Source organism: Hordeum vulgare, chromosome 4H (genome assembly GCF_904849725.1).
Source record: "Hordeum vulgare subsp. vulgare chromosome 4H, MorexV3_pseudomolecules_assembly, whole genome shotgun sequence".
In the NCBI taxonomy this organism is placed as follows: Eukaryota; Viridiplantae; Streptophyta; class Magnoliopsida; order Poales; family Poaceae; genus Hordeum; species Hordeum vulgare.
In genome coordinates this window covers 435558789-435630877 of record NC_058521.1, presented here as the reverse complement: position 1 = coordinate 435630877, position 72089 = coordinate 435558789, and positions in this window count along the sequence as shown.

Sequence of the window (72089 nt, the reverse complement as noted above, 5' to 3'; positions counted from 1 at the left end):
CATCATCCCTTCATCCTTCGTTAGTCTTCGCTTATTCCGTAGTTCCTGCTTCGAGTTGCAAATATGAGCAATAGAACCGGTATCGAATACCCAGGCACTACTACGAGAGCTGGTTAAGTACACATCAATAACATGTATATCGAATATACCTGATTTTTCCTGGGTCGCCTTCTTATCAGCGAGATACTTGGGGCAGTTGCGCTTCCAGTGACCCATACCCTTGCAATAATAACACTCCTTTTCAGGCTTAGGTCCAGGCTTGGGTTTCTTCGTTGGATTGGCAACATGCTTGCCGCTCTTCTTTGAATTACCCTTCTTTCCTTTGCCGTTTCTCTTGAAACTAGTGGCTTTATTCACCATCAACACTTGATTCTTTTTTGGAGTTCTGACTCCGCGACTTTCAGCATCGCGAATAACTCGCCGGGTGAATTTTTCATCCCTTGCATGTTATAGTTCAACACAAAGCTCTTATAGCTTGGTGGCAGTGATTGAAGAATTATGTCAGTGATAGCCTCTTGTGGGAGTTCAATCACCAGCTCAGCTAGACGGTTTGAGTACCCAGACATTTTGAGCACATGTTCACCGACAGACGAATTCTCCTCCATCTTGCAAGCATAGAATTTATCGGAGGTCTCATACCTCTCGATCCGGGCGTTCTTCTGAAAGATAGACTTCAACTACTGGAACATCTCAAATGCTCCATGGCGCTCAAAGCAACGTTGAAGCCTCGTCTCTAAGCCATACAAGACTGCACATTGAACTACCGAGTAGTCCTCCTTGCGTGCTAACCAAGCGTTCTTAGCATCTTGGTCAGTCGCGGTGGGTGGCTCATTTCCTAGCGCAACATTAAGCACATAATCCTTCTTCCCAGCTTGCAGGAGCAACTTAAGATTACGAGCCCAGTCTGCAAAGTTGCTTCCATCATCTTTCAACTTAGCTTTCTCTAGGAACGTATTAAAATTCAGGGTGACTGTCGCGTGAGCCATTGATCTACAACACAAATATTTCCAAAGTGGACTTAGACTATGTTCAAGATAATTAGAGTTCAACTAATCAAATTACTTGCTAAACTCCCACTCAAAAAGTACATCTCTCTAGTCATTTGAGTGGTACATGATCCAAATTCACTAGCTCAAGTCCGATCATCACGTGAGTTGAGGATAGTTTCAGTGGTAAGCATCTCTATGCTAATCATATCAACTATACGATTCATGCTCGACCTTTCGGTCTCATGTGTTCCGAGGCTAGGTCTGCACATGCTAGGCTCATCAAGCTTAGCCCGAGTGTTCCGCGTGTGCAACTATTTTGCACCCGTTGTATGTGAACGTTGAGTCTATCACACCCGATCATCACGTGGTGTCTCGAAATGACGAACTGTAGGAAGGGTGCACAGTTGGGGAGAACACAATTTCGTCTTGAAATTTTAGTGAGAGATCACCTCATAATGCTACCTCGTTCTATGCAAAATAAGGTGCATAAAAGGATTAACATCACATGCAATTCATAAGTGACATGATATGGCCATCATCATGTGCTTCTTGATCTCCATCACCAAAGCACCGACGCGATCTTCTTGTCACCGGCGCTACACCATGATCTCCATCATCATGAGCTCCATCAACGTGTTGCCATCGGGGTTGTCGTGCTACTTATGCTATTACTACTAAAGCTATGTCCTAGCAATATAGTAAACGCATCTGCAAACACAAACATTAGTTTAAAGACAACCGTATGGCTCCTGCCGCTTGCCATACCATCGACGTGCAAGGTGATATTAACTATTACAACATGATCATCTCATAGATCCAATATATCACATCACGTCATTGGACATATGATATCACAAGCATACCCTGCAAAAACAAGTTAGACGTCCTCTAATTGTTGTTGCATGTTTTACATGGCTGTTATGGGTATCTAGTAGATCGCATCTTGCTTACGCAAACACCACAACGGAGATGTGCAAATTGCTATTTAACCTCTCCAAGGACCGCCTCGGTCAAAACCAATCCAACTAAAGTTTAAGAAACCGACACCTCCCAGTCATCTTTACGCAACGAGGTTGCATGTCAAGCGATGAAACCAATCTTTGTAAGCGTATGAATAATGTCGGTCCGGGCCGCTTCAATCCAACAATACCGCCAAATCATGAAAAGACTAAGGAGGCCAGCAAATCGAACATCACCATCCACAAAACCCTTTGTGTTCTACTCGATATTACATCTATGCATGAACCTAGCTCATGATGCCACTGTTGGGAAACGACGTATGGGAAACAAAAAATTTCCTACGCGCACGAAGACCTATCATGGTGATGTCCATCTACGAGAGGAGATTTGGATCTACGTACCCTTGTAGATCGCACAGAGGAAGCGTTAAGAAACGCGGTTGATGTAGTGGAACGTCCTCACATCCCTCGATCCGCCCCACGAACCGTCCCGCAATCCGTCCCACGATCTGCTCCAATCTAGTGTCGAACGGATGGCACCTCCGCGTTCAGCACACGTACAGCTCGACGATGATCTCGGCCTGCTTGATCCAGCAAGCAAGACGGAGAAGTAGATGAGTTCTCCGACAGCATGACGATGCTCCGGTGGTGGTGAAAGATCTACTCCTGTAGGGCTCCGCCCGAGCTCCGCAGAAATACGATCTAGAGGTAAAACTATGGTGTCTAGATCTGAGTTGCACGTGGCAAAAGTTGTCTCAAATCAGACCTAAATCACCACTATATATAGGAGGGAGGGGGAGGAGACTTGCCTTGAGGTCCAAGCCCTCAAGGGTGCGCCAGCTAGGGAGGAGGAGGACTCCTACTCCAATCCTAGTCCAACTAGGATTGGAAAGTGGAGTCCTTCTCTTCCTTCCCACCTTTCCTTTTTTTTCTTTGGTTTTTCTCTTCCTGGCACATAGGCCCTCTTGGGCTGTCCCGCCATCCCACTAAGGGCCGGTGTGCCACCCATAGGTCCTTTGGGCTTCCCCCGGGAGGGTTGCTCCCCTCCCGGTGAACTTCCGGAACCCATTCATCACTCCCGGTACATTTCCGGTAATGCCCCAAAACTTTTTGGTAACCAAATGAAGTCATCCTATATATCAATCTTCGTCTCTGGACCATTCCGGAAACCCTCATGACGTACGTGATCTTATCCGGGACTCCGAACAACATTCGGTAACCACACATATAACTCAACTATACTAAAACATCACCGAACCTTAAGTGTGCACACCGTGCGGGTTCGAGAACTATGTAGACATGCCCCGAGGTACTCCTCGGTCAATATCCAATAGCGGGACATGGATGCCCATATTGGATCCTACATATTCTCCGAAGATCTTATCGGTTGAACCTCAGTGTCAAGGATTCATATAATCCTGTATATTTGATCGTCCTTCGGTATGTTACTTGCCCGAGATTCGATCGTCGGTATCCGCATACCTATTTCAATTTTGTTACCGACAAGTCTCTTTACTCGTTCCGTAATACAAGATCTCGTGACTTACACTTAGTCACATTGCTTGCAAGGCTTGTGTGTGATGTTGTATTACCGAGTGGGCCCCGAGATACCTCTCCGTCACACAGAGTGCCAAATCCCAGTCTTGATCCATACTAACTCAACGGACACCTTCGGAGATACCTGTAGAACACCTTTATAGTCACCCAGTTATGTTGTGACGTTTGATGCACACAAGGTATTCCTCCGGTGCCTGTGAGTTATATGATCTCATGGTCATAGGAACAAATACTTGACACGCAGAAAACTATAGCAATAAAACGACACGATCAATATGCTACGTTCATAGTTTGGGTCTAGTCCATCACATGATTCTCCTAATGATGTGATCCAGTTATCAAGCAACAACAGTTGCACATAGTCAGAAAACCTTTACTATCATTGATCAACTAGCTAGCCAACTAGAGGCTTGCTAGGCACATTGTTTTGTCTATGTATCCACACATGTATCTATGTTTTCATTCAATACAATTATAGCATGGATAATAAACGATTATATTTAAACAAGAAATATAATAATAACTATTTATCATTGCCTCTAGGGCATATTTGCAACACTATGTTCATTAAGTCAACAAAGAAACGCTCCGCATATCCACAAGCTTTTCACCCTTTGTGCATCCACAAGTTTGTTGCGGCCCCCACTTGGCACCTTCTGCGCCTAGATTTAATTTGAGATTTATTTTAGAACATCGTGTGCAAATGTCTTGAACTTTGGTCATACCGTCGGGTTGGAAATATGCCCTAGAGGCAATAATAAATTAGTTATTATTATATTTCCTTGTTCAGGATAATCATTTATTATCCATGCTAGAATTGTACTGATTGGAAACTCAAATGCATGTGTGGGTACATAGACAATACGCTGTCCCTAGTGAGCCTCTAAGGACTAGCTCGTTGATCAAAGGTGGTCAACGTTTCTTAGCCATAGACATGAGTTGTCATTTGATAACGGGATCACATCATTAGTAGAATGATGTGATGGACAAGACCCAAACTATGAACATAGCATATGGTCGTGTCAGTTTATTTCTACTTCTTTCTGCATGTCAAGAATCTGTTTCTATGACCATGAGATCATGCAACTCCCGGGCACTGGAGGAATGCCTTTTGTGTATCAAACGTCACAACGTAACTGGGTGACTATAAAGATGCTCTGCAGGTATCTCTGGAAGTGTCTGTTGGGTTGGCGTGAATCGAGAATGGGATTTTGTCACTCCGTATGACGGAGAGGTATCGCTAGGGCCCACTCGGTAATACAACATCACAATGAGCTTGCAAGCAATGTGACTAAAGAGTTAGTCACGGGATTTTGTATTACAGAACGCGTAAAGAGACTTGCCGGTAATGAGATTGAACTAGGTATAGAGATACCGACGATCGAATCTCGGACAAGTGACATACGATGGACAAAGAGAATAGTGTACGTGATTAACTGAATCCTTGACATAGAGGCTCAACCGATAAAGATCTTCGTAGAAAATGTAGGAGCCAATATGAACATCCAGGACCCGCTATTGGTTATTTACCAGAGAGTGTCTCGGTCGTGTCTGCATAGTTCTCGAACCTGCAGGGTGTGCACACTTAAGGTTCGGTGACGTTTTGGTATAGTTGAGTTATGTATATTGGTGACCGAACGTTGTTCGGAGTCTCGAATGAGACCCCGTACGTCGCGAGGAGTTCCGAAATGGTCCGAAGACGGAGATTAATATATAGGAAGAGGGTATTTGGGCTCCAGAAAAATTTGGGCATTTCCGGTAGTGTACCGGGAGTGACGAATGGGTTCCGGGGGTTCACCGGGAGGGGCCAACCACCCGGGGGGGCACATAGGCCTAAGAGGTGGTGCACTGATACGTCTCCAATGTATCTATAATTTTTGAAGGTTTCATGCTATTATCTTGTCAAACTTTGGATCTTTTGTATGCCTTTTATATCTTTTTTGCGAGTAACTTATTAACTCAGTGCCAAGTGCCAGTTCCTGTTTTTCCATGTTTTTGACCCCTTTCAGAGGAGGATTTTAAACGGAGTCCAAACGGAACCAAACTTCCAAAAAGATTTTTTCCGAAACAGAAGAAGATCGGGAAGCCTGAGAATCAGGGCAGGGGGCCACCACGGACCCCACAAGCCCCCTAGCCGCGGCCAGGGGGGCCCGCGCCTCCCAGGCTTGTGGGCTCCCTGGGCCACCTCTGCCCTAGATCTTTCACCTATATATTCCCTAAAATCCCAGAAAAAATCAGGAGATCATCGAAAGTACTTTTCCGCCGCCGCAAGCTTCTGTCTCCGCAAGATCCCATCTGGGGCACGTTCTGGTGCCCTGCTGGAGGGGGATTCGGATACGGAGGGCTTCTTCATCAACACCATGACCTCTCCGATGATGCGTGAGTAGTTCACCATAGACCTACGGGTCCATAGCTAGTAGCTAGATGGCTTCTTCTCTCTCTTGGATCTTCAATTCAAAGTTCTCCATGATCATCATGCATATCTATCCAATGTAATCTTCTTTTGCGGTGTGTTTGTCGAGATCCGATGAATTGTGGATTTATGATCAGATTATCTACGAATCTTATTTGAGTTTCTTCTGATCTCTTATATGCATGATTTCATATCCTTGTAATTCTCTTCGAGTTGTGGGTTTTGTTTGGCCACCTTGATCTATGATTCTTGCAATGGGAGAAGTGCTTGGTTTTGGGTTCATACCGTGCGGTGACCTCACCCAGCAACAGAAGGGGTAGCGAGGCACGCATCATGTTGTTGCCATCAAGGGTAAAAAGATGGGGTTTTCATCATTGGTTTGAGTTTATCCCTCTACATCATGTCATCTTGCTTAAGGCGTTACTCTGTTTGTCATGAACTCAATACTCTAGATGCATGCTGGATAGCGGTCGATGTCTGGAGTAATAGTAGTAGATGCAGAAAGTATCGGTCTACTTGTCTCGGACGTGATGCCTATATGTATGATCATTGCCTTAGATATCGTTATGACTTTGCGCGGTTCTATCAATTGCTCGACAGTAATTTGTTCACCCACCGTAATATTTGCTATTTTGAGAGAAGCCTCTAGTGAACACTATGGCCCGCAGGTCTACTCCACACCATATTTTCAGCCTTACTCTTTTTCTTCGTTGCACTTTCTGCCTTCAGATCTCACTTTGCAATCAATCTTGAAGGGATTGACAACCCCTTTATAGCGTTGGGTGCAAGCTCTTTTGTGTTTGCGAGGTACTCTGGACTGGATGAGATTCTCCTATTCGATTGATACCTTGGTTCTCAAACTCAGGGAAATACTTACTACTCCTGTGCTGCATCACCCATTCCTCTTCAAGGGAAAAACCAACGCAAGCAAGTCTCCTTCAACGTGTCAAATTCTGGCGCTGTTGTTTGAGAAGTAGCAGAAGGATTTCTGGCGTCGTTGCCGGGGAGGATCAAGTCAAGAACTCATCCAAGTAAGTATCGCAAACTCATCTCTTGCATTTACTTTTTTGCCTCTCGTTTTCCTCTCCCCCACTTCTGAAAAACAAAAATTTACAAAAAAATCTTTGCCTTTTTCGTTTGCCTTTTCGATCGCCCTTTTCTCTCGCTGGTTTTCTGTTCGTTTGTGTGGGATAGTCTACCTATCCTCATGGCTAGATCCACCACTTCGAACGATTCTCCCGAGAACGAAGTTCTCAATTTCAAGCAAATTGAGGAAGAAAACTTAAAGGACGCTTGGTATAGCATTTGCAATGCTCAGAGTAGATCTACTCATAAGAAATCCACTACCGTCCTGCTTCGCAGTTTTTACGTGGGTATTTCTCCTTGGAATAGGTATATTCTTGACACCATCGTGGGCGTAAATTTCTTGGGTAGCCATACCCTCGATTCTTAAGGAGCTGTAATAAATTTGGTAGGCTCACCCCCACTCATGGTTAATGGAACTACCTTAACTCTGGAACATGTGATGCGTAGGTTGGACGTCATTGAAAATAAAGTTGCTATGCTCGAACTTATTGAGAATTTGGATAAAAAGATCCACAATCAAATCACTCAGTATGGATACAAGGTGGGAATGGTTTTGAAAAATTTAAAGGAGAAGGAACCCATAGTTAACGAAAAACTAGGTCATGATTCCGCTAGGATTGACAAACTAGAGGACGTTATAACCAACTTGGGTTCCGCTTTTGCCGCCGTGCAGAATACTCCAAATTTTTCCCACAATAAGGTCACCAAGTCTGTTTTTTTCCTAAAAATAGTGGTGAATCATCTAGTAAGAAAGATGAAGACCTTAAGATGATAAGTGATCACGCTACTTATGGTTTGAGCACCAAAGACGACGATACGTGATTCTATCGCCTTATGCCTAGCTAAGGGCGTTAAACAATAGCGCTTGTTGGGAGGAAACCCAATGAATTTATTTCTTTTTCTTTCTGTTTTGTTACGTCCACACCATCATAATTCTGTTATGATTGTGTCTTTTGTGTTTATTTTTGTGTTTGAGCCAAGCAAAACCTTTATGACCAGTCTTGGTGATGGTTGTTCGATCCTGCTAGAAAAAGACAGAAACTTTTCGCTCACGAGATGGTTTTTCATTTTTATTCACAAATAAATTTTGAGTTGATTCTTTTTTATTCTGGTTAATATGCCTTTTTCCCAAGAAATTGCAATTTTTCAGAATTGTTGAGGTACCAGAAGTATACGAACTATACAGATTGCTACAGTCTGGTCTGTTTTTGACAGATTCTGTTTTTGTTGAGTTGGTTGCTTGTTTTGATGGAACTATGGATAGTATCGGGGGTACTAGCCATGGAAAAGTGATAATAAAGTAATCTAACACCAATATAAAAAGGAATCAAGATTGCTACAGTACCTAAATTGGTGGTAGTTTGTTTTCTTGTGCTAATGTTATCACGAGTTTCTGTTTAAGTTTTGTGTTGTGAAGTTTTTAAGTTTTGGGTGATGTTCTCATGGACAAAGAGATAAGGAGTGGAAAGAGGTCAAGCTTGGGGATGCCCAAGGCATCCCAAGCCAAATTCAAGGACACCAAAAAGCCTAAGCTTGGGGATGCCCCGGGAAGGCATCCCCTCTTTCGTCTTCAATACATCGGTAACATTACTTGGAGCTATATTTTTATTCACCACATGATATGTGTTTTGCTAGGAGCGTCTTGTATCATAGGAGTCTTTTTATTTTTGTTGTGTCACAATCATCCTTGCTGCAGACCTTTAGAGAGGGACATGCACTCATCGTGATTTTGCTAGAATGCTCATAGTGCTTCACTTATATCTTTTGAGCTAGATAATTTTGCTCTATGTGCTTCACTTAGATCTTTTAGAGCACGGCGGTGCATGACTTGGTAGTTGGCTTATGCTATGAAAGTAGTCCCAAAGGTGACAGTACCCAAATAGGATACAAAAACCTCCATGTTCATATGCATTGAGTAGAAAGAGAAGTCTTGATTCCTCTCAATTAGTTTTGAGACGTGGATTTGGTAATATTAAGAGTTATGTTAGTAGGGTGTCGTGAATCTAGAAATACTTGTGTTGAAGTTAGTGATTCCGTAGCATGCACGTATGGTGAATCGCTATGTTAGGAAGTCGGAGAATAATTGATCTATTGATTGCCATCCTTTGTGTTGAGGTCGGGATCGCGTGATGGTTAACACCTACCAACCCTTCCCCTAGGAGTATGCATTTAGCACTTTGTTCGATTACTAATAAAAACTTTTGCAACAAGTATGTGAGTTCTTCATGACTAATGTGAGTCCATGGTATAGATGCACTTTCACCTTCCACCATTGCTAACCTCTCTAGTGCCGCGCAATTCTCGCCGGTACACAAACCCACCATATGCCTTCCTCAAAACAGCCACAATACCTACCTACTATGGCATTTTCATAGCCATTCCGAGATATATTGCCATGCAACTCCCACCGTTCCGTCTCATGACTTGTGCCGTCACTCTCATATTGCCATTGCATGATCGTAAGATAGCTAGCGAGATGTTTTAACGTCATACGCCGAGCTAGATGGTTGCACATCCCGGTACACTGCCGGAGGCATTTCCTATAGAGTCATTTCTAAGCTTTGAGCTGCGAGTAAATAAAAGTGTGATGATCATCATTACTAGAGCATTGTCCCATTTGAGGAAAAAAAAAAGAGGCCAAAGAACCCAAATAAAAAAAGAAAAAAGAGAGGCCCAAGAGCCCATAAAAAAATAAAAAAAAGAGAGAAAAAGAGAGAAGGGACAATGCTACTATCTTTTTCCACACTTGTGCTTCATAATAGCACCATGTTCTTCATGATTGAGAGCCTCTCGTTTCGTCATCACCATATGCTAGTGGGAATCTTCATTATATAACTTGGCTTGTATATTCCAATGATGGGCTTCCTCAAAATTGCCCTAGGTCTTCGTGAGCAAGCAAGTTGGATGCACACCCACTAGTTATCCTTTTGAGCTTTCACATACTTATAGCTCTAGTGCATCATTTGTATTGCAATCCCTACTCATTCACATTTATATATATTAACGGGCATCTCCATAGCCCTTTGATACGCCGAGTCAATGTGACCATCTCCTCCTTTTCGTCTCACAACCACCACCACACTCTATTCCACCTATAGTGCTATATCCATGGCTCACGCTCATGTATTGCGTGATAGTTATAAAAAGTTTTGAGAAAGTAAAAGTGTGAAAACAATTACTTGGCCAATACCGGGGTTGTGCATGATTTACATTAGTTGTGTGAGGATGATGGAGCATAGCCATACTATATGATTTTGTAGGGATAACTTTCTTTGGCCTTGTTATTTTGAAAGTTCATGATCACCTTGCTAGTTTGCTTGAAGTATTATTGTTTTCATGTCAATAGCAAAGTATTGTTTTGAATCTTACGGATCTGAACATTCAGGTCACATGAAAGAAGTTACAAAGGACAACTATGCTAGGTAGCATTCCACATCAAAAATTCAGTCTTTATCACTTCCCTACTCGAGGACGAGCAGGAGTTATGCTTGGGGATGCTTGATACGTCTCCAACGTATCTATAATTTTTGATGGTTTCATGCTATTATCTTGTCAAACTTTGGATGTTTTGTATGCCTTTTATATCTTTTTTGGGACTAACTTATTAACTCAGTGCCAAGTGCCAATTCCTGTTTTTTCTATGTTTTTGACCCCTTTCACAGGAGGATTTCAAACGGAGTCCAAACGGAACGAAACTTCCAAAAAGATTTTTTCCGAAACATAAGAAGATCGGGAAGCCTGAGAATCAGGGCAGCGGGCCACCAGGGACCCCACAAGCTCCTTAGCCGCGGCCAGGGGGGCCGCCCCTCCTAAGCTTGTGGGCTCCCTGGGCCACCTGTGCCCTAGGTCTTTCGCCTATATATTCCCTAAAATCCCAGAAAAATCAGGAGATCATCGAAAGTACTTTTCCGCCGTCGCAAGCTTCTGTCTCCACAAGATCCCATCTGGGGCACGTTCTGGTGCCCTGCCGGAGGGGGGATTCGGATATGGAGGGCTTCTTCATCAACACCATGACCTCTCCGATGATGCGTGAGTAGTTCACCATAGACTTACGGGTCCATAGCTAGTAGCTAGATGGCTTCTTCTCTCTCTTGGATCTTCAATACAAAGTTCTCCATGATCTTCATGGAGATCTATCCGATGCAATCTTCTTTTGCGGTGTGTTTATCGAGATCCGACGAATTGTGGATTTATGTGCAGATTATCTATGAATCTTATTTGAGTTTCTTCTGATCTCTTATATGCATGATTTCATATCCTTGTAGTTCTCTTCGAGTTGTGGGTTTTGTTTGGCCAGCTTGATCTATGATTCTTGCAATGGGAGAAGTGCTTGGTTTTGGGTTCATACAGTGCGGTGACCTCACCCAGTGACAGAAGGGGTAGCGAGGCACGCATCATGTTGTTGCCATCAAGGGTAAAAAGATGGGGTTTTCTATCATTGGTTTGAGTTTATCCCTCTACATCATGTCATCTTGCTTAAGGCGTTACTCTGTTCGTCATGAACTCAATACACTAGATGCATGCTCGATAGCGGTTGATGTGTGGAGTAATAGTAGTAGATGCAGAAAGTATCGGTCTGCTTGTCTCGGACGTGATGCCTATATGTATGATCATTGCCTTAGATATCGTCATGACTTTGCGCGGTTCTATCAATTGCTCAATAGTAATTTGTTCACCCACCGTAATATTTGCTATTTTGAGAGAAGCCTCTAGTGAACACTATGTCCCCCGGGTCTACTCCACACCATATTTTCAGCCTTACTCTTTTTCTCCGTTGCACTTTCCGCCTTCATATCTCACTTTGCAATCAATCTTGAAGGGATTGACAACCCCTTTATAGCGTTGGGTTCAAGCTCTTTTGTGTTTGCGAGGTATTCTGGACTGGACGACATTCTCCTACTGGATTGATACCTTGGTTCTCAAACCGAGGGAAATACTTACTGCTCCTGTGCTGCATCACCCTTTCCTATTCAAGGGAAAAACCAACGCAAGCAAGTGTCCATCAACGTGTCAAATTCTGGCGCTGTTGTTTGAGAAGTAGCATGCACCAGTCCCTAGTGGGCTGGGCGGCCGGCCTCATGGGCCTATGCAGCCGAAACAGTGGAATAGAGGAGGAGTTTGACAAGGAGGAGGAGTCCTCCTAGCGCCTCCACCAAACCCACTTGGAGGAGGACTCCTCCTCCTCTTGGGCGCGGCCAGCCAACCCTAGGGGAAACCCTAGGGCGCCACTCCTTCCCCCTCCCTCCTATATATAGTGGAGGGGAGAGAGGGCAGTGACACCTCAATCCAAGGCGGAGCCCCCTCTCCCTCCCTCTAGTTCGTTTTTCCTCTAGATTAGGATCGGCACTGCACAACGTAGCCCCGCTGAATCAGCCCCACCACTATCGCCGTTAGGTTGTCCGAGAACTCTGCTACCTCTCTGCCCCTTCTCGCTGGATCAATAAGGCGGAGATCATCACCGAGTTGTACGTGTTCTGAACGCGGAGGTGTCGTCCGTTCGGCACTAGATCGGGATGGATCATGATGGGATCGCAGGACGAACGACGATTTGGATCATGAAGATGTTCGAGTACATCAACCGCGTTATATACGCTTCCGCTTAGCGATCTACAAGTGTATGTAGATAAAATCTCTCCTCTCGTAGATGTGCAGCACCATGGATAGATCTTGTGTGTGCGTAGGAAATTTTTTGTTTCCCATGCAACGTTTCCCAACAGTGATGTGATGTTAATCCTTTTATGCATAGTTCTCGAACCCGCAGGGTTTGCACACTTGGTTTGGTGACTTTTTTGGTATAGTTGAATTATTGATGTTGGTGATCCAAGGTTGTTCGGAGTTCGGGATGAGATCCCGGACGTCATGAGGGTTTCCGGAATGGTCCAGAGACGAAGATTGATATATAGGAAGTATCCATTTGGCTTCCGAAAAGTTTTCGGGTATTACCGGTAAAGTATCGGGAATGACGAATGGGTTCCAGAGTTCTAACGGGAGGGGCCACTCGCCCGGGAGAAGACCAAAAGAGGCCCAAGGGTGGCACACCAGCCCAAGAGGGCCTAGGTCGGCTGAAGTGGAGAAAAACACAAGGAGAGGATGCCAATCCGATTTGGGGAAGGAGGACTCCTCCTTCCAAGTGGAATTGGAGGAGGACTCCTCCCTCCTCCCTCTTCCGCCGGCCGAAACCCTAGGGTTTCCCTAGGGCGGTGCCCCCTCCCTCCCTCCCATATATAGTGGAGGGGAGAGAGGCTTTTGGCACTCAAGCCAAAGTGCAACCCTCCTCCCCTCCACAACTTCGACACCCCATAGCTAGATTTCGTCCGGCATGGCGAAGCCCTGTCAGAGTAAGCTCCACCATCATCACCGTCACGACGTCGCGTTGCCGGAGAATTCAGATACCTCTTCGCCCCTCTTGCTGGATCAAGAAGGCGGAGATCTTGACCAAGCTGTATGTGTGCTGAACGCGGAGGTGCCGTCCGTTTCGTACTAGACCGGGACGGAGTTCGTGGGACAGATCGTGAAGACGTTCGACTACATCAACCGCGTTTCTTAACACTTCCCTCTTAGCGATCTACAAGGGTATGTGGATCCGATCTCTCCTCTCGTAGATGATCATCACCATGATAGGTCTTTCGTGTGCGTATGACCTTTTTTTATTTCCCATGCAATGTTCCCCAACAGTGGCATCATGAGCTAGATTCATGCGTAGATGATATCTCGAGTAGAACACAAAAGAGTTTGTGGGTGTTGATGTTCAATTTGGTGCCCTCCTTAGTCTTTTCTTGATTCGGCGATATTGTTGGATTGAAGAGGCCTGGACCAACATTACTCGTACGCTTATGAGAGACCGGTTTCATCGACTCACATGCAACTTGTTGCATAAAGATGACTGGCAGGTGTATGTTTCTTCAACTTTAGTTGAATCAGATTTGATCGAGCGGTCCTTGGAGAAGGTTAAATAGAAATATGCATATCATCGTTGTGGCTTTGCGTAGGTAAGATGCGATCATACTAGATACCCATAGCATCCGCGTAAAACATGCAACAACAAATTAGAGGATGTCTAACGTGTTTTTGCAGGGTATGCTTATGATGTGATATGGCCAACGACATGATGTGATATATTGGATGTATGAGATGATCATGTGTAATAGTTAAATATCGACTTGCACGTCGATGCTACGGCAACCGGCAGGAGCCATAGGGTTGTCTTTAATAATTTTGGTGCTTGGTGATGCTTTACTTTATCGCTAGTAGTAGCTTTAGTAGCTCCAGTATAGTTGGCGCGACAACCACGATGGCAGCACAATGATGGAGATCATGATGATGGAGATAATGGTGTGGCGCTGGTGATGATGGAGATCATGCCGGTGCTTTGGTGATGGATATCAAGAAGCACAAGTTCATGGCCATATCATGTCACTTTTGATTTGCATGTGATGTTAATCCTTTTTTGCACCTCATTTTTCTTAGGACGACGGTAGCATTATAAGGTGATCCCTCACTAAAATTTCAAGATAAAATTGTGTTCTCCCCGACTGTGCACCGTTGCGACAGTTCGCCGTTTCGAGACGACATGTGATGATTGGGTGTGATAGACTCAACATTCACATACAATGGGTGCAACAGTGGCACACATGGAACACTCGGGTTAAGCCTGACGAGCCTAGCATGTACAGACATGGCCTCAGAACACAAGAGACTGAAAGGTCGAGCATGAATCATATCGTTGATATGATCAACATGTAGATGTTCACCATTAAAACTAATCTCAACTCACATGATGATCGGACTTGAGTTAGTGCATTTGGATCATGCACCACTCAAATGACTAGAGGGATGTCTACTTGAGTGGGAGTTTATTAGTACTATGATTAAACTAAACTCAATTGTCTTGAACATAGTCTAAGTAATCTTTGCAAAGTTTTATGTTGTAGATCAATGGCTCGCGCAGTGGCAACCGTGAATTTTAATGCACTCCTAGAGAAAGCTAATTTAAAAGATGATGGAAGCAACTTTGTTGACTGGGCCCATAATCTGAGGCTCATCCTTCGGGCTGCCCAAAAGTCATATGTCCTTGATGAACCGCTAGGTGCTGAACCACCCCAACCTGCGTTGCCAGAAGTTATGAATGTCTGGCACACGCGCAAGGATAACCACTCGCTAGTTCAATGTGCAGTTTTGTATGGCTTAGAACCGGGACTTCAAAGATGTTTTGAACGTCATGGAGCATATGAGATGTTCGAGGAGTTGAAGTTTATCTTGGAGAAGAATGCCCGGATCGAGAGGTATGAGACCTCTGATAAGTTCTATGCTTGGAAAATGGAGGAGAACGGGTTTATCAATGAACATGTGCTCAGAATGTCTGGGTACTCTAACCGCGTGGATGAGCTGGGAATTGCTCTCCCAACGGATCCCCAGTCACTTACCCAAGAGGGCTGAGTTCTTAACTTGTAGGTCATGGATCCCCAGTCCTCCCTGGTCCTTTGGTCGGCATTCGACATTCCATTTAGCCAGTCGATACTTATTTTTCTCACTATCCCCTTGCCAAAAGAATCTCGATCGGAAATAATCCAGTCTTTGTAAGACTCCTTTGGATAGTTGGAAGAAACATATCATATATAGTACCATATTAGTTTGTACTGAACTAATGAGAATCAATCTTCCTCCTAGGGATAACAATTTTCCTTTCCAACTCGCAAGTCTTTTTTGCAGACGTTCTTCGACGTGCTTCCATTCGACATTCGTTAATCTCCTATAATGTATTGGTATGCCAACATACTTAATAGGAAATTGTCCTTGCTCACATCTGAATAACTCGGCATATTGAGTAGTTGCGTCTTGAGCCTCGCCAAAACAGAACAATTCGCTTTTATGGAAATTAATTTTCAATCCCGATAGCTCTTCGAAAGCTGATAATATTAATTTCATATTCATTGCTTTATCGAGATCGTGTTCCATAAATGGAATCATATCGTGTGCATATTGAAGTATTGATAATCCCCCATCAACCAGATATGGGACCATCCCCTCAATCTGACCATCTTGTTTAACCCGGTGAATCATGATCGCGACCATATCCGCCACTAAATTGAATAGTAGCGGAGATATAGAGTCCCCTTGTCTTAATTCCTTCTTTGTTTGAAAATAGCGTCCAATGCCATCATTGTATTTTATGACAACGCTACCTCCAGAAACAAATCTATGGATCAAGACACACCATTCTCGTGATAACCCTTTCATTCTCAGAGTGTTGGAGGAACGACCAATTAACCTTATCATATGCCTTTTCGAAGACTATCTTGAAAATTACACTATTAAGTTTTTTAGTGTGCATCTCATGTACAGTTTCGTGTAAAACAACAACCTCGTCAAGTATATTCCTACCATACATGAAGGCGGTTTGTGTAGATTTGACCACATGATCAACCACGAAATTTAACCTTATGGTTGCAGTTTTCATAAAGATTTTGAAACTAAAATTAAGGAGGCAAATAGGTCTATATTGTTGTATCCTTTCTGCCTCCGAAACTTTAGGTATCAAAATGATCTCCACAAAATTGAGGCGAAACAATTCTAGTTGCCCGGAGTGCAAGCATTTAAATATTTCTAGAGGATCAGGCTTGATGATGTCCTAGAAGTGTTGGTAAAACTCCGCGGGGCAGCCATTTGGACCAGGTGCCTTGTTATGTTCCATTTGGAAGACCGCCTTTCTAATCTCCTCTTCGGTGAAGGGAGCATTTAGTAAGGAGTTTTCCTCGGGGGAAACCTGGGGGATATCATCTGTTCATGACTCATCCATGGAGATATTCCCATTCTTTGGAGCCCCGAACAAACCTTTATAGCACTCTGTGATGTACGACTTGAGTTTTTCTTGGCCTTCAATCTGGCCTTCTTCCTCATGAAGGGAGTGAATGATTTTTTTCCTCTATCTTCCATTGGCGACACTGTGGAAATATCTTGTATTTGAGTCCCCTTTCAGCAAGTGTAGTGCCTTCGATCTATGGTACCATTTGATTTCTTCCTCACACAACATATGTGCTACTTGCACATTAGATTGGCTTTTAAGCTCGATCTCTTACGTTGAAAGAACATGTAATTCTCCCTAACAATTGAGCTCGTCAATAATGATACAAAGGCACTCTTTATCTTTTTTGAAAATGCGAGCAGTATGTCTAGCCCAGCCTCGAAGATGAATGCATAAATTACACATTTTTTATTCCATGTTTGAATAGGCGAATGAGCACTAACTGGTTTTGTCCACACTTTTTTAACTAGCTCATCAAACCCATCACGTTCCAACCACCCCAATGAAAATTTGAATGGTTGTTTTGTATTTGGATTCAATGTGCCAGTAGATACTAATATGGGGGCATGTTTAGATAGTGCCTCAATACGTTCAAGTGCGCGTACCGTTACCATGGGGAACTTGTCGTCCCAATCAGTGCTCATTAGTACATGATCTAGCTTTTCGTATGTGGGATCAGAAAGACTATTCGCCCAAGTGAATTGCCTTCCCATCATGTGGGCCTCTCTTAAATCCAAGCTATCAATGACAACATTGAATAAAAAAGGTCAGTGATTATCGAACCTTCCTTTAGTTTTCTCATGTGGGAACCTTAGCATATTGAAATCGCCACCTATTAGAATAGGATGCAGATTATTATTAGCTAAGCTAACCAATTCACGGAGAAAAACAGCCTTGAGAGCCTCCTGAGCCGCATCATAGACAACAACCAAAGTCCATTTGAAGTTATCAACTCTATTACGGATGTGAAATTTTATATGAAATTCACCAACCGAGAAAGTTAAAATCTCCATTGAATCTTATTGGACGCCAAGTAAGATGTCGCCTGACCTACCACGCGGGGGATAGAGTGCCAAGTAAAGTCCTTCCTACCAGACAAGCGGTTTAGAACACTTACTAGGTGATCACATCTCCCCGTTTTGGAAATAGCCAAAAATCCAACCTATGATCCACAACATGGTGTGCAATATTCAAATGCTTAGCCAAGTCACCCAGACCTATGCTATTCATGAACATGCATTTCATAGGGAAAGATTTGAGGAGTTTGACTTTTTCACGGTTATTCCGCGGCTTTTGCTTTTTTTGCCTTCGGCGGATTTGGATTTACGGCCGGAAGCATACAGATCATATTTAGATCCTAGCTAGTCTACATCCATTCCCACCTCCATGACCACACCCACAAGATGAGATAGAAGTTGTCCATCAATAAAGGCATTCGCTTCATCCTCATCTTCTAGTGTGACCACCAGCTTAGCGTATGCACCTGGAGAGACCTTTAAACGGTCATACTCCATGTGTTTCAACGCGTTAGCCGAGACAATAATTTCATTTTCATTTCTTCCTAAACAAACTGCAACATTCCTTAACTTGGAAGAAATTTTAGAACTAGAGTAGGGAAGACACAACTTGCTAGCGATGGACGTACCAGCAGGAGAGGATGTATACATTGCCGCCTTACGCCGGGTGGCCTTGGCGAGCATGTCCTCGTCCGTAGATGAGGCTCCGTATGATGTGGTAAGGTGTCATTCACTGCGCCTATGTATCATCCCGGGCTGTGGACGAGACCCCACCACCGGTTGTACATCGGTAGGGGGCAAAGTTGATGTAGCAGCCCTCTCAACCACCATACCTTCCCTTGGTGTGGCCGCATCTGACAAAACTGGCTCCAGCACCAGCTGTACAGCGGGAGGAGGCATAGATGATGTTGCAGCCTCCTCAGCCACCATTGGAACCGTCATGGTAGACGCCTCCAGCTGCAACAAAGTCGTGGTAGTTGACACCATGACGCGTCCATCATGCACCCTCACTAGTGGAGTCTTCTCAGTATTCGCGACTGTAGCACCAGACGGCGGCAGCTGCTGTGGAGACGAGCGCCCAACCATGCAGCTCGATAGGGGACTCACTTCAACGGCGTGGTCTCCCAATGCGGCATCAACAGCCGTCCCCTCGAACGCGTCGGTAGGATGCTCCATATTCAAGGCTGGGCAGCCCTCGAGGACCGACAGCGAGCCTCGGCTTGGCGAGCGCGATTGGTCGCTACCCTGCTTCTTCTCCAGCCCTTGCCTCTATCGAACGATCTCCATGCCTCAAGGAGTACGTGGTCTTGGGTTGAATGGAGTAAGAGCAACTCCATTGAGAATGTGAGCTAACGATGCCCGCTGAGATAGTCCCTCCTGAGCGGTTGTACTGTTGTCGACGGACATACCCATAACCCCACCATCATCTTATGTCATAGCACCACCACCAGACCCGGCTCATCCCCAGAATTATCTTTCATGTGCGTGCCTGTAGCTCCCTCCTTAGCTATGAAGTCCCAAACCATAGGCAAAAAATCGCGCTCCTGCACAAAGTTTTCTGGCTCTGGACGAAAAGTAAATTCATAACCTTTGAGCTTTAAAATACCGTTCGTCCGAATGTACGGACCTGCCTCATCAAACTTATTGAAGCAATCATCAGTTGCCATCCCCACGAGTATACGCACCACACCTCTATGCCGGAGGGCAACAAGGTCTACATCAATGGTCATGCCGGTCACAGACCTCGCAGCCCAAATGCCCAGAAAATGTCTCATAGCGTGTAGAAAATCCTGCGACGTGTACCCAAGTTTTATGTAGCTCTATCTTAGGGATGATCTCGTCTGGCTGCCACCAAGTGAAAGCAAGTCAAGTATCGTGCATCGGAATGCCCAAATCAATGCCATCAAATCTCGAGAGCGCCTCCATTGTTGGAAAAGCGACTATGAAAGCATTCTCCCAATTAGGGACAGCCTCCGAGACCCAAGACGGAACCGGGAACATCCATGCTACCTGGTCTTGTACCTTCTTAGTTGTTGCAGCCACACCAGCCACCTTTACCAGTGCAATGGGGCGTGAGCTTGGAACGAGCTTAGCATGATGGACGATGTCCAAAAACTGAGCAAACATAGTCTCCTTGCTACCCATACGAGACACAAATATGCAAGGTCTTGGGAGCTTGAGAGTTGGGCACTTCTTCATCGGATGGGAAGAACAATCACAAATATAGCGATAGTGTTCTACCGTGCAGTTCTTTGCAGCGTGAGTGTCAACCTAAAACTTCCGACATCGGGTTTTTGCCTTCTTAGCAGCCTGAACTTGATGCATCACCGGCATGGGCGCTACCTGAGGGGTAGGTTGTGACATCCTCAGCTTTTGCTATAGTGATCATTGTAATTAAGCTATAGTGATGACCATGATCAGTGCTAATCATTTTGCTAAACAGGATATGATCATGTTGAAAGTCATATCTCATTTCAAATTCCTTTTCAAAAGGCCCTTGAATTTTATTGTGACAAAATAAAGTTGTAAACAACAAAAGAAAATTGTTGCACATTTGTTACAATTCACAAAACAAATGATGTTAAGGAACACAACATCAACTTGATGTTGGAGTGGACCCCACCACCAATAACAGATCTTTAGAGCATTTAAAAATTGCCCTTTAATTCCTCAGATAATTCCAACAATTTCCAAAAATGCTCAAACTATGTGAGGCAATGCAGAATATTACAAGATATTTAATGGGCAATAACACACATTTTTGTTGAAGGGAATTGTTGCTAAAAATAAATTAAAACTAAAACTGAAAATAAAAAAATAGCAAAAAGAAAAAAAATGAAGAAAAAAGGAAAAGGCCCCCTCTCCCCCGGCCCAGCTGGCCGGCCCAACCGGCCCAGCCAGCAGGCCCACCCCGCACCCCAAGGGTATTTAACCCCCCTAGAAACCCTAAATCCCCACACTCCCACTCACAGCCCCCACTCCCCACCAACCATCCTCCCCACGATATCACCCACGAGCCCCTCCCCTCGCTCGCCCCTCGTTCTCCCTCCTGCAGCACCACTCCACCAAACCCCACGACTCAGTCCCCCACCGAGCCTCTCCTCCCTCGCCTCGGGTCGACCCCGCCGTCAGCCGCCACACCTCCGGGCCTACTCACCACCGGTTCCTCTCCACCGCTCGACCGGTCGGCTCGCCTCTTTGCCTGCTCCTCCCTCGCACCGATCGGCCCTCCCGCGCCACGCCCCGGCTACCACGTCACCGGACTACACCACCTCGCCACCGCCCCGTCGGCCTCCCCAACCTTTCCCAAGCCGCGTCTTCCTTTACATGGTGGTGAGCCACCGTGGCTCCGGCCACCCTCCTCCTCCCCTTTTTCCCTACATTCAGACGAACCGCCGGCCCCGTTCTCACATGCACCATGGCCGCACCCACCACGGCCGGCCCTGGGCCATCTTGTAACCAGGGGGTTTAACCCCCCGTGTGATTAGTATATTGGGATAATACCCCCCATGTATGTGTATGAATATGTATAAATGTATGTATGTATGCATGGATATATAAATAGGTATGTATATGTGCAGAGGAGTGTATGTGCAATGCATGTGTATATATATATGTATGTATGTATAATTAAAAACATGTGTACACATGTGTGTGCGTTTAGTTTATGTGGTGCTCATTGTCCCAATAACATGGGGGCCACGCCCCTAAAACATGTAAAAAAAGTAAAATTAGTTTTATAAATATTTAATATTAATTAATTAATTAATTAATAGGATTAATTATTTAATTGAAACAACAATTACTGTTTTGAATAATTAGGATATAATATAATAATAATAATAATAGATAAATAAATATTTAGTTAATTGTAATGTTTAAAGAATAGGTAAGTTAGTTAACTAAACTGTTAGCTAAATCTGTAATCTAAAATAAATTAATTAACCTAATGTGTGTATGACAGCTGGGTCCCACTGATACGTCCATCTTGCTTCATGTTTTCATGTTGATATTTATCGCTTCTTTAGCTGTTATTTCACTTCACGGTACAAGTCTTATGCCTTTTCTCTCTTATTTTGCAAGGTTTACATGAAGAGGGAGAATACCGACAACTCGAATTCTAGCCTGAAAGTGGAGCAAAGTTGAGATACCTATTCTGCGCAACTCCAAACGCCATAAAAATCAACGAGGATTTTTTCCGATTTATCAAAAATACTGGGCCAAAGAAGTGCCAGAGGGGCACCAGGGGGTTCCCACAAGCCTGAACGGCGCGGCCACCCCCCCAGGCCGCGCCATTGGGGCTTGTGGGCAGCCCACTGGCCCACTTGCTCCCCTCTTTTGCTATATGGAGAGTTTCGTCCAGGAAAAAATCAAGGAGGAGCTTTTTCGTGGTTTCGCCGCCGCCACAAGGCGGAACTTGAGCAGAACCAGTCTAGAGCTCCGGCAGGACGATCGTGCCGGGGAAACTTCCCTCCCGGAGGGGGAAATCGTCACCATCGTCATCACCAACACTCCTCTCATTGGAGGGGACTCGGCACCATCAACATCTTCATCAGCACCATCTCATCTCCAAACCCTAGTTCATCACTTGTAACCAATCTCCATCTCACGACTCCGATTGGTACTTGTAAGGTTGCTAGTAGTGTTTATTACTCTTTGTAGTTGTTGCTAGTTGGATTACTTGGTGGAAGAGTTTATGTTCAGATCCTTGATGCTACTCATTACCTCTCTGGTCATGAATATGATTATGCTTTGTGAGTAGTTACTTTTGTTCCTGAGGACATGGGATAAGTCATGCTAATAGTAGTCATGTGAATTTGGTATTCGTTCGGTAATTTGATATGTTGTATGTTGTTTTTCCTCTACTGGTGTTATGTGAACGTCGACTACATAACACTTCACCATTATTTGGGCCTAGAGTAAGGCATTGGGAAGTAGTAAGTAGATGATGGGTTGCTAGAGTGACAGAAGCTTAAACCCTAGTTTATGCGTTGCTTCGTAAGGGGCTGATTTGGATCCACTAGTTTAATGCTATGGTTAGACTTTGTCTTAATTCTTCTTTCGTAGTTGCGGATGCTTGTGAGAGTGGTTAATCATAAGTGGGATGCTTGTCCAAGTAAGGGCAGTACCCAAGCGCCGGTCCACCCACATATGAAACTATCAAAGTAACAAACGCGAATCATATGAACATGATGAAAACTAGCATGACAGAAATTCCCGTGTGTCCTCGGGAGCATTTTTCCTCCTATAAGACTTTGTCCAGGCTTGTCCCTTGCTACAAAAGGGATTGGGCCACTTTGCTGCACAGTTGCTACTTTTGTTACTTGTTACTTGCTATGAATCATCTCACCACACAATCACTTGTTACCGACAATTTCAGTGCCTGCAGATTTTACCTTGCTCAAAACCACTTGTCAGATCCTTCTGCTCCTCGTTGGGTTCGACACTCTTACTTATCTAAAGGACTACGATTGATCCCCTATACTTGTGGGTCATCAAGAATCTTTTCTGGTGCCGTTGCCGGGGAGTGAAGCGCCTTTGGTAAGTGGAAATTGGATACTAATCCTTTGAGGGGCTTGTTCGGGGTATCTTCACCTCGAACGGAAGGACAAAGAGTTGCTCCTCAACCTGTTGCACCTACTGAAAATATTTTCTTTGAATTTCCTTCGGGTATGCTTGAGAAACTGCTGGCTAATCCTTTTACAGGAGATGGAACATCACATCCAGACTTGCATTTAATCCATGTAGATGAGGTTCGTGGTTTATTTAAGTTTGCAGGTGTGCCCGAGGATGAGGTCAAGAAGAAGGTCTTTCCTTTATCTTTGAAGGATAAGGCGTTGACATGGTATAGGCTATGTGATGATACTGGATCATGGGACTACAATCGGTTGAAATTGGAATTTCATCAAAAGTTTTATCCTATGCATTTAGTACATCATGATCGGAATTATATTTACAATTTTTGGCCTCATGACAGAGAAAGCATCGCTCAAGCTTGGGGGAGGCTTAAATCAATGCTATATTCATGCCCCAATCATGAGCTCTCGAGAGAAATTATCATTCATAACTTCTATGCTCGGCTCTCTCATGATGATCGCACCATGCTTGACACTTCTTGTACCGGTTCTTTTATGAAGAGAGATATTGACTTCAAATGGAATTTATTGGAGAGAATTAAACACAACTCTGAAGATTGGGAGCTTGAAGAAGGTAAGGGGTGAAGTATGAATTTCACGTTTGATTGCGTTAAATCCTTTGTTGAGACAAATACTTTTTATGACTTTAGTGCTAAGTATGGACTTGACTGAGATAGTAGCTTCATTGTGTGAATCCTTTTCTGCCCATATTGATCTCCCCAAAGAGAAATGGTTTAAATTTCATCCTCCTTTAGAAGTCAATGTAGTTAAACCCACTCCAGTTGAATAGAAAGTCATTGCCTATAATGATCCTATGGTTCCCAATGCTTACATTGAGAAACCACCTTTCCCTGTTAGGATAAAGGATCATTCTAAAGATTAAAATGTGATACATAGAGGCTATATTAGAACACCTACACCCCCTGAGCAAATAAGATTTGAACCTAGCGTTGCTATTATCAAAGATCTTCTGTCTGAAGAAGTTGAGGGACATAATATTCACTTCTGTGAAGATGCTGCTAGAATTGCTAAACCCTACGCTAGAGACAAACATAGGCATGTTGTTGGCATGCCTGTGGTTTCTGTTAAGATAGGAGATCATTGTTATCATGGTTTATGTGACGTTGGTGCTAGTGTTAGTGCAATACCTCAATCCTTATACGATGAAATCAAAGACGAGATTGCACCTGTTGAGATAGAGCCTATTGATGTCACTATTAAGCTTGCCAATAGAGATACGACCTGCCCTGTGGGAATTGTTAGGGATGTTGAAGTCTTGTGTGGTAAAACAAAGTATCCTGCTGATTTCCTCGTTCTTGCTACCGCTCAAGATAGCTTTTGTCCCATCATATTTGGTAGACCTTTTCTCAATACCGTCAATGCTCATATTGATTGTGAGAAGCAAACTGTCACTGTTGGCTTTGAAGGTGTGTCACATGAGTTCAACTTCTCCAAGTTTGGTAGACAACCTCATGAAAAAGTGTTGCCTAGTAAGGATGAAACTATTGCCTTAGCTTCTATTGCCGTGCCTCCTACTGATCCCTTAGAGCAATACTTGCTTGAGCATGAAAATGATATGCATATGAATGAAAGGGATGAAATAGATAGAGTTGTCTTAGAACAATATCCTATCCTTAAGAATAACTTGCCTATTGAACTGCTTGGGGATCCACCCCCACCAAAGGGTGATCCTGTGTTCGAGCTTAAACAGTTGCCTGATACTCTTAAGTATGCTTATTTTGATGAAAAAGAGATATATCATGTTATTATTAGTGCTAGCCTCTCAGAGCATGAAGAAAATAAGTTACTAAAAACTCTGAGGAAGCACCGTGCTGCTATTGGATATACTCTTGATGATCTTAAGGGCATTAGTCCTACTCTATGCCAGCACAAGATTAAAACTGATCCTGATTTCAAACTAGTTGTTGATCATCAAAGGAGATTAAATCCTAAGATGAAAGAAGAAGTAAGAAAAGAAATACTAAAGCTCCTGGAAGCGGGTATTATCTATCCTGTTGCTCACAGCGATTGGGTGAGTCTGATGCATTGCGATCCTAAGAAGGGAGGCATTACCGTTGTCCCTAATGATAAGGATGAATTGATCCCACAGAGGATTATTACTGGCTATAGGATGGTGATCGATTTTAGGGAATTGAATAAAGCTACTAGGAAAGATCATTACCCTTTGCCTTTTATCGACCAAATGCTAGAAAGGTTGTCCAAACACACACACTTCTACTTTCTAGACGGTTATTCTGGTTTCTCCCAAATACCAGTTGCACAATCTGATCAGGAGAAAACCACTTTCACCTGCCCTTTCGGTACCATTGCTTATAGACGTATGCCTTTTGGCTTATGTAATGCACCTGCCACGTTTCAAAGATGTATGATGACTATATTCTCTGACTTTTGTGAAAAGATTCTTGAGGTTTTCATGGATTACTTCTCCGTTTACGGGTCTTCTTTTGATGATTGCCTCAGCAACCTTGATCGAGTCTTACAGAGACGTAAAGACACTAATCTTGTCTTGAATAGGGAGAAGTGCCACTTTATGGTTAATGAAGGCATCGTCTTAGGACTTAAAATTTCTGAAAGAGGTATTGAAGTCGATAAGGCTAAGGTTGATGCAATCGAGAAAAGGCCATACCCCAAAGATATCAAAGGGATAAGAAGTTTCCTTGGTCATGCTGGTTTCTATAGAAGGTTCATTAAAGACTTCTCTAAGATTTCTAGGCCTCTTACCAATCCCTTGCAAAAGGATATTCCTTTTGTCTTTGATGATGATTGTGAGGAAGCCTTAGAAATACTTAAGAGGGCTTTGATAACCGCACCTATTGTTCAACCACCTGATTGGAACCTGCCTTTTGAAATCATGTGTGATGCTAGCGATTATGCTGTTGGTGCTGTTCTAGGGCAAAGAGTCGACAAGAAGTTGAATGTTATTCACTACGCTAGTAAAACTCTAGACAGTGCCCAAAGAAACTATGCCACTACGGAAAAGGAGTTTTTAGCAGTCGTGTTTGCATATGAAAAGTTCAGGTCTTACATAGTTGATTCCAAAGTCACTATTCACACTGATCACGCTGCTATTAAGTACCTCATGGAGAAGAAGGACGCTAAACCTAGACTTATCAGATGGGTTCTCTTGCTACAAGAATTTGATTTGCACGTTGTTGACAGAAAGGGTGCTGATAACCCAGTAGCACATAACTTGTCTAGGTTGGAGAACGTTCTTGATGACCCACAACCTATTAATGATAGCTTTCCCGATGAGCAATTGAATGTCATCAATGCTTCACGTACTGCATCGTGGTATCCTGATTATGCAAACTATATCGTTGCCAAATACATACCACCTAGTTTCACGTACCAGCAAAAGAAGAAGTTCTTCTTTGACTTGAGACATTACTTTTGGGATGATACTCACCTTTATAAGGAAGGAGTAGATGGTGTTATTAGACGTTGTGTACCTGAACATGAACAGGGACAGATCCTACAGAAGTGTCACTCCGAGGCCTACGGAGGACACCACGCGGGAGATAGAACTGCACACAAGGTATTGCAATCAGGTTTCTATTGGCCCACTCTCTTTAAGGATGTCCGTAAGTTTGTCTTGTCTTGTGATGAATGTCAAAGAATAGGTAATATTAGCAAACGTCAGGAAATGCCTATGAACTATTCACTTGTCATTGAACCATTTGATGTTTGGGGCTTTGATTATATGGGACCTTTTCCAAAATCCAATGGGTATACTCACATCCTAGTTGCTGTTGATTACGTCACTAAGTGGGTAGAAGCTATCCCCACTAGTAGTGTTGACCACAACACCTCTATCAAGATGCTGAAAGAAGTTATCTTCCCTAGATTTGGAGTCCCTAGATATCTAATGACCGACGGTGATTCACACTTCATTCATGGTGCTTTCCGTAAAACGCTCGCTAAGTACGATGTCAACCATAGAATTGCGTCTCCCTATCACCCTCAGTCCAGTGGTCAAGTAGAGCTAAGCAATAGAGAAATTAAACTAATTCTGCAAAAGACTGTCAACAGGTCTAGAAAGAATTGGTCTAAGAAGCTTGATGATGCACTGTGGGCTTATAGAACTGCCTATAAGAATCCCATGGGTATGTCTCCGTACAAAATGGTGTATGGGAAAGCATGTCACTTACCTCTTGAACTAGAGCATAAAGCTTTTTGGGAAATCAAAGAGCTCAACTTTGATTTCAAACTTGCCGGTGAGAAGAGGTTATTTGATATTAGCTCGTTTGATGAGTGGAGAACTCAGGCATATGAGAATGCCAAGCTGTTCAAAGAGAACGTTAAGAGGTGGCATGATAAGAGGATACAAAAGCGTGAGTTCAATGTAGGTGATTATGTCTTGCTATATAACTTACGATTAAGATTCTTTGCAGGCAAGCTTCTCTCTAAATGGGAAGGTCCCTATATTGTTGAGGAAGTATATCGGTCCGGTGCTATCAAGATCAACAACACGGAAGGTAATTGTCCGAGAGTTGTAAATGGGCAAAGAATCAAGCATTATATCTCAGGTACTCCCATAAATGTTGAAAGCAATATCATCAATACCATAACTCCGGAAGAATACCTAAGGGACATTTATCAGCCTGTTTCAGACTCCGAAAATGAAGAGGTATCTGATTCGGTAAGAAAACAGAGTCCAAAACTTTCCTAGTAGGAATTTTTCTCTGTTTTGGAATATTTTAAAAAATACAAAAATTGGAAGTAGTCCGGAAAGTGCGCGAGGAGGCGACAAGCCTACACGGTGCGGGCCCACCCCCTGGCCGCGCCGTGAGGGCTTGTGGACACCTCGTGCGCTTCCCGGACTCCGTTTTCGTGCAGGGTACTCCTTCTGGTCTGAAAAAAAATCATTATATATACTTCCGTTTGGTCTGACCCCTGCATCACGCAGATTTCCTCTGTTTTTCGTTTCGAGCCTATTTTCTGTCGCAGATCTAGGTTGAGATGTCTTCTCAGGATTCAGAGGGGGAGAGCTATGTAGTTGATTACCTTGCTAACCCCAAGGTCTAAGCCTAATTTTGATGGACTCCTACTTTTAGTATCGCACCTTAAACTGCTTAGTACAGGTGGCTCAGTCATCCCCTCTGACCCGCTTTATCATCAAGTCTCGATTCGTGATCGGTGAGCCAAGACCCGACACGACACTTACACCCCCTTAGTTGTACGACGCTATAGAGCTACTATTGGGTACCGAGGGAGACACCTCGCGAATTACTCATGATGCTACCTCTGTAGTGCAGCTAGTCGGCAGTGGTTATCGAGGGTGATTCCTCCTTCACCACTCCCGACGATGACTTTGTCGTGCACCCCCTCAAGTGTGAGACCCTCGAGGTTGATTTATCTAAGTCCACCTTGATGGTTACATCATTCAGAATCCAACGAGGGTGATACCTCAAATCCCCCTGATGTTACAACCACACAGTTACTTGACCGTCTTACTGGGAACATTGATGAATAATGTTTGGCGGGTGGATTCCCGCGTGGATGTGTTGAATAGTTAATTAAAATGTGAATGGATTTGGGTATTTGATCTGGGTAGGTCAGAGACCTTATTTCGCACTAACCACCTACATGGGAGGAGTTATGGGTTCTCGACGTCGTGGTATCAGCCGAACCTCTTCAAACGTTAGCAATGGAGCGGTGTGCGCCCAAGTGGTACGGATAGGCATCGCGCTTGTAATAAGGGGTGCTAGGAGTAACCTCAGCCGCCCACGCATCATGCAGGAGTGCAAAGGGTGATGGGCCCATGACCCCTGTGCGCCTAGGATTTAGACCGACGGGCAAGCCTCTTTGTTGAGTCTAGGTGGGGCTGCGACGTGTTGATGTTCCGAGGCCGGGCATGACCCAGGAAAGTGTCTGACCAGAGTTTATCGTGCGTGACGGGGAATATGTTGTGTACCCCTGCAGGGAAGAACTTATCTATTCGAATAGCCGTGTCCACGATTACAGGACGACTTGGAGTTGTGCCTCGATCTTATACAACTACAACTGTTACTTAACTAGGATGTTAGCTCCGGGATTGCTTCCTCGCAGGGCGTCAAGGGAGAATCTATGGGCGTGTCTTTAATTAATATTGCTGCAACAATATGACTTTTGTTTGTGTTACCTGTTCTACTCTCGTGTGTTGCTGCAAGACCCGTGAAGATGCTAGTCTTCGATAGGACTAGGCCTTCTCTCTATTCTCGCATTGCTGCAGTTAGTCCACATATAACACCCCCCTTCTTTGATACCAATGCATACTTAGCATAGTTCTCATGTCAGTCTTGTGAGTACTTTGGATGAGTACTCACTGTTGCTTTGCTCCCCCTTTTCCCCTTGATCTATTGCTGTGACCAGATGATGGAGCCCAGGAGATGGTGTTTCCCGCCGATGACGATTGCTACCCCGACGGTTCCTGCTACTACGTGGAGGCCACTGAAGACCAGGAGTAGTTAGGAGGTTGCCAGGAAGGAGGCCTCGCCTTGTTCAATCGTTGTATCTTTGTGCTAGCCTTTTCTAAGGCACCTCATGTTTAATGTCTATACTCAGATATTTGTTGCTTTCGCTGACTCGTGTGTTTATCGAGCTTCTATATTCTAGCCCTCGAGGCCCCTGGATTGTAATATGAAGCTTGTATGGTTTTATTTGTGTCTAGAGTTGTGTTGTGATATCTTCCCGTGAGTCCTTGAGCTTGGTCGTACGCATTTGCATGTATGATTAGCGTAGGATCAAATCGAGGGCGTCACAAGTTGGTATCAGAGCCGACTGCCTGTAGGTTCCCCCTTTCCAACTACTTGGCTGAAGTTGAGTCAAGTACTTGAAAAACTTACTAACATTGTTGTGTGGCTTACGGGCCCACATCTTAATCGGGTGGTATTAGTATCTTTTACTCTTTTCTATACTCTGGGTTGTGATCTCTCTTCTTTTCTGGGTTAAAGATTTTTTCTAACTCTAACTCTAGGTTCTGGTAAATACTATCTCCCGGAGAGCCCCTCATTCCAGACGATGGCTTCATTCGTCAGAAGACTCCGAAGATACTCTCCGATGTTCTCTCGAGAACTTGTGCTCATCGCTTTTGCGATTTCCCTTCCTCTGTCAACCCTATGGATGACTACATACAAATGTCGTTCATATTTTCTTCCTAGTTGTCCTTGTTATACAATGTACAACAAATTGTCTTGTCGGGGATTTGTTCGTCCTTAGTTGTCATGGGTTTCACAAGTCCCTCGAATTACTATTCGATCTTCCGAAATCATCAGTAGCCTAATGTTCATGACTTTTCCCGCTTGCTTGCATTATGGTTAAATCCATATGTCTGGCAACATTCATTAAAATCCTATATGGTTTTTTCCTTTGATCTTATTGATTTAACCTTTGAGTGAATGGAGACTATCATCACTTGATTCTCATAAATTAGCTTTCCGGCTAAGTCGTCTTTCCAGGCAGGAGTTGGTTCTTGGCAAATCAACCTTGGTTGATTGTCCATCTAAGTCCTTTCAACTTGCTGGTATTTGGCCGGAGCACGTGATTCTGATACACCAACCTGGAAATCATAAATTCCTTTGGTATTTAATTATCGATATTTTTCAGGTGCTCTATAATCCGATGCCTTGCATTCTATCTCCCTCTGATTAAGTGTCAATACTCACATCAAGTCCTTTGTGGACCGCCAGACCCATTGTTGGGTTATCATCCAACAGGCATCCTTTACATTCAACAATTCTTGTGATATTGTTCTCCTGATACATAATGCCATTGGCAAATTGTGCCTTCTTCCTCTGATAAGTTATATCCTATGCTTTTGTCAGCCATGGTCTTCACGCATGTGTTAATTACTCTTGAAGTTTATGGTATGAGTTCCTAAGATGCCCCGATGGGTTGAACCTATGCCTTCCTAAATAAATATGACCCGAAGAGTTTCCACGAGTCTTACTCTGGTGTTTTGCTAGATAATTTTTCCAAGCTACAACTTCATCAAAGGTGATGAGTAAATGACAGGTGAAGCATTGTTGAAGTGGGAGTCGGCCTTGAACTTTGTGTTCATACCCATGGAAACGATGTTGATCTTCTCATAGCAGCTTCTCGTATCAATAATCATTCATTCTATGTTTTAATCCCGTACCTTTGATTTGGTACTTGGCAATTGTGGTTCCGACCATGTAATTCTACTTTGGTTTCATTCTCAGACAAGTTAAAGTGCTTGTCTTCTTCAGATCATTACATCGGTCCAAGATTTAATGCTGATCTACCTCCGAGTATTATCCCTCGTATACCAAGAATATCACGGAGCTACATAACTTCATATGAGCTCCTCATCAACTACGATATTTTACTGATTCCAGTTTTCCTCGTGTTTTGAGTTGTTGGACACTCAAAGACACCGGCAACTAAATCGAGTACACTTTGCGATTCCACAACTCCTAGTGATCTTTGCTTGTGAGTTTGTGCTCGATCATGTGATTCCAAGTTGTTAAGCTACATCATCATCATCATGCTAACGCTTGACCAGGCAATCTATGTCCTTCATCTGAACACATTTCCAACAGTACACTAAGCTTATATCAAGATTTCAACATTATGTTGGTTGTCTTGAAAGGCAATTTTGATTCTGAGCTAGCAATATTATTTGTGGTTCCCACAACCTTCTGCTTCACCATTCCTCTGCTTGATGTCGTCGCCAAATGATTGTTGGGGAACCTCGCATGGGAAACAAAAAAATTCCTACCCGCACGAAGACCTATCATGGTGATGTCCATCTACGAGAGGGGATCTCCGATCTACGTACCCTTGTAGATCGCACAGCAGGAAGCGTTAAGAAACGCGGTTGATGTAGTGGAACATCCTCACGTCCTTCGATCAGCCCCGCGAGCCGTCCCACGAACCGTCCTGCGATCCGTCCCACGATCCGCTCCGATCTAGTGCCGAACGGACGGCACCTCCGCGTTCAGCACACGTATAGCTCGACGATGATCTCGGCCTTCTTGATCTAGCAAGAGAGACAGAGAGGTAGATGACTTCTCCGGCAGCGTGACGGCGCTCCGGAGGTTGGTGGTGATCTATCTCAGCAGGGCTCCGCCCGAGCTCCGCAGAAATACGATCTAGAGGAAAAACCGTGGAGGTATGTGGTCGGGCTGCCGTGGCAAAGTTGTCTCAAATCAGCCCTAATACCTCAGTATATATAGGAAGGAGGGGGAGGAACCTTCCTTGAGGCTCAAGAGAGCCCCAAGGGGTCGGCCGAAGCAAGGGGGGAGTCCTCCCCTTCCAATCCTAGTCCAACTAGGATTGGAAGGTGGAGTCCTTCTCCACTTTCCCACTTCCCCTTTTTTTCCTTTGATTCCTACGCATAGGGCCTCTTGGGCTGTCCGACCAGTCCACTAAGGGCTGGTGCGGCACCCCTAAGGCCTATGGGCTTCCCCGGGTGGGCTCCCCCCCCGGTGAACATCCATAACCCATTCGTCACTCCCGGTACATTCCCGGTAATGTCAAAAACTTTCCGGTAATCAAATGAGGTCATCCTATATATCAATCTTCATTTCTGGACCATTCCGGAAACCCTCGAGACATCTGTGATCTCATCCGAGACTCCAAACAACATTCGGTAACCAACCATACAACTCAAATACGCATAAAACAACGCCGAACCTTAAGTGTGCACACCCTGCGGGTTCGAGAACTATGTAGAGATGACCCGAGAGACTCCTCGGTCAATATCCAATAGCGGGACCTGGATGCCCGTATTGGATCCTACATATTCTCCAAAGATCTTATCGGTTGAACCTCAGTGTCAAGGATTCATATAATCCCCTATGTCATTCCTTTGTCCTTCGGTATGTTACTTGCCCGAGATTCGATCGTCGGTAACCGCATACCTATTTCAATCTCGTTTACCGGAAAGTCTCTTTACTCGTTCCGTAATACAAGATCCCGTGACTTACACTAAGTCACATTGCTTGCAAGGCTTGTGTGTGATGTTTTATTACCGAGTGGGCCCCGAGATACCTCTCCGTCACACGGAGTGACAAATCCCAGTCTTGATCCATACTAACTCAACGGACACCTTCAGAGATACCTCTAGAGCACCTTTATAGTCACCCAGTTACGTTGTGACGTTTGATACACACACGGTATTCCTCCGGTGCCAGTGAGTTATATGATCACATGGTCATAGGAATAAATACTTGACACGCAGAAAAACAATAGCAACAAAATGACACGATCAACATGCTACGTTCATTAGTTTGGGTCTAGTCCATCACATGATTCTCCTAATGATGTGATCCCGTTATCAAGTGACAACACTTGCCTATGGTCAGGAAACCTTGACCATATTTGATCAACGAGCTAGTCAACAAGAGGCTTACTAGGGACAGTGTTTTGTCTATGTATCCACACATGTATTGTGTTTCCAATCAATACAATTATAGCATGGATAATAAACGATTATCATGAACAAAGAAATATAATAATAAATATTTTATTATTGTCTCTAGAGCATATTTCCAACAGTCTCCCACTTGCACTAGAGTCAATAATCTAGTTCACATCACCATGTGATTCTAACGAATCCCACACCCATATAGTTCCGGGGTCTGATCACGTCTTGCTCGTGAGAGAGGTTTTAGTCAACGGTTCTGAAACTTTCAGATCCGTGTGTTCTTTACAAATCTTTATGTCATCTTATAGATGCTGCTACTACGTGCTATTCAAAAATACTCCAAATATCTACTCTACTATACGAATCCGTTTCACTACTCATAGTTATTCGGATTAGTGTCAAAGCTTGCATCGACTTAACCCTTTACGACGAACTCTTTAACCACCTCCATAATCGAGAAAAAATTCCTTAGTCCATTAGTTACTAAGGATAACTTTGACCGCTGATCAGTTATTCAATCCTGGATCACTCTGTGTACCTCTTAACAGACTTGTAGCAAACCACTCATCAGGTGCGGTACTCAGCATGGCATACTTCAGACTCTACGGCTAACGTATAGAAGACGACCTTCGCCCATTCTCTTTATTTTGCAGGGGTCGGGTTTTGAGTCTTACTCAAATTCACACCTTACAACACAACCAAGAATTCCTTCTTTGCTGATCTATTTTGAACTTCTTCAAAAACGTGTCAAGGCATGCATCTTGTTGAAACTTCTATTAAGCGTTTCGATCTATCTCCATAGATCTTGATGCTCAACGTTCAAGTAGCGCAATCAAGGTATTCCTTTGAAAAACTCCTGTCAAACAACCTTTTATGCTTTATAGAAATTCTACATTACTTCTGATCCACAATATGTCAACCACATATACTTATCAGAAATTCTATAGTGCTCCCACTCACTTCTTCGGAAATACAAGTTTCTCACAAACCTTGTATAAACCCAAAAGCTTCGATCAACTCATCAAAGCATATATTCCAACACCGAGATGCTTGCACCAGTCCATAGAAGGATCGCTGGAGCTTGCATACTTGTTAGTATCCTTAGGATCGACAAAACTTTCTGGTTGTATCACATACAATCTTTCCTCAAGGAAAACGTCGAGGAAACAATGTTTTGACATCCTATGTGCAATATTTCATAAATAATGCAGCAACTACTAACATAATTCTAATAGACTTTTAGCATCGCTACGAGTGAGAAAGTCTCATCATAGTCAACTATTTGATCTTGTCGGAAACATCTTTGCGACAAGTCGAGCTTTTCTTAATAGTGACTTATCACCATCATCGTTTGTCTTTCTTTTAAAGATACATCTTTACTCAATAGTCCTACGACCATCAAGTAGTTCTTCCAAATCTACACTTTGTTTTCATACATGGATCCTCTCTCGGATTTCATGGCCTCCAGCCATTTGTCGGAATCCGGGCCCACCATTGCTTCTCCGTAACTCGTAGGTTCATTGTTGTCCAACAACAAGACCTCCAAGACAGGGTTACCGTACCACTCTATAGTAGTACGCGACCTTGTCGACCTACAGGTCTGTAGTACCTTGATCTGATGCTCAATGATCACTATCATCACCTTCCACTTCAATTGGTGTAGGTGCCACAGGAACAACTTCATGCGCCCTGCTACACACTTGTTGAAGTGATGGTTCAGTAACCTCATCAAGTTCCACCACTCTCCCTGTAACATCCCAAAATTATAAATTTTGGAATGTTAATATAATTATTATTAGATTGTTTGTTGGTTGCCTGAGTGATTGAAACTTGTGTGAAATTTGAAACTTTTCGAAACTTTTGAATGAGAGGGAATAAAATTACTTTCCCCTTCTCCGGTGAATTCAAATTCAATCTTTTAAAAGCAACGAGAGAAGATGACATGACTTCTTCAACTATAAAGAATTTGAACGGAGATATTTGCATTTGAATTCTCTTGCATTTTTATTTGTTTTCTTCGTGCAAGAAATGTCAGGAAATACTTTCTGTCAAACAGAAAAGAGAGGAGGAACATGACCCTCAAACCCACGGGCATTTTGAAAGTTGTTTGAACCCTAAAACTTAGAGGGTCATTTGAAAATTATTTGCAAAAGAAAATAAACCTTTTAGGCAATTTTGTGAAAATAATTATTTCTGAAGTTTTTATTTTTGCCGTGGAAAAATGCCCATCATCTATATTTTATTTTTCTGATAATTTTAGTATATAGAAACTCTTTATTTCGAATTGATTTGATTTCCTTTTTATCGTTTTAGTTTCCTAGTTTTAAAATTAGGAAAGGAATCACTTTTAAATGGAAATAAGAGCTGGCCCATTAAGCACTTTCCTATTCTAGCCCAACAGGAGATCATCTTCTTCCTTTGTCTCTCTCACGTCACACAGATTTTTCCTTCCATGGACACAGGAATCCCCACCTCCGGGATTCGCGAAGCTCTTTCCCTCCCAGCACCTCCCGTCGCCCCTATAAGAACCCCCCACACCCTCCTCTACCATTTTCCCCAAGAACCATACCTCTCCTCGCCTCTAGCCGTAGCCCCCGCCTCGCCGGAGTTCATCTTCAACAGGAACTCGCCGGGGGTCCTGCTGCCTCCTCCCGTCGCCCCACGCCCCGCCGGCACCACCAACCTTCGGCCGGAGCCCTCCTCCCCCGCCTGGAACCCTCCGCTGCCTCGGCCGGCCACCGGAGCCACCTTCCCGTCGTCTTCTCCAACTCCGGCGACTAACTCCGGTGAGATTCACGAAATCCCGTATTGCACTTTGTTCAGAAAATTGCAATCTTAGAAAATTCATATCTATTAGTCTATAACTCCGAATTAGGTGATTCTTTCTGCGTTGGATCACAAATTTTATGCAGTTTCTGCAGATATATAATTTGTCTATGTTTGGATTTATAAAAATTGAGTTAGATCAGATTTGAATTAAAGCTTATTTTGCTTATTCCGGGAGTTTAAAAATAGCTTTTAATTTGATTCTTTTTGCTGCTGCTTCCTATTGATCATATCTTTCAGTAGTTTAAGTTTAAATTTTTTTAAAATATTTCTAATTGGGGCTTTTACCAAAACAGATTCGGTTTTAGCTCTTTTAGGACTATGGCTATTATTTTTCTGTAAATTGTTTCAAAATATTTTCTTTATTATTTCAGAAAGATTATTATTGTTTGTTTATGTTAGTTAACAGTAGTTTTGCAACAAGTCTTTATTTTATGTTTATTTGTTTTCATGAAATCAATTCTAGTTCCTTAGTAACTTGCAATTGTTTTCACGGTTGTTTCAAATCCCATTTGGGAATACTTTCAAAAAGTTTTGTGAAAAATACTTTACTTTATCTTAGTTAAACTTATATCTTAGTTGCTTGTTAATATTTTTTCTGTTGAACAAAAATCATTTTGTGTTTGACGTAGTAGAAGACTCCCTATTCTTATTTGAAGTTTCTTTCGAAATTCCTATTCGCTCTCTCTTTTGTTTTGATTGCTAGAATGATTGCTAGTATGAGTGCTTATGTGAATGATATGTTTGCTATATAGATTTCATCGAGAGTGACGAGTAGTCTATCAAGTTATTTTTTTGAGAAATTCTTCTTCGTCAACATCAGAGGCAAGTCATCTTTGATCATGTTATTTTACCTATGTTTTCAATGCATAGTAGATCACTTTCTTTGCCCAATTTGCATGCTGCCTAGGTACTTGGAAACTTTAATTCTAGTTGTAGTATCATGTGGTAGGAACACAACAACCCCGACACTTGGCCCCGGGACGACAATGTTATATTTGCTATGCTTAAGTAGACGGGTTATCGGTTGAGTGTATACCACGAGTGATGCGAGGTTGATATAATAATCAAGACCGGATTAAGACAAGATTTTCAAGACCTCGGACGCAATGCAACACTGGGTGAAGGACGGTTGATCGGCTCCCTGGAAAACCCAGTGGATGCCCGGGATGCTGGAGAGGCCATGTCATCCTGTAAATTGTTTTAAAATATTTTCTTTATTATTTCAGAAAGATTATTATTGTTTGTTTATGTTAGTTAACAGTAGTTTTGCAACAAGTCTTTATTTTATGTTTATTTGTTTTCATGAAATCAATTCTAGTTCCTTAGTAACTTGCAATTGTTTTCACCGTTGTTTCAAATCCCGTTTGGGAATACTTTCAAAAAGTTTTGTGAAAAATACTTTATTTTATCTTAGTTAAACTTATATCTTAGTTCCTTGTTAATATTTTTTCTGTTGAACAAAAATCATTTAGTGTTTGACGTAGTAGAAGACTCCCTAGTCTTATTTGAAGTTTCTTTCGGAATTCCTATTCGCTCTCTCTTTTGTTTTGATTGCTAGAATGATTGCTAGTATGAGTGCTTATGTGAATGATATGTTTGCTATATAGATTTCATCGGAGAGTGACGAGTAGTCTATCAAGTTATTTTCTCGAGAAATTCTTCTTCGTCAACATCACAGGCAAGTCATCTTTGATCATGTTATTTTACCTATGTTTTCAATGCATAGTAGATCACTTTCTTTGCCCAATTTGCATGCTGCCTAGGTACTTGGAAACTTTAATTCTAGTTGTAGTATCATGTGGTAGGAACACAACAACCCCGACACTTGGCCCCGGGACGACAATGTTATATTTGCTATGCTTAAGTAGACGGGTTATCGGTTGAGTGTATACCACGAGTGATGCGAGGTTGATATAATAATCAAGACCGGATTAAGACAAGATTTTCAAGACCTCGGACGCAATGCAACACTGGGTGAAGGACGGTTGATCGGCTCCCTGGAAAACCCAGTGGATGCCCGGGATGCTGGAGAGGCCATGTCATCCTGCGGAAAGCTTCACCCAGGCTCAAAGAGACGGACGGATATTTTCAAGACCCAAGGCTTACCTGCACAGCCACAAGTCATTATGGGCTCTGGCTTGGTTGGACAACGCGGCGGCTCTGGACAGGCGGTGCTAGCAGATGTAGACGAACGGTAGGAATGGATGGGCACTGACAAGGATTCAGAGGGACCCGTTGAAAGACCATGTTTTGATCATCCGGTCTTAAAACACCCTGAAGTGCGAGCACATACACGGAGGCGATCAAATCTTGTGGGGAACGTGTGCAAAACTCTGCAGAGTACTCAAACTTAATCGATTAGCCGTGTCCACGGTCATGGACAACTTGAGCCAAAGGAACTGAAGTTATCTGGATTTCTCAACACCATTATATATATTTGATGAGGGTAATAATGATAACTCTGGTATGAGAACTGGTTGGCGGAACCATCTCATTAACAACCAACTACGTAGTAATATTTTGCTTTTAGCCCCTCTCTTGATGTAGGAGAAAACTTGCTTTTCGCTAAAAACTTATAGCCCCACCCGCGATATATGCATATAGTATAGATGATTACTTTTCACCCCTCTGTTATGTGACTTGCCAGCATATTCAATATGCTGACCTACACGGCTGCAACGTCTTACGTTGCAGATATTTTTCTTCGACGAGTAAGAGTACGATTCAGGGTTACGGTCTACACTCAATTTGCAGTTGGTGTTTATTGGGACTCCACTCCCTTGACTGCTTCCGCTGAGATATTTAAGGTATATATATATCAGTTTTACGCTATTTACATGTGATTGCACTTTGATATATACATTGATATACTGTGTGTGCCAGCATATTGATCCAGGGATGGCACAGAAACACAGAGGCTTGACTCGTCTTGAGTCGGGTCACTACACTCCCACTCAATTCTTTCGAGAGAAACCTTTCCTCGAGAAAGGATCCGTTTCTAGAAACAAACACTTTGCTTCCGGATCTGAGATAGGAGATGTATCCAACTGTTTTGGATATCCTATGATGATGCATTTATCCGCTTTGGGTTCGAGCTTATCAGACTCAAACCTTTTCACATAAGCGTCGCAACCCCAAACTTTCAAGAAACGACAACTTAGGTTTTTCCAAACCATAGTCTATATTGTGTCATCTCAACGGAAATACACGGTGCCCTATTCAAAGTGAATGCGGTTGTCTCTAATGCATAACCCATAAATGATAGTGGTAATTCGATAAGAGACATCATAGTATGCACTATATCAAATAGGTCGTGGCTATGACACCATCGCACCATGGTGTTCTTGGTGGCATGAATTGCGAAAGAACTTCCACATTGTCTTAACCGTGTACCAAAACTCGCAACTCAGATATTCATCTCTATGATCATATCGTAGACAGTTTATCCTCTTGTTACGACGAACTTCACTCTGAAACAGAATTGAACTTTTTCAATATTTCAGACTTGTGATTCATTAAGTAAATACTCCTGTATCTATTCAAATCGTCATTGAAGTAAGAACATAATGACATACACTACATGCCTCAGCACCCATTGGACTGCATACATCAAAATGTATTACTTCCAACAAGTTACTATCTTGTTTCATCTCAATGAAAACAAGGCCTCGCTCATGTGGTATGATTTGCATGTCACAAGTGATTCAAAATCAAGTGAGTCCAAACGATCCATCTCTATGGAGTTTCTTCATGGATCTATACCATCACGTATGGTTTGCATGTCTCAAACTTTTCAAAAATGAGTGAGTACAAAAATCCATCAGTATGGAGCTTCTTCATGCATTTTATACCAACATGACTCAAGTGGCAGTGCCACAACCAAGTGGTACTATCATTATTACTTTGTATCTTTTGGCACCAATATTATGCACATGTGTAACACTACGATCGAGATTCAATAAACCATTGAGGGTAATTATTCAAGCAAATAGAATAACTATTATTCTCTTTAAATGAATAATCGTATTGCAATAAACACGATCCAATCGTGTTCATGCTCAACGCAAACACCAAATAACAATTATTTAGGTTTTACCACCAATCTCGATGATAGAGTGAGCGTGCGACGTTTGATCATATCAACCTTGGAAACACTTCCAACATGTATCTTCACCTCGCCTTTAGCTAGTCTCCGTTTATTCCGTAGCTTTCATTTCGTGTTACTAATCACTTAGCAACCGAACCGGTATCCAATACCCTCGCGCCACTAGGAGTACTAGTAAAGTACACATCAACATCATGTATATCAAATATACTTCTTTCGACTTTGCCGGCCTTCTTATCTACCAAGCATCTAGGGTAGCTCCGCCTCAGTGACCGTTCCCCTCGTAACAGAAGCACTTAGTCTCGGGTTTGGGTTTAATCTTGGGTCTCTTCATTAGTGCAGCAACTGTTTTGCTGTTTCACGAAGTATCCCTTTTAGCCCTTGCCTTTCTTGAAACTTAGTGGTTTTACTAACCATCAACTATTGATGCTCCTTCTTGATTTCTACTTTCGCAGTGTCAAACATCGCGAATTGCTCAAGGATCATTGTATCTATCCTTGTCATTTTATAGTTCATCATGAAGCTCTCACAGCTTGATGGCGTGACTTTGGAGAACCATCACTATCTCATCTGGAAGAATAACTCCCACTTGATTCAAGCGATTGTCGTACTCAGACAATCTGAGCACACGCTCAACGATTGAGCTTTTCTCCTTTACTTCGTGGACAAAGAATCTTGTCGGAGGTATCATACCTCTTAAGAAGGGCACAAGCACGAAATCACAATTTCATCTCTTTAGAACATCTCTTATGTTCTGTGATGTTTCAAAACGTCTTCGGCGCCTTGCTTCTAAGCCATTAAGTATTTTGCACTGAACTATCGCATAGTCATCAGAAACGTGTATGTCGGATGTTCACAACATCCACAGATGATGCTCGAGGTGCAGCACACCGAGTGGTGCATTAAGGACATAAGCCTTCTGCGCAGCAACAAGGACAATCCTCAGTTTTACAGACTCAGTCCGCAAAGTTTGCTACTATCAACTTTCAACTAAATTTTCTCTAGGAACATATAAAAACAGTAGAGCTATAGCGCAAGCTACATCGTAATTCGCAAAAACCATTAGACTATGTTCATGATAATTAGTTCAATTATCATATTACTTAAGAACTCCCACTCAAAAAGTACATCTCTCTAGTCATTTGAGTGGTACATGATCCAAATCCACTATCTCAAGTCCGATCATCACGTGAGTCGAGAATAGTTTCAGTGGTAAGCATCTCTATGCTAATCATATCAACTATACGGTTCATGCTCGACCTTACGGTCTCATGTGTTCCGAGGCCATGTCTGCACATGCTAGGCTCGTCAACTTTAACCCGAGTGTTCCGCGCGTGCAACTGTTTTCCACCCGTTTTATGTGAACGTTGAGTCTATCACACCCGATCATCATGTGGTGTCTCGAAACTACGAACTGTCGCAACGCTGCACAGTCGGGGAGAACACAATTTGAGCTTGAAATTTTACTGAGAGATCACCTCGTAATGCTACAGTCGTTCTAAGCATAATAAGGTGCATAAAGGATTAACATCACATGCAATTCATAAGTGACATGATATGGCCATCATCAAGTGCTCCTTGATCTCCATCACCAAAGCACCGTCATGATCTTCTTGTCACCGGCGCCACACCATGATCCCCATCATCATGATCTCCATCATCGTGCCGCCATCGAGGTTGTCATGTAAGCTATGCTATTACTACTAAAGCTACGTCCTAGCAATATAGTAAACGCATCTGCAAACACAAACGTTAGTTTAAAGACAACCCTATGGCTCCTGCCGGTTGCCTTAGAATCGACGTGCAAGTCGATATTAACTATTACAACATGATCATCTCATACATCCAATATATCACATAACGTCGTTCGCCATATCACATCACAAGCATATCCTCCAAAAACAAGTTAGACGTCCTCTAATTGTTGTTGCATGTTTTATGTGGTTGCCATGGGTATCTAGTAGGATCGCATCTTACTTACGCAAACACCAGAACGGAGATGTATGAATTTCTATTTAACCTCTCTCCAAGGACCTGCTCGGTCAAATCCGATTCAACTAAAGTTGGAGAAACCAACACTCGCCAGTCATCTTTGAGCAACGGGGTTGCTCGTAGCGATGAAACCAGTCTCTCGTAAGCGTACGAGGAATGTCGGTCCGAGCCGCTTCGATCCAACAATACCGCGGAATCAAGAAAAGACTAAGGAGGGCAGCAAATCGCACATCACCGCCCACAAAAAAATTTGTGTTCTACTCGAGATAACATCTATGCATGAACCTAGCTCTGATACCACTGTTGGGGAACGTCGCCTGGGAAACAAAAAATTTCCTACGCGCACGAAGACCTATCATGGTGATGTCCATCTACGAGAGGGGATTTCCGATCTACGTGCCCTTGTAGATCGCACAGCAGGAAGCGTTAAGAAACACGGTTGATGTAGTGGAATGTCATGACGTCCCTCGATCCGCCCCGCGAACCGTCCCACGAACCGCCCCGCAATCCGTCCCATGATCCGCTCCGATCTAGTGCCGAACGGACGACACCTCCGCGTTCAGCACACGTACAGCTCGACGATGATCTTGGCCTTCTTGATCCAGTAAGAGAGACGGAGAGGTAGATGAGTTCTCCGACAGCGTGACGGCGCTCCGGAGGTTGGTGGTGATCTATCTCAGCAGGGCTCCGCCCGAGCTCCGCAGAAATACGATCTAGAGGAAAAACCGTGGAGTATGTGGTCGGGCTGCCGTGGCAAAGTTGTCTCAAATCAGCCCTAATACCTCAGTATATATAGGAGGGAGGGGAAGGGACCTGCCTTGAGGATCAAGAGAGCCCCAAGGGGTCGGCCGAAGCAAGGGGGGAGTCCTCCCCTTCCAATCCTAGTCCTTTTTTTCCTTTGATTCCTGCGCATAGGGCCTCTTGGGCTGTCCCACCAGCCCACTAAGGGCTGGTGCGGCACCCCTAAGGCCTATGGGCTTCCCCCGGGTGGCTGCCCCCACCGGTGAACATCTGGAACCCATTCGTCACTCACGGTACATTCCCGGTAATGTCGAAAACTTTCCAGTAATCAAATGAGGTCATCCTATATATCAATCTTCATTTCCGGACCATTCCGAAAACCCTCGTGACGTCTGTGTTCTCATCCGAGACTCCGAACAACATTCGGTAACCAACCATATAACTCAAATACGCATAAAACAACGTCGAACCTTAAGTGTGCACACCCTGCGGGTTCGAGAACTATGTAGACATTACCCGAGAGACTCCTCGGTCAATATCCAATAGCGGGACCTGGATGCCCATACTGGATCCTACATATTCTCCGAAGATCTTATCGGTTGAACCTCAGTGTCAAGGATTCATATAATCATGTATGTCATTCCCTTTGTCCTTCGGGACGTTACTTGCGCGAGATTCGATCGTCGGTATCCGCATACCTATTTCAATCTCGTTTACCGGCAAGTCTCTTTGCTTGTTCCGTAACAAGATCCCGTGACTTACACTAAGTCACATTGCTTGCAAGGCTTGTGTGTGATGTTGTATTACCGAGTGGGCCCCGAGAGACCTCTCCGTCACACGGAGTGACAAATCCCAGTCTTGATCCATACTAACTCAACGGACACCTTCGGAGATACTTGTAGAGCACCTTTATAATCACCCAGTTACATTGTGATGTTTGATACACACAAGGTATTCCTCCGGTGCCAGTGAGTTATATGATCTCACGGTCATAGGAATAAATACTTGACACGCAAAAAAACAACAGCAACAAAATGACACGATCAACATGCTACGTTCATTAGTTTGGGTCTAGTCCATCACATGGTTCTCCTAATGATGTGATCCCATTATCAATTGGAACATAAGCTGAATAGCAAGGAACTCAAGGGACAAAACAAAACATGAATATGTTTGTGTTGGAGGGAAGGCAATAAGGATTGTCAATGATAACACAAATCATCGAGGGGCAAAGATGGTATTTCTCATCAAGAAATCAATTGATACCCTGGAAGAGCTCAGAATGCTGATGATTATCACGACACCGCTAGGGATCACATCATTAGGAGAATCATGTGATGGACTAGACCCAAACTACGAACGTAGCATATTGATCGTGTCGTTTTATTGCTATTGTTTTGTGCAGGTCAAGTATTTGTTCCTATGACCATGAGATCGTATAACTCACTTGCATCGGAGGAGTACCTTGTGTGCATCAAACGTCATAACGTAACTGGGTGACTATAAAGGTGCTTTACAGGTATCTCCGAAGGTGTCCGTTGAGTTAGTATGGATCAAGTCTGGGATTTGTCAATCCGTGTGACGAAGAGGTATCTCGGGGCCCACTCGGTAATACAACATCACACACAATCCTTGCAAGCAATGTGACTAAGTGTAAGTCGCGGGATCTTGTATTACGGAACGAGTAAAGAGACTTGCCGGTAACGAGATTGAAATAGGTATGCAGATACCGACGATCGAATCTCGGGCAAGTAACATACCGAAGGACAAAGGGAATGACATACATGATTATATGAATCCTTGACACTGAGGTTCAACCGATAAGATCTTCGGAGAATATGCAGGATCCAATATGGGCATCCAGGTCCCGCTATTGGATATTGACCGAGGAGTGCCTCGGGTCATGTCTACATAGTTCTCGAACCCGCATGGTCTGCACACTTAAGGTTCGATGATGTTTTAGTATAGTTGAGTTATATGTGTGGTTATCTAATGTTGTTCGGTGTCCCGGATAAGATCACGAATGTCACAAGGGTTTCTAGAATGGTCCGGAAACATAGATTGATATATAGGTTGGTTTAATTTGGTCACCGGAAAGTTTCGGGCAATTCCCGTAGTGTACCGGGAGTGACGAATGGGTTCCGGGAGTTCACCGGGAGGGGCCCACCCACCAGGGAGTGAGCCCAACACAGTAGGGTGGCGCCACAAGTCCTTAGTAGGCTGGTGGAGTCATCCCAAGGGGCCCATGGCGCCACATAAGAAAATACCAAAAGAAAATAAAAGGAAAAAGGAAAGAGGGAGGTGGGAAGGAAGAGGAGGACTCCTCCTTCCCAAACCGAATTGGAGGAGTCCTCCTCTTAGGGCCGGCACACCCTTGAGGGCCTTGTCCCTCAAGGCTAGCCCCTCCCCCTCCCTCCTATATATAGTGTAGGTTTAGGGCTTTTTGAGACACAACTTTTGTTGGGGAACGTTGCATGGGAAACAAAAATATTACTACGCACACGAAGACCTATCATGGTGATGTCCATCTACAAGAGGAGATTAGATCTACGTACCCTTGTAGATCGCTCAGCAGGAAGCGTTAAGTAACGCGGTTGATGTAGTGGTACAACTTCGTGATTCAAATCATCGTCCCATGATCCGTCCCTCGAACCGTCCCACGATCCGTCCCACGAACCGTCTCGCGATCCGTCCCGATCTAGCGCCAAACGGACGACACCTCCGCGTTCAGCACACGTACAGCTCGATGACGATCTCGGCCTTCTTGATCCAGCATGAGAGACGGATAAGTAGATGAGTTCTCCGGTAGCGTGACGGCGTGCCGGTGTTGGTGATGAACTATTCCTGCAGGGCTCCGCCCGAGCTCCGCAGGAATCTAATCTAGAGGAAGAACTCTGAGATGTAGGTTTGAGTTGCACGTGGCAAAGTTGTGTCTCCAAAGCCCTAAACCTCTAGTATATGTAGGAGGAGGGGAGACGAAGCCTTGGGCAGCCTTGGCACACTAAGGAATCCTCTTTGGGTCGGCCGAAGTGGGAGATAGGGAGGAGTCCTTCTCCAATCCCACTTGGATTAGGACACGTTCCTTATTTTCTCACCAATTTTGGATTTCCACTTTTTCCTCGTGGGATTAACTTGGATGAATTTGTCAAATTATTATACCTTATTGTGCATCCAATAAACCCATGTGGACGCCTTGGGGCGTGGTGGGCCCTTGGAACCCATTCGTCACTCCTGGTACACTACCGGTAATGCTCGAAAACTTTCCGGAATCTAAACACCAACTTCCTATATATCAATCTTCGTTTCCGAACCATTCCGGAAACCCTCGTGACGTCCGTGATGTCATCCGGGACTCCAAACAACCTTCGGTCACCAACACATATAACTCAACTATACTAAAACATCATCGAACCTTAAGTGTGCAGACCCTGCGGGTTCGAGAACTATGTAGACATGACCCGAGACACTCCTCGGTCAATATCCAATAGCGGGACCTGGATGCCCATATTTTATCCAACATATTCTACGAAGATCTTATCGGTTGAAGCTCTATGTCAAGGATTCATATAATCTCGTATGTCTTTCCCTTTGTCCTTCGGTATGTTACTTGCCCGAGATTTGATCGTCGGCGTCCGTATACCTATTTCAATCTCGTTACCGGAAAGTCTCTTTACTCGTTCCGTAATACAAGATCCCGTGACTTACACTTAGTCACATTGCTTGCAAGGCTTTTTTGTGATGTTGTATTACTGAGTGCGCCCCAGATACCTCTCCGTCACACAGACTGACAAATCCCACTCTTGATCCATGCTAACTCAACGGACACCTTCGAAGATACCTGTAGAGCAACTTTATATTCAACCAGTTACGTTGCGGCGTTTGATACACACAAGGTATTCCTCCGGCGACAGTGAGTTATATGATCTCATGGTCATAGGAATAAATACTTGACACGCAGAAAACAATAGCAACAAAATAACACGATCATATGCTACGTTTATAATTTGGGTCTTGTCCATCACATGATTCTCCTAATGATGTGATCCCGTTATCAAGTGACAACACTTGCCTATGGACAGGAAACCTTGACCATCTTTGATCAACGAACTAGTCAATTAGAGGCTCACTAGGGACAGTGTGTTGTCTATGTATCCACACATGTGTTTGAGTTTCCAATCAATACAATTCTAGCATTGATAATAAACGATTATTATGAACAAGGAAATATAATAATAACTAATTTATTATTGCCTCTAGGGCATCTTTCCAACAGTCTCCCACTTGCACTACAATCAATAATCTAGTTCACATCACCATGTGATTTTAACGAATCCAACACCCATATAGTTCTCGGGTTGGATCATGACTTGATCGTGAGAGAGGTTTTAGTCAACGGTTCTGAATCTTTCAGATCTGTGTGTGCTTTACAAATATTTACGTCATCTTATAGATGCTGCTACTACGTGCTATTTGGAAATACTCCAAATATCTACTCTACTATACGAATCCGTTTTACTACTCATACTTATTCGGATTAGTGTCAAAGCTTGCATCAACGTAACCCTTTACGACGAACTCTTTAACCACCTCCATAATCGAGAAAAATTCCTAAGTCCATTAGTTACTAAGGATAACTTTGACCGTTGTTCAGTTATTTAATTCTGTATCACTCTCTGTACCTCTTAACAGACTTGTGGCAAGGCACACATGAGGTGCGGCACACAACATGACTTACTTTAGAGTCTATGTCTAAGGCATAGGACGACCTTCGTCCTTTCTCTCTCTTCTACCATGGTCGGGCTTTGAGTCTTTACTCAAATTCACACGTTACAACACAGCCAAGAACTCCTTCTTTGCTGATCTATTTTGAACTCCTTCAAAACCTTGTCAAGGCATGTGTTTCATTTGAAAGTTCTCTTTAGCATTTTTATCTATCGCCATAGATCTTGATGCTCAATATTCAAGTAGCTCTATCCAGGTCTTCCTTTGAAAAAACCCTTTCAAACAACCCTTTATGCCTTACAGAAATTCTACATTACTTCCGATCAACAATATGTCAACCACATATACTTTTCAGAAATTCTATAGTGCTCCCACTCACTTCTTTGGAAATACAAGTTTCTCATAAACCTTGTACAAACCCAAAAGCTTTGATCATCTCATCAAAGTGTATATTCCAACTCCGAGATGCTTGCACCAGTACATTGAAGGATCGCTGGAGGTTGCATACTTGTTAGCATCCTTAGGATCGACAAAACCTTCTGGCTGTATCGCAGACAACCTTTCCTCAAGGAAACCATCGAGGAAACAATGTTTTGACATCATATATGCAATATTTCGTAAATAATGCATCAACAGCTAACATAATACCAACAGACTTTTAGCATCGCTACGAGTGAGAAAGTCTCATCATAGTCAACTCTTTGAACTTTGTCGGAAACATCTTTGCGACAAGTCGATCTTTTCTTAATGGTGACTTTTCACCATCATCGTCTCTCTTCCTTTTAAAGATCCATCTTTACTTAATAGTTCTTTTACCATCAAGTAGTTATTCCAAAGTATACACTTTGTTTTCATACATGGATCCTCTCTCGGAATTCATGGCCTCGAGCCATTTGTCGGAATTCGGGCCAACCATCGCTTCTCCATAGCTCGTAAGTTCATTGTTATTCAACAACATGATCTCCAAGACAGGGTTACCGTACCACTCTGTAGTAGTAGGCGACCTTGTCGACCTACGAGGTTTGTAGTAACTTTATCCGAAGCTCAATGATCACCATCATCAGTTTCCACTTCAATATGTGTAGGCTCCACATGAACAACTTCCTACGCCCTCCTACACACTGGTTGAAGTGACGGTTCAATAAACTCATCAAATTCCACCACCCTCCCACTCAATTCTTTCGAGAGAAACCTTTCCTCTAGAAAGGACCCGTTTCTGGAAACAAACACTTTGCTTCCGGATCTGAGATAGGAGATGTATCCAACTGTTTTGGATACCCTATGAAGATGCATTTATCAGCATTGGGTTCGAGCTTATGAGACTGAAACTTTTTTCACATAAGCGTCGCAGCCCCAAACTTTTAAGAAACGGCAGCTTAGGTTTCTCCAAACCATAGTCTATATTGTGTCATCTCAATGGAAATACGCGGTGCCCTATTTAAAGTGAATGTGGTTGTCTCTAATGCATAACCCATAAACGATAGTGGCAATTCGATAAGAGACATCATAGTATGCACCATATCAAATAGGGTGCGGCTATGACGTTTAGACACATCATCACACTATGGTGTTCTAGGTGGCGTGAATTGTGAAACAATTTCCACATTGTCTTAACTGTGTACCAAAAACTAGCAACTCAGATATTCATCTCTATGATCATATCGTAGACAGTTTATCCTCTTCTCACGACGATCTTCACTCTGAAATAGCTTTGTACTTTTCAACATTTCAGACTTGTGATTCATCAAGTAAATAGTCATGTATCTACTCAAATCGTCAGTGAAGTAAGAACATAATGATATCCACTGCGTGCCTCAGCACTCATTGGACTGCACACATAAAAAATGTATTACTTCCAACAAGTTACTTTCTTGTTTCATGTGGTATGATTTGCATGTCTTAAGTGATTTAATACCAAGTGAGTCCAGACGATCCATCTGCATAGAGTTTCTTCATGCGTTTATACCAAGAGGTATGGTTTGCATGTCTCAAACGTTTCAAAAATGAGTGAGTACAAAGATCCATCACTATGGAGCTTCTTCATGCACTTTATACCGACGTGACTCAAGTAGCAGTGCCACAAGTAAGTGGTACTATCATTACTACTTTGTATCTTTTGGCACCAATATTATGAACATGTGTAACACTACGATCAAGATTCAATAAACCATTGAGGGTAATTATTCAAGCAAATAGAATAACTATTATTCCTTCTAAAAGAATAATCGTATTGTAATAAACACGATAGAATCATGTTCATGCTCAACGCAAACACCAAATAACAATTATTTAGGTTTAACACCAATCCCGATGGTAGAGGGAGCGTGCGATGTTTTGATCACATCAATCTTGGAAACACTTCCAACACTTATCGTCACCTTGCCTTTAGCTAGTCTCCGTTTATTCCGTTGCTTTCATTTCGAGTTACTAATCACTTAGCAACCGAACCAGTATCCAATACCCTCGTGCTACTAGGAGTACTAGTAAAGTACACATCAATATCATGTATATCAAATATACTTCTGTCGACTTTGCCAGCCTTCTTATCTACCAAGTATCTGGGGTAGCTCCGCCTCAGTGACCGTTCCCCTCATAACATAAGCACTTAGTCTCGGGTTTGGGTTCAATCTTGGGTTTCTTCATTAGAGCAGCAACTGGTTTGCCGTTTCATGAAGTATCCCTTCTAGCCCTTGCCCTTCTTGAAACTAGTGGTTTTACTAACCATCAACAATTGATGCTCCTTCTTGATTTCTACTTTCGCAGTGTCAAACATTGTGAATCGCTCAAGGACCATCATAGCTATCCTTGACATGTTATAGTTCATCACGAAGCTCTAGCAGCTTGGTGGCGGTGACTTTGGAGAACCATCACTATCTCATCTGGAAGATTAACTCCCACTTGATTCAAGTGATTGTTCCACTCAGACAATATGAGCACACGCTCAACTATTGAGCTTTTCTCCTTTACTTTGTAGACAAAGAATCTTTTCGGAGTTCTCTTACTTCTCAACAAGGGCACGAGCTTGAAATCTCAATGTCATCTCTTAGAACATCGCTTATGTTCCGCGACGTTTCAAAACATCTTCGGCGCCTTGCTTCTAAGCCATTAAGTATTACGCACTAAATTATCACGTAGTCATAAAAAACGTGTATGTCAGATGTTCGCAACATCCACAGACGACGCTCGAGGTGCAGCACACCGAGTGGTGCATTAGGGACATAAGCCTTCTGCACAACAATGAGGACAATCCTCAATTTTACGGACTCAGCCCGCAAAGTTCCTACTATCATCTTTCAACTAAACTTTCTCTAGGAACATATAAAAACAGTAGAGCTATAGCGCAAGCTACATCATAATTCGCAAAGACTTTTGACTATGTTCATGATAATTAGTTCAATTAATCATATTACTTAAGAACTCCCACTCAAAAATTATATCTCTCTAGTCATTTGAGTGGTACATGATCCAAATTCACTAACTCAAGTCCGATCATCACGTGAGTTGAGAATAGTTTTAGTGGTAAGCATCCCTATGCTAATCATATCAACTATACAATTGATGCTCGACCTTTCGATCTCATGTGTTCCGAGGCCATGTGTGCACATGCTAGGCTCGTCAAGTTTAACTCGAGTGTTCCGCGTGTGCAACTGTTTTGCACCCGTCGTATGTGAACGTTGAGTCTATCACACCCGATCATCACGTGGTGTCTCGAAACGACGAACTGTTGCAACGGTGCATAGTCGGGGAGAACACAATTTCATCTTTAAATTTTAGTGAGAGATCACCTTATAATGCTACCGTCGTTCTATAAAAAATAAGGTGCATAAAAGGACTAACATCACCTGCAATTCATAAGTGACATCATATGGCCATCATCTTGTGCTTCTTGATCTCTATCACTCGAGCACCGGCATGATCTTCTTGTCACCGGCACCACACCATGATCTCCATCAACGTGTCGCCATCGAGGTTGTCATGCTATCTATGCTATTACTACTAAAGCTACGACCTAGCAATATAGTAAATGCATCTGCAAACACAAACATTAGTTTAAAGACAACCTGTGGCTCCTGTCGGTTGCCGTAGCATCGACGTGCAAGTCGATATTAACTATTACAACATGACCATCTCATACATCCAATATATCACATCACGTCATTGGCCATGTCATATCACAAGTATACCCTGCAAAAACAAGTTAGACGTCCTCTAATTTCTTGTAGCATGTTTTACGTGGCTGCTATGGGTATCTAGTATGATCACATCTTCCTTACGCAAAAACCACAACGGAGATGTGCAAATTGCTATTTAACCTCCCCAAGGACTGCCTCGGTCAAAACCAATTCAACTAAAGTTGAAGAAACCGACACCCGCTAGTCATCTTTATGCAACGAGGTTGCATGTCAATCGATGAAACCAATCTCTCGTAAGCGTACGAGTTAGTCGGTCCGGGCCGCTTCAATCCAACAATACCGCCGAATCGAGAAAAGACTAAGGAGGGAAGCAAATCGAACATCACCGTTCACAAAACCTTTTGTGGTCTACTCGAGATAACATCTACGCATGAACCTAGCTCATGATGCCACTGTTGGGGAACGTTGCATGGGAAACAAAAAATTTCCTACGCACACGAAGACCTATCATGGTGATGTCCATCTACGAGAGGAGATTAGATCTACGTACCCTTCTAGATCGCTCTGCGGGAAGCGTTAAGAAACGCGGTTGATGTAGTGGTACAGCTTCATGATTAAAATCATCGTCGTTCCATGATCCGCCCCTCTAACTGTCCCACGATCCGTCCCACAAACCGTCACGCGATCCGTCCCGATCTAGCACCAAACGGACGGCACCTCCGCGTTCAACACACTTACAACTCGATGACGAGCTCGGCCTTCTTGATCCAGCAGGAGAGACGGACAAGTAGAGGAGTTCTCCGGCAGCATGACGGCGCGCCGGTGTTGGTGATGAACTATTCCTGTAGGGCTCCGCCCGAGCTCCGCAGAAATCTAATCTATAGGAAGAACTACGAGATATAGGTTTGAGTTGCACGTGGCAAAGTTATGTCTCAAAAGCCCTAAACCTCTAGTATATATAGGAGGAGGGGAGAGGAAGCCTTGGGCAGCCTTGGCGCATGAAAGAATCCTCCTTGGGTCGGCCGAAGTGGGAGAGAGGGAAGAGTCTTCTCTAATTCCACTTGGATTAGGACTCCTTCCTTATTTTCCCACGTCTTTTGGATTTTCCACTTTTTCCTCATGGGCTTTCCTTGGATGACTTTGTCAGCCCATTATACCTTATTGTGCATCCAATAAACCCATGTGGACCCCTTGGGGCGTGGTGGGCCCACCTAGTGGGCCCCCGGAACCCATTCGTCACTCCCGGTACACTACGGGTAATGCCCGAAAACTTTCAGGAATCCAAACCCCAACTTCCTATATATCAATCTTCGTTTCCGGACCATTCCGGAAACCCTCGTGACATCCGTGATCTCATCCGGGACTCCAAATAACCTTAGGTCACCAACACATATAACTCAACTATACTAAAACATCATGGAACCTTAAGTGTGCAGACCGTGCGGGTTCAAGAACTATGTAGACATGACCCGAGACACTCGTTGGTCAATATCCAATAGCGGGACCTGGATGCCCATATTGGATCCTACATATTCTACGAAGATCTTATCGGTTGAACCTCTGTGTCAAGGATTCATATAATCCCGTATGTCATTCCCTTTGTCCTTCGGTATGTTACTTGCCCGAGATTTGATCATCGGCATTCGTATACCTATTTCAATCTCGTTACCGGCAAGTCTCTTTACTCGTTTCGTAATACAAGATCCCATGACTTACACTTAGTCACATTGCTTGCAAGGCTTGTTTGTGATGTTGTATTACTGAGTGGGCCCCGAGATACCTCTCCGTCACACGGAGTGACAAATCCCAGTCTTCATCCATACTAACTCAACGGATACCTTCGAAGATACCTGTAGAGCACCTTTATAGTCACCGAGTTACGTTGCGACGTTTGATACACACAAGGTATTCCTTCGCTGACAATGAGTTATATGATCTCATGGTCATAGGAATAAATACTTGACACGCAGAAAACAATAGCAACAAAATAACACGATCAAATGCTACGTTTATAATTCGGGTCTTGTCCATCACATGATTCTCCTAATGATGTGATCCCGTTATCAAGTTACAATACTTGCCTATGGCCAGGAAACCTTGACCATCTTTGATCAATGAACTAGTCAACTAGAGGCTCACTAGGGACAGTGTGTTGTCTATGTATCCACACATGTATTTGAGTTTCCAATCAATACAATTATAGCATGGATAATAAACGATTATTATGAACAAGGAAATATAATAATAACTAATTTATTATTGCCTCTAGGGAATATTTCCAACAACTTTGCCACGTGCAACTCTAGCCTAAACCACACAGTTTCACCTCTAGATCAGATTTCTGCGGAGCTCGGGCGGAGCCGAGCAGGAGTAGATCATCACCACCACCGGAGCATCGTCACGCTGCCGAAGAACTCATCTACTTCTCCGTCTTGCTTGCTGGATCAAGAAGGTCGAGATCACCGTCGAGCTGTATGTGTGCTGAACGCGGAGGTGCCGTCCGTTCGGCACTAGATCGGGACGGATCGTGGGACGGATCGCGGGACGGTTCATGGGACGGTTCGAGGGACGTGAAGACGTTCCACTACATCAACCGTGTTTATTAATGCTTCCTATTGTGTGATCTACAAGGGTGCATAGATCCAAGTCTCCTCTCGTAGATGGACATCACCATGATAGGTTTGCGTGTGGGTAGGAAAGTTTTTGTTTCCCATGCAACGTTCCCCAAAAATAAAACCTCTCTTATAAGGAGCATCCGGTCCGCATTCTCAATCAGGCTGAACGTCAGACTCGTCGCAAAGTCACCAAATTCCTTAAAGTGAAGTGGTCAAATCATTCTGAAGATGAAGCCACTTGGGAACGCAAGGATCATCTTCGTGAAGAATACCCCGAGATCTTTCCTTCTACCTCTTAATTCCCGGGACAAGAATTCTTGTTAGTAGGGGAGAGTTGTGACATCCTCAACTTTTGCTACAGTGATCATTGTAATTAAGCTACAGTGATGACCATGATTAGTGCCTAATCATTTTGCTAAACAGGATATGATCAAGTTGAAAGTCATATCTCATTTCAAATTCCTTTTAAAAAGGCCCTTGAATTTTTTTGTGATAAAATAAAGTTGCAAATAACAAAAGAAAATTGTTGCACATTTGTTATAATTCACAAAACAAATGTTGTTAAGGAACACAACATCACCTTGATGTTGGAGTGGACCCCACCACCAATAACAGAGCTTTAAAGCATTTAAAAATTGCCCTTTAATTCCTTAGATAATTCCAACAATTTCCAAAAATGCTCAAACTATGTGAGGCAATGCAGAATATTACAAGATATTTAATGGGCAATATCACACATTTTTGTTGAAGGGAATTGTTGCTAAAAATATATTAAAACTAAAACTGTAAATAAAATAAAATAGAAAAAAGAAAATAAAGAAAATAAAATAAAGAAAAAAGAAAAAAGAAAAAGGCCCCCTCTCCCCCGACCCAGCTGACGGCCCAAGCGACCTAGCCGGCCGGCCCACCCCGCACCCCAAGGGTATTTAACCCCGTGGAAACCCTAACTCCCATCGCTCCCACTCCTAGCCCCCACTCCCCACCAGCCACCCATCACGCAGCCATCCACCCCACCAGATCCCCTACGAGCCCCTCCCCTCGCTCGCCCCTCGGTCTTCCTCCCACAGTGCCACTCCACCAGACCCCCACGACCCCAGTCCCCCATCGAGCCCCTCCTCCCTCGCCTCGGGCCGACCCCGCCGCCGGCCGCCACACCTCCAGCTCATCCCCCGCCTCCGTCGCGCACCACCCGCGCCCCACCTCCGCCGGCCACCTCCTTCGGCTCCTCGCCCGCCTCCGTCGCGCACAACCTCCGCTCCAGCCGCAGCGACTGGGTCGACCATCTCCTTCCCACCGGTCGCCCCCCTCCTCACCACCGATTCCTCTACACAGCTCCACCGGCCGGCTCGCCTCCTCGCTGGCTCCTCCCTCGCACCGGCTGGCCCTCCTACGCCGCGCCCCAGCTACCACCTCGCCGGACTACACCACCTCGCCACCGCCCCGCCGGCCCTACCGACCTTCCCCAAGCTGCGTCTTCCTCTACACGGTGGTGAGCCACCACGGCTCCGGCCACCCTCCTCCTCCCCTTTTTCCATGTATTTCGGCGAACCGTCGGCCCCGTGCTCGCATGCACCATGGCCGCACCCACCACGGTCGGCCCTGGGCCATCTTGTAACCACGGGGATTAAATCCCCCCTGTGATTAATATACTGTGAAAACCCCGTGATACGTCTCAAACGTATCTATAATTTTTGATGGTTTCATGCTGTTATCTTGTCTTCTTTGGATGTTTTATGTACCTTTTTATATATTTTCGGGACTAACTTATTAATTCATTGCCAAGTGCGAGTTCTTGTTTTTCTGTGTTTTTGACTCTTTTCAGATCTGATTTTGGAACGGAGTCCAAACGGAATAAAAACCCCGAAATGATTTTTTTTTCCGAACGGAAGAAGATCACGGGGTCTCTCGGCCAAGCCAGGTGGGCTCCAGGGAGCCCACAAGCTCCCACTTCGCCACCAGGGGGAGGCGGCGGTGTCAGGGCTTGTGGCCTCCCTGGCCGCCCCTTGACCTAGATCCTTGGCCTATATATTCCCAAATATTCAGCAAAAAATCAGGGGAGCCTCGAAAATACTTTTCCACCGCCGCAAGCTTACGTTTCCGCGAGATCTCATCTGGAGACCCTTCCCGGCGCCCTCCCGGAGGGTACTTTGGAGTTGGAGGGCTTCTTCATCATCATCATCGCCCCTCCAATGACTCGTGAGCAATTCACTTCACACCTACAAGTCCGTAGTTAGTAGCTAGATGGCTTCTTCTCTCTCTTGGATCTTCAATACAAAGTTCTCCATGATCTTCATGGAGATCTATCCGATGTAATCTTCTTTGGCGGTGTGTTTGTCGAGATCCGATGAATTGTGGATTTGTGATCAGATTATCTATGATATATATTTGAGTCTTTGCTGATTTCTTATATGCATGATTTGATATCCTTTTAAGTCTCTCCGAGTCTTGGGTTTTGATTGGCCAACTAGATCTATGATTCTTGCAATGGAAGAAGTGCTTGGTTTTGGGTTCTACCTTGTGGTGACCTTTCCCAGTGACAGTAGGGGCAGCAAGGCACACATCAAGTAGTTGCCATCAAGGGTAAAAAGATGGGGTTTTTATCATTGGTTTGAGATTATCCCTCTACATCATGTCATCTTGCTTAAGGCGTTACTCTGTTCTTATGGACTTAATACACTAGATGCATGTTGGATAGCGGTCGACGTGTGGAGTAATAGTAGTAGATGCACAAAGTATCGGTCTACTTGTTTTGGACGTGATGCCTATAGATATAATCATTGCATAGATATCGTCACGACTTTGCGCGGTTCTATCAATTGCTCGACAGTAATTTGTTCACCCACGGTCTACTTGCTTTCATGAGAGAAGCCACTAGTAAACACTACGGCCCCCGGGTCTATTCACATCCATCGTTTAGACCTCCGCTTTTACTTTGCTTTGTTACTTTGTTGCTTTCAGTTCTCACTTGGCAAACAATCTATAAGGGATTGACAACCCCTTCATCGCATTGGGAGCAAGCTTTTGTGTTTGTGCAGGATCTTGAGATACTCCTCCACTGGATTGATACCTTGGTTCTAAAAGTGAGGGAAATACTTACCACCGCTACGCTACATCACCCTTTCTGCTTTCAGGGAACACCAACGCGAGGCTCCAAGGCCACGGGGGAAATCCTTTGCATATTTGCCCAGGAAGTCCCTGAAGGCGTAGCCGCAGCAGAAGGATCAAGCCAAGTATTCTCCCCTCGACGTCCCTATTTCTGGCACCATTGGAAGGTCTTTTGTTGCAGTAGCAGAAGTTTTTCTGGCGCCGTTGCCGGGGAGGAGAAATCAAGATCTATCCAAGTAGGTCTCACAAACTCATCTCTTGCATTTACTTTTGTTGCCAGTTGCCCCTCGTTTTCCTCTCCCCCACTTCACATTTGTCGTTTTCATTTGCCTTTCTCCTTTGCCTTTTTCGTTTGCCTTTTTCGTTCGCCCTTTTCTCTCGCTTGCTTTTTGTTCGCTTGTGTGCCATGTTCCTTCAATATGCTTGCATCTTCGTTTGTTAATCTCATTAAGATACCCACTTGTGTGGAACGAATTGCTAGTGAGTTGAGGGCACTTGACTATCTTTATGGAGTTTTGCTTGAGATGCGTGAATCTGAAAATTGTGAGGAAGAAATTTATGAAGTGATTCACGAGGGCTCCTTGGATGAAAAGCATGATTGCAATGGTTTCACTATAAATCCTATTAGTGAAAATCATGCTAAAAATATGCAAAACCCTAAGCTTGGGGATGCTAGTTTTGCTATGTCCCCCACTTGTTGCAATAATCATGATTGGGGTGATGATATTTCTTATGATCTTGATAATTTGTTCAAACCTCATGATGAATTTGATATTTGCAACAATATTGAAAGTGGGATTGGAGAAGTCATGACTTTAGTTGATGATAATCCCATTATTTTTTAAGAGCGTCAACTTTGCATGTATGTGGATCATGAAAATAGTGTCCTATGGGATAGCTATATTGTTGAATTTGAATATTATCCCACATGTAATTGCTATGAGAGAGGAAAATATTGTGGTAGAAACCTTCATGTTACCAAATCACCTCTCGTGGTGTTGAGATTGCTCTTGTCTTTTTCTTCTTCCTTGCATATGGCAGCTATTGGTTGTCTTGACAATTTGTTTTCCTATAAAATTCCTATGCATAAGAAGTATGTTAGACTTAGATGTGATTTTCACATGCTTTATGATGCTCTCGTTGTGCTTCAACTCTTGTCTTTTGTCAGAGCATCATTGAATGCCTAGCTAAGGGCGTTAAACAATAGCGCTTGTTGGGAGGCAACCCAACGAATCTATCATTTTTTTTTCTGTTTTGTGTTTTCCACACTTTCATAATTCTGTTATGATTGTGTTGTTTGTGTTTCTTTTTGCGTTTGTGCCAAGCAAAACCGTTATGATTAGTCTTGGGGATGATCGTTTGGTCATGCTGGAAAAGACAGAAACTTTCTGCTCACGAAAGGAATTTTCATTTTTTTTCTGTAAGCGCTTTTGAGTTGATTCTTTTTGCTGCTGATTTCTACGCAAATTCTTAAGACTTTTATAACGTTTCAGAATTTTTTAAGTAACAGAGGTACACGAAATATACATATTGCTACAGAGTGGTCTGCTGTTAACAGATTCTGTTTTTGTTGTGTTTGTTGCTTATTTTGATGAAACTATGGATAGTATCGGGGGGTATTAGCCATGGAAGATTGAAAGTACAGTAACCAAACATCAGCAAAAGTAGAATTTAAGGTTTCTACAGTACCTAAGGAAGTGGTGGTTTGCTTTCTTGTACTAATGTTATCACGAGTTTCTGTTTAAGTTTCGTGTTGTGAAGTTTTGAAGTTTTTGGTGAAGTTCTTATGGACAAAAAGATAAAGAGTGGCAAGAGCTCAAGCTTGGGGATGCCAAAGGCACCCCAAGAGATTCAAGGATTCCGTAAAAGCCTAAGCTTGGGGATGCCCCCGGAAGGCATCCCCTCTCTTGTCTTCAATCCATCGGTAACGTTACTTGGGGCTATATTTTTATTCACCACATGTTATGTGTTTTTGCTTGGAGCGTCTTGTATCATAGGAGTTTTTTATTTTTGTTGTGTCACAATCATCCTTGCTGCACACCTAGAGAGAGAGACATGCACACACCGTAATTTTGTCGAGCTTCACTTATATCTTTTGGTAGACAATTCAGCTCACATGTGCTTCACTTATATCTTTTGAGCAAGATACTTTTGCTCTATGTGCTTCACTTATATCTTTTAGAGCACAATGGTGCGTGGCTTGGTAGTTGATCTATGCTTTGAAAGTAGTCTCAAAAGGGGTAGTTATCCAAAGGGATACAAAAACTTCCACCTTCATGTGCATTGAATAGTTAGAGAAGTTTGATTCATCTCAATTAGTTTTGAGTTGTGGTTATGATAATATTGAAGTCATGCTAGTAAGGTGTTGTGGATCTAGAAATACTTGTGTTGAAGTTAGTGATTCCGTAGCATGCACGTATGGTGAACCGCTATGTGATGAAATATGAGCATGATTAGTATATTGATTGTCATCCTTTGCGTGGCGGTCGGGATCGCGCGATGGTTTATACCTACCAACCCTTCCCCTAGGAGTATGCGTTGAATGCTTTGTTTCAATTACTAATAAAACTTTTGCAACAAGTATATGAGTTCTTCTTGACTAATGTTGAGTCCATGGTTTAGATGCACTTTCACCTGCCACCATCACTATCTTCTTAGTGTTGTGCAACTTTCGCCGGTGCACAAAACCCACCATTAGCCTCCCTCAAACTGCCACCATACCTACCTACTATGGCTTTTTCAAAGTCCTTCCGAGATATATTGCCATGCAACTACCACCATGACATGTGCCACCACGTCTACATTGCCATTGCATGATTGTAAGATAGCTAGCATGATGTTTCCATTGATGTCTATGCCATGCTAGATCATGGCCACGGTACACTACCGAATGCATTCCATATAGAGTCATCGTTGCTCTAAGTTTTGAGATGAAAGTGTGATGATCATCATTAATGGAGCATTGTCCCATGTGAGGAAATAAAAGAGGCCAAAGAAGCCCACACACAAAAAAAAGAGGCCAAAGAGCCCACCAAATAAAATAAAATAAAATGAGAGAAAAAGAGAGAAGGGACAATGCTACCACTTTTTCCACACTTGTGCATATTAAGCACCATGATCTTCATGATTGAGAGTTTCTCGTTTTGTCACCACCATATAGCTAGTGGAAAATTTTCATTATATAACTTGGCTTGTATATTCCAATGATAGGCTTCCTCAAAATTTCCTTAGGTCTTCGTGAGCAAGCAAGTTGGATGCACACCCACTAGTTTTCTTTAAGAGCTTTCACATACTCGTAGCTCTAGTGCATCATTTGTATGGCAATCCCTACTCATTCACATTGATATCTATTGATGAGCATCTCCACAGCTCATTGATATGCCTAGTTAATGTGACTATCTTCTCCTTTTTTGTCTTGCAACCTCCACCACATTCCACACCATCTATAGTGCTATAACCATGGCTCACACTCATGTATTGCGTGAGAGTTGAAAAGATTTGAGAAAGTAAAGGTGTGAAACAATTACTTGGCCAATACCGGAGTTGTAAATGATTTAAATTCGTTGTGCAATGATGATAGAGCATAGCCAGACTATGTGCTTTTGTAGGGATAACTTTCTTTTGGCCTTGTTATTTTGAAAGTTCATGATTACCTTGCTAGTTTGCTTGAATTATTATTGTTTCCACGTCAATAGCAAACTATTGTTTTGAATCTAATGGATCTGAACATTCACGTCACATAAGAGGAATTACAAAGGACATCTATGCTAGGTAGCATGAAAGCATCAAAAAATCATTCTTTATCACTTCCCTACTCGAGGACGAGCAGGAGTTAAGCTTGGGGATGCTTGATACATCTCAAACGTATCTATAATTTTTGATGGTTTCATGTTGTTATCTTGTCTTCTTTGGATGTTTTATGTACCTTTTTATATCTTTTTGGGACTAACTAATTAATTCGGTGACAAGTGCGAGTTCCAGTTTTTTCTGTGTTTTTGACTCTTTTCAGATCTGATTTTGGAACGGAGTCCAAACGGAATAAAAACCCTGAAATGATTTTTTTTCGAACGGAAGAAGATCAGGGGGTCTCTGGCCAAGCCAGGTGGGCTCCAGGGAGCCCACAAGCTCCCACTCCGCCACCAGGGGAGGCGGCGGTGTCAGGGCTTGTGGCCTCCCTGGCCTCCCCCTGACCTAGATCCTTGGCCTATATATTCCCAAATATTCGGCAAAAAATCAGGGGAGCCTCGAAAATACTTTTCCGCCGCTGCAGGCTTCCGTTTCCGCAAGATCTCATTTGGAGACCCTTCCAGGCGCCCTGCCGGAGGGGACTTTGGAGTTGGAGGGCTTCTTCATCATCATCATCGCCCCTCCAATGACTCGTGAGTAGTTCACTTCACACCTACGGGTCCGTAGTTAGTAGCTAGATGGCTTCTTCTCTCTCTTGGATCTTAAATACAAAGTTCTCCATGATCTTCATGGAGATCTATCCGATGTAATCTTCTTTGGCGGTGTGTTTGTCGAGATCCGATGAATTATGGATTTGTGATCAGATTATCTATGATATATATTTGAGTCTTTGCTGATTTCTTATATGCATGATTTGATATCCTTTTAAGTCTCTCCGAGTCTTGGGTTTTGTATGGCCAACTAGATCTATGATTCTTGCAATGGGAGAAGTGCTTGGTTTTGGGTTCTACCATGTGGTGACCTTTCCCAGTGACAGTAGGGGAAGCAAGGCACACATCAAGTAGTTGCCATTAAGGGTAAAAAGATGGGGTTTTTATCATTGGTTTGATATTATCCCTCTACATCATGTCATCTTGCTTAAGGCATTACTCTGTTCTTATGGACTTAATACACTAGATGCATGCTGGATAGCGGTCGACGTGTGGAGTAATAGTAGTAGATGCAGAAAATATTGGTCTACTTGTTTTGGACGTGATGCCTATAGATATAATCATTGCATAGATATCGTCACAACTTCGCGCGGTTCTATCAATTGCTCGACAGTAATTTTCTCACCCACTGTCTACTTGCTTTCATGAGAGAAGCCACTAGTAAACACTACGGCCCCCGGGTCTAGTCACACCCATCGTTTACACCTCCGCTTTTACTTTGCTTTGTTACTTTGTTGCTTTTAGTTCTCACTTGGCAAACAATCTATAAGGGATTGACAACCCCTTCATAGCGTTGGGAGCAAGCTTTTGTGTTTGTGCAGGATCTTGAGATACTCCTCCACTGGATTGATACCTTGGTTCTCAAATTAAGGGAAATACTTACCACCGCTACGCTACATCACCCTTTCCGCTTCGAGGGAACACCAACGCAAGGATCCAAGGCCACGGGGGAAATCCTTTGCATATTTGCCCAGGAAGTCCCTTAAGGCGTAGCCGCAGCAGAAGGATCAAGCCAAGTATTCTCCCGTCGACGTCCCTATTTCTGGCACCATTGGAAGGTCTTTTGTTGCAGTAGCACCCCCCCCCCATGTATGTGTATGAATATGTATATATGTATGTATGTATGCATGCATGGGTATATAAATAGGTATGTATATGTGTAGATGAGTGTATGTGCAATGCATGTGTATATATATGTATGTATGTATAATTAAAAACGTGTGTACAAATGTGTGTGTGTTTAGTGTATGTGATGGTCGTTGTCCCATTGACATGCGGGGCCACACCCCTAAAACATGCAAAAAAAGTATTTAGTTTTATAAATATTTAATATTAATAAATTAATTAATTGGATTAATTATTTAGTTAAAACAGTAATTACTGTTTTGGATAATTAGGATTTAGTATAATAACAATAATAGATAAATAAGTATTTAGTTAATTGTAATGTTTAAAGATTAGGTAAGTTAGTTAACTAAACTATTAGCTAAATATGTGAACTAAAATAAATAAATTAACCTAATGAGTGTATGACACCTAGGTCCCACCCCACTAATTAACTTGATTAAATGTTTACCTAACCCCACTACTAAATGTGCCTATAACACATGGGACCCACTGGTCATATTTGATGAGTCAACGAACTGTTGAGTGCTCATGTCGAGTGACATCTTGGTGATGTCATTTTCAATTATTAGATTTATTTAATATGTTTAATTCCTAATATTGAATAAAACTTGAAAAATTAATATTAATTAATCCGTAATCCGGATGAAAATACTTTGTACATGAAAGTTGATGAGCACAACGAGACGTACCTGGATACGCTATCCGTTCGTCTGTCACACGTCCCTAGCATAGCAAATGTGAAACTTCTCAACCGTTTCCGTTTGACCGGTACTAGCCACAGACCTGGGAAATATCATTCGATATTTTCCCGACCCGTCTATGACGGATGATACTGTATTAGCTCATGCCTAGCCCTACATCTTGACATGTCATGCTTAGTGATTGCATCTGTGTTTATATTTATTGTTTCTTCCCCCCTCTTCTTACCGGTAGACCCCGAGACTGATGTTGCTGCTGGGAACGACTACTATCCTCACGACCAACCCTTTGCCGCAAGCAACAAGGAAAGCAAACCCCCCTTGATCATTCCTATATCGCTTATTCTTTCTCCCACATTCTTGTATTAGAATTTTGCTACTCTTGTAGTTAGGTCCTATATTTGATGCATGTCCTAATTTTGATGAACTGCTACTTTCAGTATCGCACCTTAAACTGCTTAGTATAGGTAGCTCAGTCATCCCCTCTGACCCCTTAGACCAGTTGCCCCGCTTTATCATCAAGTCTAGATCCATGATCGACGAGCAACGACCCGACACAACACTCACACCCCATTTAGTTGTACAACGCTGCAAAGCTACTATCGGGTACAGAGTGTGACACCTCACGAAGTACTCATGATGCTACCTCTATAGTGCAGCTAGTCGGTCGTGGTTATCGAGGGTGATTCCTCCTTCACCACTCCCGGCGATGACTCTGTCGTGCACCCCCTCAAGTGTGAGACCCTCGAGGGTGATTCCTCTAAGTCCACCTTGACGGTTACATTGTTCGGAATCCAACGAGGGTGATACCTTGAATCCCCCTGATGTTACAACAACACAGTTACTTGACCGTGTTACTGGGAACATTGATGAATAGTGTTTGGCGGGTGGATTTCCGTGTGGATGTGTCGATGAGTTAATTAAAATGTTAATGGATTTTGGTATTTGATCTAGATTGGTCGGAGAGCTTATTTCACACTAACCGTCTACGTGGGACGAGTTATGGGTTCTCGACATTGTGGTATCAGCCGAACTTCTTCAGACGTCAGCAATGGAGCGGCGCGCGTCCGAGTGGTCCGGATAGGCATCACGCTTGTAATAAGGGGTGCTAGGACTAACCTCGACCGCCCACACATCATGCATGAGTGCAAAGGGTGATGGGCCCATGACCCCTGCGCTTAGGATTTAGATTGGCGGGCTGGCCTCTCTATTGAGTCTAGGTGGGGTTGTGACGTGTCGATGTTCCGAGGCCGGGCATGACCCAAGAAAGTGTGTCCAAACAGAGTTTATCGAGCGTGACGGGGAATATGTTGTGCACCCCTGCAGGGAAGAACTTATCTATTCAAACAGCCGTGTCCACAGTTACAGGATGACTTGGAGTTTTGCCCCGATCTTATACAACTACAATTGTTACTTAACTAGGATGTTATCTTCGGGATTACTTCCTCGCAGGGAGTCGAGGGAGAATCTCTGGGCGTGTCTTTAATTAATATTGCTGCAACAATATGAGTTTTGTTTGTGTTACCTGTTCTACTCTCGTTTGTTCTGCAAGACCCCTGAAGATGCTAGTCTTCGATAGGACTAGTCCTTCTCTCTCTATTCTTGCATTGCTGCAGCCAGTCTACATATAACACTCCCCTTCTTTGATATTGATGCATATTTAGCATAGTTCTGATGTCAGACTTGCGAGTACTTTGGATGAGTACTCACCGTTGCTTTGCTCCCCCTTTTCCCCTTAATCAGTTGTTGTGACCAGATGATGGAGCGCAGGAGATGGTGTTTCCCGCTGAGGACGATTGCTACCCCGACGGTGGCTGCTACTACGTGGAGGCCGCTGAAGACCAGGAGTGGTTAGGACGTTCCGAGGTAGGAGGCCTCGCCTCATTCAATCGATGTATCTTTGTGCTAGCCTCCTCTAAGGCATCTCATGTTTAATGTATGTACTTAGATATTTGTTGCTTCCGCTGACTTGTGTGTTTATCGAGCTTCTGTATTCTAACCCCAAAGGCCCCTGGCTTGTAATATGAAGCTAGTATGTTTTTATTTGTGTCTAGAGTTGTGTTGTGATATATTCCCATGATTCCTTGAGCTTGGTCATACGCATTTGCGTCTATGATTAGCGTACGATCAAATCGAGGGCGTCACATAGGCTATGGGGCGACGGCCCGCACACTTTGTGTCGCTGTCGTGTGATGTCCCACAAGCGTATGGGATCGCAACAGTTTTCGAGGGTAGAGTATTCAACCCAAATTTGTTGGTTCGCACGACGAGAAGCGAGAGAATACCCTCAAGTATTAGCAGCCGAATGTGTCAGATTCAACCACACCTGAAAGATTAGTGTCTACAAGCAAGGTATCAGTAGCAAAGTGACAGCAACAGCAAAGTAGCCCAATCCCTCTTGTAGAAAGGGACAAGCCTAGGCAAAGTAACGTAGCGAGAACCAGTAGTAAAAGATTCGTAGGCAGTGGATCGGTGATGGATGAGTATGACGGATGTGATTCATCATGTAACAGCTATAACACGGAGAGATATGTGGCTAGTTCCCGTTCATCAATCTAATGTAGGCATGTATTCCGTATGTAGTCATACGTGCTTAGGGAAAAGAACTTGCATGACATCTATTGTCCACCCCTCCCGTGGCAGCGGGGTCCTAATGGAAACTACGGGATATTAAAGTTCTCCTTTTAATAAAGAACCGGACCAACGCACTAACACGCGGTGAATACATGAACTCTTCATACTATGGTCATCTCCGGGAGTGGTTCCGGCTATTGTCACTCCGGGGTTGTCGGGTCATAACACATAGTAGGTGACTACAACTTGCAAGATAGGATCTAAAACACACATATATTGGCGACCACATAATAGGTTCAGATCTGAAATCATGGCACTCGGGCCCTAATGACAAGCATTAAGCATAGCCAAGTAGTAGCAACATCAATCTAGAACATAGTGGATACTAGGGATCAATCCCCGTCAAGAACTAACTCGATTACATGATAGATCTCATCCAACTCATCACCGTCCAGCAAGCCTACGATGAGATTACTCACGAACGATGAAGAGCATCATGGAATTGTCGATGGAGAAAGGTTGATGATGACGATGGCGACGATTTCCCCTCTCCGGAGCCCGAAACGAACTCCAGATCTGCCCTCTAGATGAAGAACAGGATGTGGCGGCGCCTCCGTATCGCAAAACGCGATGAAACCTTCCTTCTGATTTTTTTCCAGGCGAAACGGAAGATATAGAGCTGAGATTGGGGGCGGTGGTGCCACGTGGGCCCCACAAGCCTACATGGCGCGACCATAGGGGGTGGCCGCAGCCTGTGGGCTTGTGGCCCACTGGCACACCCCTCCGGTGGATCTTTGCGCAGGTATTTTTTCTTTTATTCCATAAAAAATCTCCGTAAATTTTTAGGACGTTCCGAAAACTTTCATTTCTGCACAAAAACAACACCATGGGAATTCTGCTGAAAACAGCGTCAGTCCGGGTTAGTTCCATTCAAATCATGCAAATTAGAGTCCAAAACAAGGGCAAAAGAGTTCGGAAAAGTAGATACGACGGAGACGTATCAACTCCCCCAAGCTTAAAGCCTTGCTTGTCCTCAAGCAACTCAGTTGACAAACTGAGAGAGACAAAAGAAAAACTTTAACGAACTCTGTTTGATCTTGTTGTTGCAACTATGTCTAACTCACAACCAGAATTTCAGCAACATCACAAGCAAACCACATAAGCAAATGACATCTAGGTCTGATGATAAACTCATATCAATGGTATAATCAACTAGCGAGCAATAATAAGCCTCAAGTGTCAACACTTCAATCAAAACAACATGAAGCAGTACGAATAGATGGTATCTCGCTCACTCTTTCTGAGACCGCAAAACATAAATGGAGAGCATCTTAAAAGACCAAGGGCTGACTAAACATTGTAATTCAAGGCAATGAAAATCTAGTCATAGTCATACTCAACACAGTTAAAAGCAAAGCAAAAAAATGACAGAGGTGCTCTCTAATTTGTGCTTTTGTAAGAGGAGGATGACTCAACAGGAACATAAATAGACTGGCCCTTCGCAGAGGGAAGCATTGATTTGCAGAGGTGCCACAGCTCAAGCTTTGAAAACAGAGATAATAATTTTGGGTGGCATGCTTTCATTGTCAACGCAATGACCAAGAGTTCTCAATATCTTCCACGCTACACATGCTATAGGCGGTTCCCAAACAGAAAAATAAAGTTTTGACTCCCCCACCACCAATCAATCACACTCCACGGCTAGCCGAATCCTCGGGTACCGTCCATACCAACATCAATCCTCGGGGAGTTTTGTTTGCAATTATCTTTTCGATTTGAGCATGGAACTGGGAATTCCAATTACCGGCCCCTTTCTCGTGCATGATAGTGAATAAACACATATCGAGGATAAAACGCCTATCATGGAAGATAGCAATAGCCCCCTGTCACCACATGAGTGGTTCGGGCATGCAAAACAGATTATGTCTTGAAGGTTTAGAGAGTGGCACATGCAAATTTACTTGGAACGGCGGGTAGATACCACACATAGGCAGGTATGGTGGACTCATATGGCACAACTTTGGGTTTATGGAGGTGGATGCACAAGCAGTATTCCCGCTTAGTACAAGTGAAGGCTAGCAAAAGACTGGGAAGCGACCAACTACAGAGCGACAACGGTCATCAAAATGCATTGAGATTAACTAACATTGAGTGCAAGCATGAGTAGGACATAAATCACCATGAACATGAATATCATAGAGGCTATGTTGATTTTGTTTCAACTACATGCGTGAACATGCGCCAAGTCAAGCCACTTGAAAATTCAAAGGAGGATACCATCCTATCATACTACATCATAGTCATCTCAACATTCATGTGGACATCCAAGGCAAACCATTATAAGCTCCTAGTTAAGTAAGCATGGCGTAAGCAACTATGATCTCTAAGTTGTCATTGCAAACATGTTTCTCTCACAACAAAGCTGAATCAGGCATGATGAGCTAGTCATATTTACAAAAAAAATAGATCGAGTTCATACCAGCTTTTCCAGGCTCAGTCACTTCATCATATATCGTCATTATTGCCTTTCACTTGCACGACCGAACGATGTGAACAATAATAAGAGTGCTCGTGCATTGGACTACGCTGGAATCTGCAGGCAAACACAAAGGAGAAGACAAAGTAATATGTCTCTTTGAAAGATGAACAGGTATGCATGCAAGAGTCACTAAACATTGTAACCAATATCTTCTACCTTGACCCAAAGAAAAAGAAAACTATCTACACGGGAAAGCTCCCAACAAACAAAAGAAGAAAAGAAAATCTTTTTGGTTTTCTCAAACTAGACAGACACAAGAAAAGAAAACGAGAAAAAGAAAATAAACTAGCATGGATGATACAGTGGCGAAGTGTGAACACCGGCTAACAAAGTGAAAGCATAAGCAAGAATGTAAAGTCGGTGAGAACACGTACTCCCCCAAGCTTAGGCTTTTGGCCTAACTTGGTCTACTCCCAAGGAGGGAAATAACCAGCTCCTGGGTACTCCGGAGTGGACTAAGGATGCCACTGCTGTGTGAGCTCCTCCGGCTCCCACTGATAAACTAGTGTCTCGTACTCGACTGGTGGCTCCGGCACGGGCACCTGTGGTTGGGCCAAGCCCCAATATGCGTAGATGTCCGAGGTCATAATAGTGTACCTGCCTGCATGAAGATTGAACAAAAAGGAGCAGGCAAAGTAATAGTCTCACGAGTACCCTGACTAAATACCAAGTTATAAATCATCCTTCTATTTATATCTCTATCAAGAAAGTCATGGCGAACCATGCTATCGTAATCTAGATATCTCTCGGGGAGAAGCATCTCTTCTTCCTCCTCAAGTCTAATGGGTATCTCAAAGTGTCTGGCAAGATGGGTAGCATAGATACCTACATAGACAACACCTTTAGAATGGTTAAGGTTCAACCGTTGAGCTACTATAGCGCCCAAGCTATAAGTTTTATCGTTATAAAGGGCTTCGCGCAAGACCGCAAGATCTGGGCAACTAAGTGACACAGCTTTCCCATGGCCAATCAAACATTTTCCCACAAAAAGTGAGAAGTACCAAAGCACGGGAAAATGAACGCTAGCAGCTCTAGCGCAAGACACTCCTCTCTCCTCTCCTACAGCAATTGTACCGATGAAAGCTTCCAAGTCCCGTGGACGAGGTTCATGAATATCCCCAACATAAAGTAATTTGCAAACATTGCAAAAATCCTGGAGGGACATGCGCTGGGGGATATCATAAAGTTTAAACTCAACCATACGAGGATTCTTCCTCGGATAGAAGTTAAAGCTTTGTCCGAAGATATTGGTGAGGAGGAGGTATTGCGGACACTTATCTTCAACGAAGGCGGTAAGGCCTGCGTTCTCCACCAAGTGATAAAAGTCCTCATAAATTCCAGCGGCGCGTAAGAACACGTCGCTTGGCCACTCCCACGCTCGAACTTCCGCGACTCGAGGGACCGGATACTTGGCCTTCTTTCTCACTCCCATCATCCTTGGGGTCACGGCTTGAAGAGCCTCTCAAGAACCTCCTCATTTTTTCCCTTTTCTGTCTCTGAAAATTTCTGAAATTTTTAGTGACTCTATGGAAAAGTGAATAAGTCTCAACGAAACTCATAGCAACTACTCCAACAAGTGCCTAGAGACCGTATTACGCATCAAAACTACTTAGGACCAGCTAGAATCAGCATACAAAGCTCAAGAACATGGTCACCAAGGCAGCAAAAATACACGGAGTATAAGACACTAGAGCAAAAACTAATTGGACCAATGGAGGAGCCACTTAGCAAGGAGTAATTTCCCCAAAACAGTTCGGAGAACGGTGATTTGAGCAAAGAGATCGAAAATCCCAGCAAGAGGAGCAAGAACACGGGTTTGACCTGCGAAACGATTTTTCTGGAGGTAGGAGAAGTGGATGGGAGCAAGAATGAGTGGAGGGGGTGCCTGTGGGCCCCACAAGCCTGGGTGGTGCGGCCAGGGGGGTGTCCGCGCCCCTAGGGCTTGTGGACCACTGGTGTAGCCCCCAGACAGACTCTTTGTCCCAGTATTTTTCGAATATTCCAGAAAAAATCATGCTTGATTTTCACAGCGTTCGGAGAACTTTTATTTTCGGGGTACTTTTCTACGAGACGCTAAAAGCAGAAAACAGGGAAAACTAAACTAAACCTATCATTTTTCTTCTAATAAACCTAAAGTGAAAGCTTGGAACAGAGGTTTGTGACTCCTTGATTCATCCATCTCATGGTCATCGAAAGAAATCCGTCAATGGGGTTGATCAAATCCCCTCGACAAAACTTTTTCGAATCGCAAAATAGAACGGAGAATTTTCGAATAGTCACAAGGTCACCTCAATGGGGATATGTATCTCCCCAACAAGCAAATCATACTTCATCTTGACACGAGGAATAGGGCATTCAAAGCTCCCAATAAGAATCGATGAAGTTTTTTCGAAAGCATTGATGCAATGTACTCGATATTGTTTCTTCGGAAAGTGCCCCGTATGCTTATTACCGTTGACATGGAAAGTGACATTGCCTTTGTTGCAATCTATAACAGCCCCTGCAGTGTTTAAAAAGGGTCTTCCGAGGATGACCGCCATGGCATCGTCCTCAGGAATATCCAAGATAACAAAGTCTGTTAAGATAGTGGTGTTAGCAACCACAACAGGCACATCCTCGCAAATGCCGATAGGGAAAGCAGTTGACTTGTCGGCCATTTGCAG